Consider the following 72089-nt stretch of genomic DNA (forward strand, 5'->3'; position numbering starts at 1 on the left):
GATATGGCTCCGGACTCAAAAGTGACGGACGGACAGCCGGACAACGCCAAAACAATATCCCTCCGCCTCTGGCGAGGGATATATACTCATACCAAGTTTCAATGAAATCCGCCAAAGCACTTACAAGATATGGCTCCGGACACAAAAGTGGCTATAGTAAAAAGCATTTTTTCAAGATACAAAGGGCCATAACTCTGTTTTCAACAAATGGTATACAATGCCATTTGGGGTGCATCATCCTCTCATGCATATATATACTCATACCAAGTTTCAATGAAATCCGCCAAAGCAATTCCAAGATATGGCTCAGGACACAAAAGTGACTATAGTAAAAAGCATTTTTTCAAGATACAAAGGGCCATAACTCTGTTTTTAACGAATGGTGTACAATGCCATTTGGCGTGCATCATCCTCTTATGCATATATATACTCATACGAAGTTTCAATGAAATCCGCCAAAGCACTTCCAAGATATGGCTCCGGATACAAAAGTGCCGGACGGACGGACAGCCGGACGGACGGACAACCCCAAAACAATATCCCTCAGCCTCAGGCGGGGGATAACTAAATGAAATGTGTCCCGGCTTCTACAGAGGAACCTATGCAACCATTTATGTGATACAGTCTCTTAATAAACCTCTGTAGTAACAATTTTAGTCTGTGCATAAAAAATGCATGAACACAGTTTTTACAGTTTAATGATATTTCATCAAAACTTCATAATTCATGAACAAATATCAATACACCTGGCTTAAAAAAATAAGCAATTTATCAAACATTACACATATTAAGCAAGTTGTTGATATTACAAATAACATATTGGAAGAAAACAGCTAATATTCTGCAGTTATGCAGGCAACAAACATTTAAGCATAAGAGCCATTATTGTATAAGGCAGGGTATTAATGTTGCTGAAGATAAATCATTCTCACATGTGACTTAGAGTGTTAACATGTTTTTACCATAGCCATGTAAGGAAAAAGCTTTGCCCCCCCCCACCTGGAGGCCATGTTTTTAAACCATGATATCATTGTGACACATTGTATGACCAAGTTTCATGAAGACTGGACAATAAATGTGGCCTCTAGAGTGTTAAAAAGTTTTTTTTGATAACTATGTATAAAGGCTTATACGGAAAAATGCCCCGCCCCCTGGTGCCCATGTTTTTGAACCAACCGGAACCATTTTTGAACTTGCCCAAGATATCATTGGAACAAATCATCTGACCAAGTTTCATGATGATGGACAATACACCAGAACAATTTTTGAACTTGTCCAAGATATCATTGGGAAAATTGTTCTGACCAAATTTCATGATGTATGGACAGTTAATGTGGCCTCTAGATTGTTTACAAGGCAAATGTTTACGCCCCACAACACATATCGCATGACGGACCATTAGCACATTGTGCTCAGGTGAGCTTAAGAGCAAAAAGATAATCACTAGAAATTTGTTTCCACAAAAAATGTTCCTGTGCAACTTCCTTTACATGAACATACACAGTAGTGTGTCCTGCTTCATTAAAACATACTTTCATTCTTAAATATGTCTTGCCATTGCTTTGATCTGAATGTAAACAGAGAATGCCAAGGTCTTTAGCATGCATATTGACAATAAATGGCTTTGGATCACTTCGTTCAGTATGTAACACTCAACCCTGATAGGCACAGTTATCTCAACTTGACAGTCTCCAACGTCAGCTGAGTCTGGTTCTGTTGTTGACGATGACTAACCACACTGCATTGCTTTGTCTTCATACAATGCAGTGTTGAGAGAAGTATCATCCTCAGTGCTCAGTTATGGATTCATCCTCATCGAGCAGGAAACCATCGTCAAGCGCTGTTGGGGATGATTCATCATGTCAAGATGGCTTGTGCTTCTTCTGCACCCCATAACTCAGTCACTCCCTCCTGAGCATGGCCAAACTGAAAATACAAATGAGCATATCAGATGAACACCAAATCATATGATATGTATTATATATTATTCTAAATTTAGAAAAAAAAATATAAAGGCCTCATGTAATATATAAAGAAGGCATATAAGTATGCAAGTTATAATGTTTCATAGGTGAATTATTTTTTCTTTCTATCAGCATTTTAACCTGACAACATTCAGGCTGTTCAGTTGACTTGTTACTGCATATTGTAACAAGACTATTGCCAAGCAATAAATGTCCCAAACCGGCTCCACCATTGTCAAAAATGCAACCATTGTCGGAATATTTTTTTTACTGCTGGTATATCAACCAGAAGTTTTGACGTAGGAACAAAAGAAATGACTTGCATTAAGCCCATATAGCCATCTATCCATGTTTCAAGTTTCATGAAAACATATGAAGAACTTTAAAGTTATTGCAGGATCCAGAAAAGTGTGACTGACTGACAGACAGACAGAGCAAAAACCGGTAGGGGACAATAATGGCAATTTCTCTATAAGATATAACAGACTACTGCAGTTGACGTCCCCAAAAGCCAGTTACCTTTAAAATAGGGATTTATGTGTGTTACATGAAATTATGTTACATTGTCGCTTAAAAACACTTCCATAATACAAAATTCATTTTCTTGTAATAGAATGAGCTTCATTTTTATGAATTCATTGTCATATTTCAGCAAATGAACACCGAAAGACAATAAACAACCAATCCACCATTTACACCACACAATACCTGGTAATAAGACAAAATTGTATTTCCAGGTATTGTGTGGTATTAAATATTACCTGAGCTAAGACACCTTATTAAATTTCCTTCCTTTATTATAAATTGATCAACAAGCACCTGTTTTAAATTAAATTCTTAGATTTAATATTCCTTGATTAATGGATTAAATCTAAATTATTAATTAAATTCTTATATTAATTATTAAATGACTATTGTATCAAAACTAAATTTATAAATTAAATCATATATTAAATGCTCAATTTATTAAAAACTTCCTTAACTTATAAAACTGAAGCACTTTTTTTAATCAAGCACATTATTGATGGTTTTAACTGAACAAAATAAACAAACCATAATTTAGTCTTATTTACACAAAGTAAGATTGTGAATGCGGATATAATAAATGTTAAGATTATTATAAAAAGTTGATTTAATTGGGGAGAGCTACCGAAATCTGGTATCATACTGTGTCTGCAATAATAAATTTGAGAATCAGATATATCAACTGATAAGAGACTTTTCATCACCCATATAGCCATTGACTAGATGACAAAATAATTGGCATTTCTGTATGAAATATTAAACAACATTAGTAACTGGCATCAAGTTGACATCTTTAGTTGGGTGCTTTTTATGGATATTTATAAAAGTTAAAAAAGGAGGAAAGAAAATCCATCTCCGTGTGCGCTTAAATTGAATCCAGATATTGAGAAATGCTGAGTTGTTCATTGTTTAAGAAATCAATACTTATGAAACAGTATCATATTATACTTAAAATTACTTTACTGTAATTAACATGCACAGGTTAAATTTGAGCTTTAATTCCATTGAAATACTAGCCATAACCCTTGTCAACTGTAATCTCCCATAATCTCCCTCCTTGTATTGCCTGCTTGAGTCCATTTCTGTGTAATAAATTTATTTTTTAGTCATTTTTGTATAATTTAATATCAATCATCTTGAGATATATTTGACTATTCGAGTGCTTGACAGTATTACATAAGCCATCATGGAGATGGGGGGATTGGGGGGGGGGGGGTATAACGTGGCTGTGTGATCATTTAATAGATGATCTTTCAAAAATAAGAAAAGTGGGGGGTGGAGCATGGGGCGGGGGGGAACTTCTGGGGTGGGGCGTGGGGGGATGGTTTTGGCATTGTGGTTTGTCAAGTAAGTGTTGTTTTGTCAAACTTTAACATAGATTTATCAATAATATGCATATTCTAAGTATGAAAGGGGCCATAATTCTGTCAAAATGCTTGATACAAGTGTCTGCTCTTTTTATAGATTGGGGTCATGTTGGTTAAGAAGTATGCACAATATGAAAGCAATATGTCAAGGGACCTAGGAAATATTTGGGGTAGTACGCAAACTTTAATATAGATTTATCAATAATATGCATATTCTTAGTATAAAAGGGGCCATAATTCTGTCAAAATGCTTGAAACAGTTGTCTGTCTAGTTCATAGGTTGGGGTCATGTTGGTTAAGAAGTATGCAAAATATGAAAGAAATATGTCAAGGGACATAGGAAATATTTGGGGTAGTACGCAAACTTTAACATTTGCACGCTTACGCCAACGCAAACTCCGACGCTGGGGTGAGTAAAATAGCTCCACTTTATATATTTGATATATAATAGTTGAGCTAAAAAATCAAGTTTAACACATTCTTTCAGTTATGATTGCCATTTGTCCTTATTCATGCACCTGCAAATTAAGATAAAAAAGTCTGTAGTACATTTCTTTTGTTATATAGGAATTTCACTAAGCAAATGTGAGCAAAATAAAATAAAATTCGCACATTAGAGAAAAAAGTTATGATGATTCAAGCACCATTTGTATGGCTTTAATCAGTCAAAATTTGGAAGTTTTTTTCGAAAGAAAAAATTGCTGATAGCAAGTATGTGAAAAATGTGGTAAATAAAATCTTGTATAATTTGATGGTTTCAAGGAACATCATAATGAAAATATGGGAAAACCATAAAACTCAATCAGCACATAAAATCATCCATGGTATATGTTTTCATTTTTAGTCGCTACAACAATGAGGAGATTGATTAAAAAACAAACCAATCAACAGAACAACCAACAGACAGGGCAAAAACAATATGTCCCCCACTATAGTGGTGGGGGACATAAACAGATATACGGCGTTTATTGTAGTTGGATTTGCTGAAAAGTAAAGAGTTCAATGAATGAGATCAAAGATAGCGAATGTCTTTTTCGGTGCAGTTCTTAGCTATATCACATGCAGTACAAGATGTTACGCGGAGTTTTTGCGGCTTATTTAACAGTATTACATATTGCTGGTCATAAATCTATAATACAAAACAGGAGCCAAAAGAAGAATGGAAGTGAAATTAAAACATATAAGTCAACAAGCCACACCCGAAGTATCCGTGCATATTTAAAATATTAATACGCGTGTTCTTCGAACAAACCCGTTTTAGTGGTTTGTTGGGCATTTCTATTTGATTCGATTATTTACAGTATCGTGAATCGTCGTGCACATGCATTAGTCAATATGGTAGAAATAATTCTTGTTAAATTTATCAAAAAAAATATTTATCATGGTATTGTTGGAAACACAATAAGATTCTTTTATTGACATACCATAAAAACATCGCTAAAATCAGCCAATGGAATAAATAAGGTGTCTTTATTCGTGTCTAGCCGCGGGATATTTGTTATTTGAATTATATTGATTATTTACAAAGCTCACGTATGGTGAAAAACTGGCTTAAACAGCTTCACAGCAAAAGTACAATTGAAACATATAACTTTTAAGCGGGTGCTTATTATAGCACAAAACCAAACCTGCATATTTAATTGGCTTTGGAGATAATCTGTGTACTGGGGCAGGTGTTGTCCCCCAATAGCTTATCTTATCAGTTTATTTATAACTGCAGTGTGATTGCTCTAAGAATGAAGTGAAGCAAAATGTCAATATCACAAAACAGTGTTACTCTCAGTTGCAACTGGGCAGACATGTGGTCAATTACTCGAAAAAGTAATCAATTAAATTAATGTTTTAAACTTATTTTTCAAACATGATTAATGGTTTTTGTTCATTTAACAATTATTAATTGGCAATCTGAACTAAAGTGATCAAATTGTTTATTAAGGTTCATGTAAAGTGTAAAAAGGCGTATTCTTCACATAGAAATACTTCAATAAATATTATGGCAATAAATTCAATTTATAAGTCAATAGCCTCGTTAACACTTGTAGAACATATAAGAAAATGCTTATAAAAAAATATGATGCAAAATGTTGCTTTTGAAGAAATATACAGCGCATGCATGAACTTATCAAAATAACAAACGGAGTTAAATTGAACAAATTCCTTTGGTCAAAATATTGTATACACTTAATGTTAGGTACTACAAATGAAAAGTCCACACAACACACACCAACAATCCTAAAATAAGGAAAAGAAAAACATAAAAAAATGTCAAAAGTTAACACAATAATTGGGAACTACTTTAAGTATGGTGGACTTACCAGTGAACTTTCATTTTCAAAATTACTTATCTACTCGCAATACAGTACTCATTATAGTCACAAAATGACACAATTACAAAAAATAAACTATATTACTAAAAGGGAAAACACTTTGATTGTTCATTTGAAATATATAGGACTCGGAAAGACGACTAATTGGCTACCTTAAAACAAATTACAACATGTTTATGTCACATCTCGAACTCCATACACGTTAGTTAAACATGTGGGGCATAAAACATCCGGTTTCAAGGAAGTCGACATAACAATATTTCAATTAACGATCTAGGCATAATATTTGTGGGATCGGAAAAATGAATTATACAAATGTTGGGCACACGCACATATTAAACCAACTGAACACTTACATTTCTATAAAAACCTTGTCATCGATGAAAAAGTGCTTTTGTTATTGTCTTGTCATGTTTACTTGTTCAGGAAGCCATTATTTGCCGGAAGTATATTCGAAAAATATTTCGTTTCAAAATCGATCATTGATAAATTACTCACGATCCGTTTGTTCTAAAATTTGTATAATTTGTTTATGAGGTAATTTCAAATTATGTTATAAAGTAAATATTTAATATAAGCAATATTTAACAAATTCGCAAATACGAAACAATAGGAGGTTTTGGGGATTCCGATAATGACGTCACGTTTGCGCATATTCAAATTTTGGCCGTCAAAACTGCGGCCATTCTGCTATTGTTTGCATGTGATGAACCGCATCGTGATAAGGTTACAATCATATTCGAGACCCCTTTGAAGAACAAAAATACTCAGAACTTGAAATTCTTTCAGATTAAATTGAATCCTATGAACGAACACAAATAAGGACGAAAACAAACAACAAATTGATTGAATTTATGTAATCAACATATAGAAACTGATTTGAACTTATTTGTCACTCTCTCTGTAAAAAACTTACCTTGTTACAGATAACCTAAATCCTCTTGATAAATGTAAATGCTTTTATTTAATTGTTCACACCAGTTTTGACACTCTTTGTTTCAACATTTTTAACCCAGTGTTTAATTGCCCCTTTGTTTATCACAAACCGATTATCTCGATATGATCGGATACTGTCCAGACAATTACTAAGAAAACAGTGTGTAATAAACCCAGGGACCTATACTGGTATGACTCTGTATGGGGTCTCTGCATAAACCACATGTGTCTGGTCATTAAACACAATTAATGATACCTCCGTGTCATCTCTTAGCATATTAAGTCAAAAACTTAACAGTTCCTTTAATAAAATATTTGAACATATTTAAAAAAAAATAGACATTTGTCCGAAATGGATTAACAGCTAGGAACTATTAAGTATATATATTAGCCAGTTTAAACATGACAATAAAGTGTTTAATAACTATACATTAAAAATATTTTTAAAATTTACTGCTTCACAACTAACGTATTTAACGGGTACCTGCAAATGTAAACTCTGCTATAATGTGTCAAGATCGTGCGTTACTGCAGCAGTGTTCGAAACATCATCATGAAAACAAGCAATCGCGTTTGGTCATTATATACGGATATAAAATACTTGCGTAAAATAAATTAAATGTGTAGATTTATGGTATCATAAAATGCTAGATTTGTATCGCTCATTATCACTAGAGAAGAGTTTTCAATATACATGTACATGCAAAGACAGTTCAATTTGCAAAATATGCAGGTGTTTTTTCAATTGGAATGCTTAAATTATTAATATTTTCATTCAATGTAAACGAAACGAAAATTCATTCAATGTAAAAGAAAATTAAATTGAAATGTATTGAGCTATTTAAGGGCTTTGTTTTATGACTGATTCAATACACCCCTTACACTCAACTTCAATCTCTGATGAAAAATAACGCTATCGCATCCACACCACTTATAATAATATTAAAATTATTATATGTTTTATAATTTTTGAAATATCATTTATTAAAGTCTTACTTAAAAAAGAATACGGGTATTTATAGTTTTGTTTTGTGAAATTGTAAGTATTAAGTCTTCCGACGACCTTTACTCTGATACAATATAATAGGCCGCGATCGAGAAGTTGACGGCCAATCTATTTTTAGTAACGGAAAACCCCCTCTTGTGACGTCACACAAAAACCTCCTATACCCATTTCTGACCAAGATGGACCACCGATGAAATTAAATCGGGAGGAGAGTCAATTATATCAAGATTCTTTTCAAATAGTGCGTTTCACGTAAGTGTCATTGTTATGCAGATATTATGAAAATTATAAGATCATAACTCTTATTGATCGCATGCTATGCGCGCAGAAAGTTAGTATTTTTCCAAAATCTATAAATAGCGACTCATGGCATTGACATGTTCATTTTGAAATAACGCATAGTGTCTTTGTGGGGCTGTATTGACGCAATTCAATGCTCGGAGTACCTTACATATAACTTGCATATACTGTTGGTGTTTTTATTTGGTGCATTTGTGTTTTTTAATGAAATTGAGAATTTGCCATACCTTGCAATATTTTTGACAATAATTACATTATTACTGCCATTTTTGAGTGTTTTGTTTTTAATTGTGTACATATATGGAATAAAAATGTGATTATTGCAACCATATGTAAATTTCATTAACTTATTTTGGGTATAACTGATCATTTTTATATTTTAAAATTTCATCTATATGGGGTCATTTTGGGACTTTACATGAACCTTAATGAATCTATTCATGCATTTAATAATATTTGGGCTTCTATACACTTTATCAAACACTGTTTATCTAAAAATATATATATCCTATTCTTATCCTATTCATTTGCACACAATAAAAGAAAGATGTAGCATACTGCATGATAATTGCATTTGATGTTTATGGGCATTTGAAAAGTGTGGTCACTCATAAGACTTCTATCAGGATGGATAGAAAATGCCAGAGTCTCTCCACTAGTGCAGAAGTTGCATCAATTGCTTTTTCACAAAGTAACTTTTATACATGGGTTAACATGGTTCAGTAAAAATTTCATGAAATCAATAATTTGACTGATTACTTAACTGTTCCCACACCTAGCTCCAACACTTATTTTTTGCATAAATGCAGATCATCAATGCATTAGACTGTATTCAGAACTTTGCTAATCGTTAGGTACAATCAACTTTTTACCGTTATGACCCTAGTGTCACATGAATATTCTGGTATTTACTGAGTTTTAACAAAACTATTGCCATGCAATATAAGTCCCCTGCCGTTTTCAGCAATATTTCTAGCCTATTTGTTGCCATAGCAATCAGAATTCTTGTTGTTGGAACAAAATGAAATGACGTGCATAATCTCCATATTGCCATCTATCCATGTTTCAAGTTCCATGAAAAAATATGTAGAACTTTTAAAGTTATCGCAGGATCCACTATTTTCAGCAATATTTCTAGTCTATTTGTTGCTATAGCATGTGTCTTCATGAACTGAAATTGAATCTGCTTTTTGGTCAAAATTAATCATAAAAGTAATCATAAAATAATAATGAGTCATGACCTCTTGCACATAGCAGTAATCTATATTATTATTATTTAAGTTATACAAAAGCTATAATTAATGATCAATCCATGATTAATGGAAAAAGGAATCAATTAATAAGCATGATGATAACAGATTAACAATTGTGATTACCCCATGTCTGCAACTTGCAACTTGGCAACTTTTGAGAATATTACCCCATTTCTCAGGTAAAAAGTGTTATCAACTTATCAAATAATTATGAAATGTTATTTGTACTAAATACTTCAGGTAAAAATGAAAGTTAGATTTAAAATTTAACATTTGCACTACAATAGATCGCAACTTGTGCTTCAGTTATGTGAGACACAAAGATAATATTATTTGAAAGCATGTGCAATACCCTTAATGTTTTGAAACATATTTTGCATGAAATGCAGTGCCCCACATAAGCTGCGTATCTGCGTCTTTCACCCTAATACATTTTTTAAAAACGTTAAGAAATACAATATTATGCGAATTGAAAACGCAACCAACTTAACTTTTACACAAATTTATCAAATTTTATGTGTATGATAAATAGCTTCAACCGAAAAACCTTTGCTCATTTTCGGTATTTTCTCTTTATAATTATTATTGTAACGTGGCGACGGTTTCATTCAGCAAGCGCCTGGATGATGGAGCAGGACAACAGTCAAAGCTACTCAAATGTTCTGCGGACTAGATTTCATATATAATTATAGCGTCTGACCAAATTATTTATGACGACATTCATGCTTTTTCAATCTGACTTAATTTGTCGCTCATTAAGCATGCATTTGTAAAGCATCTGAACTTTCAGTTTCTATTACGATGCAAAATAAAAATGTCTAAGAGAGGTAGAAAGACGTCCGCAATTGTTGCCCCAAAAAATCAGTCGATATGTTTGACAGTTACAAAGATGTCAGTTAACGTCAGTTTTTTTTTTAGTTTAAAGGTTATATTATGGACAGTTTCAAGGATTAAAGATGTTATGAAACATAAGTTTTTAAAGTTAATAATGATAGTTTACAGTGTTATTGAATCAATACAAGTGTGCAGCAACCGAAGTAAAACAGAATGATTTTAATGTATGTATTTTTGTAACTCAATTCACCCTATTTCAAGAATGAAATCACCCTATTTATTTGTGAGCGAAGCTCACTAATAATGCAAACACAATTTTGCAGATCAGTATGGATCAGTATGGGCTTAGGTACGGCAGGAATCGTAACCTGTGACTGCCTGTGTGGATAACTCCAGTAAACTTTAGCAGACGATAATGCTTCTGCTTTAATATCCGCATCTACCTATTCTCACTGGCACAGTACATAGAGTGTATTTAACAACTTGTGGCAAGACAAGGTTGGCCAGTCTAGAGTTTATAATTGAAATCTGTACATATTGGCTGCTTTCATGAAAAAACGGGGCTTAATGAATGTCAAATAAGATTAGCCTGTGCACACTGATTAGCTGTATCAATGATTTGGAAGAAACACACATCTCGACCTGTGTGTTAAGACACACTCTTTATAAATTTGAATGGGTTGTGATCATTTCAAACTTGCGATATAAAAAGCTATAACATAATTGTGAAAACTGAGTTATGTCTAAGATTATACAACAGCAAACAAATTCAGTGCCATCAGCGCTTTGATTTTCAAAATCAATGGGTAAAAACTATATTTCCCAAATAATTATCTGGGCAATGGAAATGTACGACTCTCTTATCTTGAAATTTTAATGAGAAAATCAGAGCTTCCCTAAACATAATTATTTTTTGTATTTTCATCACACATTAGGGTGAATTAAAAAGAGACAAAACAAAAACAATTCATTTTCTGATAAAATATTGGAAATAGTGTCACACAGCATTTTTAGCGAATGTTCAAAAGAAAATGTAAATACATTTAAAATGCTAAAATATTTATGGATGATGATGAAAAATGTAATGATATATATAAAAAGGGCTTATGAAATAATGGGAACAAATCAAAATGAATGTTGCAAGATTGAAATCTTATTGTGGTTTTTCCAGAGACTGTTTATCATCTATTATGTGAGCACACGTGAGAATTTTGAAGCCCTTATAACAATTGTAAGTCTGTCACATTGAATCTTAAATTACGAGTCTGAATATTGAATTATGTAGGTCCCTTTTTTGGGCTGGACTTTTTTTGCAACAACAATTTGTTTAATGTTTTCTAGTATATGCTTGCTTGATCTTTGTAAATAAATGTTAATATATTTCATTCTATTTTTGTCTATTTTATCCTTCAATAATAATTCTTTCCCCCATTCATACATTATTCGTTTTATTACCATCTTGATTAATTCTTCACAGCTTGTGTGAACAAACGGCCGGTACATTCCTTTAATCAGATTTTCGCACCTTCATTCAATTATCACGATAACGATGTTTGAGTTTCACATATTGAATATTTAGTGTGTATCATTAACAACTTCATTAACAACTTGTGAACAAACGGCCGGTACATTTCTTTACTGTAAATCCGAAACACAGTCCCGTAAGTTGGTGTTAACGCGTTTTTAATACGAAACACACTTCCGAATGTAAATGTTACCGCAACGTTGAAGTATTTTTGCAGTGTAAATTCTATTTTGTGTTGACTCTCTTTCTCAATAAAAAGGGCGCGAAAATTATGCAGCATAGAAAGCGTGTGTGTATTGAGCGTTGTAACAAGCACACAACTAGTCAGGCGATTGATGCATGTTCGGAGGGACTATTTCATCAAGTCTATATATAGTCACTTATGCCGAAATTTATTTGATACAAGAGAAAAAATGGCAAGGTTTGTGTTAAAGAAATTATTGAGAGCTTTTATCGTTAATATTTACCAGAAAGTGCTTTAAAAATGTTATAAACGGGATTATCGGGAAATGAATATAAACTTGAAAAGTAGCAAGCATGCAGTAATAGAGTCGGGTTGAAACGGATGTATTGGGGAATCGTTCGGGTCGGGATATTACTACCTCTGCGGGAAAGACTTAACACTTATGAAGGGGGTTTATTCCGCCTCTCTGAAAACACGAAGGGGGTTTATTCCGCCTGTCTGAATACTCGAAGGGGGTTTGTTCCGCCTATGCAAAACTAGCGAGGGGGTTTCTTCCGCGTTTGCAAAATGTGAAAGGGAGTTTCTTCCGCTATGCCGTTTTTAGGGAAGGGGGTTTCTTCCGAAGGGGGTTTATTCCGGTAATCAAGTGTACCATGAGCAGTATAACAATTGGCCCATTGACACCCCATATGCACAAATATTTTATCTCTTGGGTAAACTCATAACAAAAATATAATACTTGCATAAATAATAAGTAAGGATTTGTAAAAAAAAACCTTGAAAGATTGCCAGTAGTATTACACACAAATAAAACTATGTATCTGAAACTGATAATATTGTCGTTGTGAAATTAATCTGCAGATGTATAAGCCCATCATTCTCAATAACTAAATCAATTACAACTGATAGATTTACCATGCCAACACATTGTTTTAAACAATGATTATAAAACTTGTTTTTCTTTATAAAAAAAAAACTTATTTCGTATTCATTTAAAATTAATAAAAAAAAACTCAAATCTGAATATAGTATAACCTGGAGATAATAAGATATTTGTGCAGAGTTTGTCTTTCAGCTTATCAGTTGCTGTGTTACTGATTGTTATCTAACAAACCTTGGATGACTGTGCTCTATAGGGGTCTAAGGTGACACAATCAGATAAGACTGGATGCATGTATTTAACAGGGCACAAGGCATTTATTTATAAATGGCATTAAATAAAAATGGATACAAGTGCAAGAATGTTCTCTATTTTTAACTAACTAACAGCTCAGAGATTATGGGCATTCAATAATGATGAAATAATTTTGTTCCTAAAAAAACAACATTTATCAAAGAGAAACTTAACACATAAAATTGTCTATTTGGTAACCAAAAAATCTTTTCTTGCTGAAATTGTGATGTTCACACCATGAATGCATTTTGTTATGTAATATCCAATATTTCTACGAATTCACTTATGGTATCGACACAACTTACATGTAACTGAATTAAAAACAAGCGCTGTCTCCATAGGATGACATAATACTCCCAAAAAACGCTTTGATAGTTGAAAGTTATGTTAGACTGCTAAATAACAGAACACATTTTCGAAACCTAAATGCTGACTCTAACTTCAAGGTCATGGCCACAGGAATCAAGATTTGTGTGTGTCTGGAAAGGTCTTTTCCATTTAGGTTATACTATGAAACCTAAACGCAGATTTCAAAACCTAAATACTGACCCTAACTTTAAGGTCATGGCCACAGGGATCAAAATTTGTGTGCTCATAGAAAGGCCTTGTCCATATACACATATACACATGCATACCAAATATGAAGGTTACATTTGAAGCGACATAGAAGTTATGAGCATTTTTGGAAACATAAATGCAGATTTTAAACCTTTACGCGGACCTTTAGTTCAAGGTCAAGGTCAATGAGGTCGAAATTTGTGTGGGTATGGAAAGGCCTTGTCCATGTACACATTCATACCAAAAATGAAGGTTACATCTGAAGCGACATAGAATTTTGAGCATATTTTTTAAAGTGTGACGGACAGACAGATGCACAGTGTGATAACTATATGCCAACCATCCGGGGCATAAAAAATACCAAAAACTATTGCATGCCTCATTGAAACTATGGCAACAAAAATGACTTTTTTAATTGAAAATATCTCATAAAGAGTAAATGTGATGTTATTTTATCATTATTCAATAAATGACATAAAATATACAAGACACAATGAGAAATGGGCAAAAAAGGAACATGTTACGGAGTCCTAACTAATGGCTGGAAGGTCATTATGGATATAACATGATTTTAAGTGTCTTAATTACCATGACATTGAACATTCACATAATTTTGAAGTCAGCTGTAACAATAAGAACAAAATTAAATAAAGATAAAGACTTAACAAACAAAACTCAATTTACAAAATGAGTTTCTCAAAATACCTTCCCCAGAAAATATACTCCATCTAAACAGTAATAATGTAATGATTTAATAAACAGTGATTTTAGATTTTTAAGCCTGTACATTTAAACCATAGTCCTTCTTAGTTTCTTAACTGTTTTAGAAAATAAATAAGATATTGTGGAACACATCATCTGAAGTTTTTTTTAGCAAAATATTAGGAGATATTCAGCCACATTCCCCACCTTTTAGAGTTTTTGGAGTTTTCCCCAAAGCAAGGCAAAGATTTCCCACTGTGGTGTATAAATAGGTTTTTGTTGTCATTAATGTACACTCTTACTCGTTATTATATGATATTTAACTCTTAGACATAGCTAAATCTTTCAGTTAATACATTTTATAAAAGGCAATAGTTAATTGTTCTTATCTTGCAGTGTTCTATACTAAACATAACTAATGCTTTTTATATTGCTTATTTAAAAAAAAAAACTCTTTTTATGGGTACACACTAATTTTTATAAACAGGCTATATAATTTTGTCAATTATTCCAATAAATTATTGCAAACCAAACTGAAAATACGTGTGTGTTTGGTTGCTTTTTATTCCCCAAAACAGCACAGTACTGATCTTCATCTGATAAGATTTTTTAAGTGCTGAAATATAAATACATAATTAGAATGTTTTAGTTGCAATTCATTATGATCAGGCCCATAGCCAGGGTTTTGAAAAGAGGGATGCGTATTTTCCCATTAATGATAGTTAATTGAGCAACAAAGTGGCGAAGAGGATAGGTGCGGGAGAGGCTGCCACATCTTGCATTCAGGGGGGGATGGGGTTGAAACCCCCCCCCCCCACAAACAATTTTTAAAATGATACTTAAAATCCTGCATTCTGGTGCCTTTTTATCTGTCTTTTAAAAGAGACTGAAGTTATAGAGCATTATTATATGAACTTTCACTTTCATTGACCATACTCAGTGACTGATCCAAAAAATTTGGGTTTTAATGCTCCCAACGCCCCCCCCCCCCCCCCCTGGCTATGGGTATGATGTTCAGCACACAAGCAAACAATACACATAATTAAAATAATAAATGTTAATTATAATGCGAAAAAGTTTACACCATAGATTTCCATTAACAAGTAATTGATCGCCTGATAATAAAGGTCAATTTGGTGCAGTCACACCAGCAACCAGTATTCGATTCCCATTCTGGGACCGTTTTCAGACGTTTCCCCCAAGAAGTTTCCTCCCCCCCATTTTAGTTTAAGTGCAGCTGTTTCCTCCCCCACCCCCCCAATAAATTTATACTTGTTTGTTTGAAGTATAATCTTGATTTTTATCAAATGATTATTTTGTTTATGAAGTCTTTAAGTAACATTATCTATGAAGCAGCCTGTTTTGTTTTTTTTTAGTTCATTTGTTAAACTGTGTAAGGAATGTACGTAAATCATTAATAAGTGCATGTTGGTGTACTAGATATTCTCAAAATCTTACTAAGTATCTTATACATGTTGCTCATTTGGGAGCACAAATGCAAACACGATTAGAATAATGTGTAATCCAGACCAATTTTGAATACACAATTAACACCTTATTTCGGTTTGAGTAAACCTGTGCAGGGTTGTGGAACTTGTTTGTTGTTTTTAATCCAATTAAATAGGGTAAATTGGTGAATTGTAAAAAGGTTAGATCACATTTATATCAATTTCATAACTGTTTTTCTTGTTACAGTTAAATATGATAAATAAATAAACTATGTTACTGTCAAAACTTGTATTTTGTTCATGCATTCATATGTATATAATCAAATTATTGGATGTCACTGATATTTTAATTAGTAATTATAACTAATTTAGACTAATTAAAACAGAATTGCACTTTCCTAGCACAATATTTCATTATTAATAGTATATTTACCAAATGTAATCAAAACTTTATCATATTTTACTAATTTAACTCAATGATATTAATAATATTTATAAGCAAAAAAAAAGATTTTTTTTAATGAATTTGTGTAATTTAAGGAAAAATTAATAACTTTACGAATAAACAAAAATGGTTTTAAATGCAAAAATTTGAAATATATCAGTTTTACAGAACACAATATCAATAAACCTAGATTTTTGTGAACTATTTTATTTGAAATTAGCATACACAAGCTGACATTTAATCTCAAAATGAACATACCAAACTTAAAATGAAGCAAAATGACAATTTTTTATAAATCTTATGTTATGAGAGTGAAAAAAGAGGATTTTGACTTTTGACTTGACAACATGTTTCATTCTGGTCATGAAAATATATGAAAGATTCATTTGTATTAACAAATGAAAAAGATGTTGAAAGTGTAACATATCTTTTGATACCATCCCTGTTAAATACAACAGATGCATCTATGACTACCTTATATAATTTTATTAATAAAGTAAATTCAAATCAATTCATTTATAATAATTTATACAGTGAGTGATAAACTATTCAAAAATGTTTTTGTATGATAAAGTGCTAAACTGCTAATCCCATCTTATGAATGATTATCCCTCTTTAAAGATGTCACCTAATATCATCAATGGTGATTAATTAAAGGGCCTGTATATTGCACCAAATGTGCCTGTTATACAATAGCTGTTATCTTGAATAATACACTTGCTAATCTAATCAACACTTGTATATTGCACCATAAGTGCCTAATTCATTGTATAATGTAAGGTGTGTGTTGTAACTTTAATATTAGCGAAAACATTAAAATGCTGTCACATTTTTATGGCAACAGATTAAATCAATTTTTTTATTTTTTTTTAACTCGGATTGTAAATAGTAATAGTCAATAGTAAATATTCTGCATAACTAAACATATAAGTGTCCAACTTTTTATTATACTGTATGATAATCTTGATGACAGACTGAATCAATATGTAAAAAAATTGATGGAAAATAATAATGTATGAAGGGATATATAGACATCAAAATGGAATATGAATATTATATCCAATTCACAAACTCCGAAAATGTCTATCACTATGATATGTATGTATAATTTTATAGTATTGCAGTAAATTCTAAAAACAGAATGAATCAGTGTAAAATGTTTTAAGTATATATAGGTATAATTGAATTAGTTTGTACCAAAATGAATTCATTAGTTCAATAATTATAATTATTTACTTTATAACATATTATTCCAAATAAAAATGATCATCAAAGAACATAAAAGGTGTGCTTTTACTCAATTCATTAATACAATAATAGTTTAATTTGTAACATACTATTTCACTTAAAAATGACCATCAAAGAACATCAAAGCTGTGCTTTAACTCAATTTTTCAATGATCTCAATTAATGAAAGAAAAAATTCAGGCACTTATAACAACAATTATAATTAGATCTATTTAATTGGAAAATGGTCATGGGGTGAAACGTCCAGTAAGAAATTGTCTGGGGAGGAAACCTCTTAATTTTTGACATGTCAAATATAGTGACGATTAAGATTGAAAATGGTGAAACATATTAATAGGAACTCTTTTTGACATAGAACTCTACATGGCTGTCAACTTTAATTGTTATGTTAATCCTCTTTTGATTACAGATTTTTTGCAAGTTTCCAGCACCACCATATCACGTAAAACTGTCAATGCCGCCCAAACAACGAGTACCTGCTTTCGAACCCTTCAGTGTACATCATTAAAAATTAATTCACCCCCATGATTTGACCATGGTCACGTGACTTGTCAAGCACAGTTGAGAACGAGAATAAGACCATGTTTTTATAAGTTAACTTGTTATAATGAAAATCATAACATATGTAAAAAGCATTAAGGAATACTACAATTTTTAAGTGTTTTATGATTACTCTATAAATTCGACATATTTTTTATGCATTTTCAATGATATGCCGCTTGGTGCAAGTCGGCATAATTTGTACATATACAGTCAAGTTACCACTACCTGATCAGTAGAGTAATACAGTTGTTCTGGTGAAAAGCAATAAATGGTTTGAGACTTCTTTTACACCAGCACCCGATTGTATAAACGCTGGTCAAAGTAACCGCTCCGTTACATTTAAACCTTGGTAAGTTTGCGGTTATTCAGGTAAAGTAACCTTCAAGGAAACTCGATTGTATAAACACGATATACCGCAAAGTAACCTAACCGCGCATAGTGGAATTTAACCACCGGTAACTTTAACCAAAACATTTCCACAATGCATTTTCTAATGACGTAATTTCCGCGGGAAGTGTCACACTTATAAAAGACATGTATTTTTTTATCAAATTCATGAAATTCACAATAAAATAAAGGGTAAATTTTTACCATGAGTTCATCAAAATGACCAGGGACAAATTGATAATGATGTCGGGATTGGCTTCATTTAGCGGAATCCCTGGTGCTTCCAAACTGCAAGAGAGTGCTTACAAAGACGTCTATTCTTTTAGCTGTTCTAGATGTAACATAAAAATTATACATGGTCGTCGTAACATGCTAGACTATTCTTCTAATTTGGCTTATGTTTAAAATAAACTTACTTACTTTCTTGTACAATAAGGGTATTTACCATAGACAAATAAAACTTTGTTCAAGATTAAATATATCTTTGTATGCAGAAATCTGCAAATGCAACCGAGTTCATCAACGGCTATTATTTGTGTCGTGTTCTGAGAAAACTTGGCATTATGCATGTGCGTAAAGTGTCGTCCCAGATTAGCTTGTTAAGTTCGCACAGGCTAATGAGGGACGACACTTTCCGCCAAAAATTGATTTTTGTTAAGAAGGGACTTCATTTTAACAAAAAATGTCCTAAAAGCGGAAAGTGTTGTCCCTGATTAGCCTGTGCGAACTGCACAGGCTAATATGGGACGACACTTTAAGCACATGCATTATGCCCATTTTTCTCAGAACACGACACATTTGATAAATTGCTCCGGTTCATTTAAACAGCAGTAATGTACATAGAGTACATGACGTAGCTTGTGACGAAGAAAGTTTATTGAGTTCTCATTTGAATATAATGATATGATGGCATAAGGGTCTTTATTTAACTATGCTAAAATAATTATCAAAGACCCTAGATGCAAACTCGTCAATTATTGAATTAAATTGATTATTTATGGATTTTAAAGGATCATTAAAAGTAAGATACTAGTTCGAACGTGTTTGGTTTTTTGTTTGTACTTTTGTTGTTCCCTGTTCTCGGAGAAATGATTTTAACATGCCTTTTTGGGCGACATTGATGCATCGGATCACACACGGCATACCCATAACAGAATATAAGAAACACGTTATGTGCGTCCTTAAAGTCGTCGTCCGGAAATCGTATTGCCCTGTAAATTAAGTCAGATAAAGTGTCAGTCGCTGCAATTTGTTGTTTACTCGTCGAAATTGTGAAGGTCGTCGATGGTTAGCTTTTATAATGTCGCGCGCCGCGGCCTTTTTGTGTAAGTTACCTCTCAGTAACTTGTACTTACCCACCTAGGGAAGCAGGGTATGTTTTAACGGGGTTTTAACCGATCGGTATAACTAACCAAATTTTATACAAACGCTTACCGACCAGTAACCAACATGTTACCGACTTTTAACCGCCGGTATGTGGTTAACCGCCGGTTTAACTGTTTATACAATCGGGTGCAGTAAGATTAAATATTACCTTGGTTTACTGTTTTAGCACATAGTCTTATTTCTAAGCGCAGACAAAATGTATTTGTGATACCTTTTTTCGCGTCAGAATTCATGCATTACCGGATCAGTTGTAGCCATAACAGATCACGCAATCCAAACCATTCAGGAGGGCACCTAACACCCTATTTGAACTGTTGAAACATGAACTGTGTCGTTTACAATGACCTCCTATTATTGCCAGTTATAAATTATATTCATTGTTTTTGTTATTAATTGTTTTCTATATGTTATCTTGTATCTACACTTTAGGCATGACGTGTGAATTATCTGTTGAAAATTCTAAATATGTAAATTGTTTAAATCATATCTAATCATCGATATTGAACATGGAGCATAAATTAAACATTCAGATTGAGATCATTTATTGAAAGAATCAACAGGATTTGCATATATTTTAATATAATATATTATCAATACGCATATTATCACGCTTAATCCGTTATTGCCTTAATTCTTCATTAAACTAAAGTGTTGCAAAATGTTAAACACAAATCAAAACAGAAATGGACTTTTGCAAGCACAAAGACTATTAAATGGCCTATAAATTAATGCGTAAACTTCTTACTTTCCAACAGAGTTATAGCATGTGGCCGCAAAAAATGTTCAACCTCGATTTGGAAATGAGACGGAAGTCAACTAAGTTGTATATACATGTCAGCAAATCATATCGAAATGTTTGACAAAGAGAAGCTCAGATAACGATTCAGTCAATGCGTTTTTAAGAACAAGCTTTGAAGATGCTGTGTGCAAATAATCTACTAAAAATGTCAACTATTTATCTCTTTATGTAGTCCAAATTTTTGACGCTCTTAAATATTAAGCTACTTTTTATATGGGTAATATTTGGAGCGTACAAAGGGTGAAAGACCAATTATGTGGTGGGAATTTTTTGTTCTTTGTCTATATTGTTGCGCAAGGATTTTGTGCGCAACATTCAAGCCCCGATATAAGACACTTAATAACAACGGATTGCAATAATATTTACATACCTGTGTAGATAATTCATTTCTCGATAATGTTCCGTAAAAATTATGTAATGACACTTTGAATTTTGCACGCCTGAGCAATTTAAATCCAACCACTATTCAATTTTTCAATATCTCTCGATTCGCTCGCTGTGTAGATATAAATCGATAACACGACCTCGATGTAAAGCATCTGGTTTAAAGTGGAAGAATAAACAGCGTAAAATACAGTTTGCGTTCGTCTGTTGTGGTGCAGCGCGTTACATAGTAAACCGATGTTATACTTTTCTGGATTAATTTAGCATTGTTTTTTTTCTAAATTGACAATTAAAAAGTTCTGAAATAAAGTACATCTTTAATTTTTATACTGTACATAAATAATATTGATACAGATCGTACAGTATACCGTCCTTTGTAACGTAGAATGTAAGTACATAAAACAACACAGACAGAGGTGCGAAAAAGACATGCATAAACACTTCCTGAAACTTAGAACAGTGAATAGAAACTGCACCATATCTGTTTTGAACATATGCTTATTAAATCGACAAAGATTAGCATACTAGATCTAGTTAGGTAAAAGTCGGTGTTAAAAGCTCATGGTAAATAAAATTACGCGTACACGTTACACCGTAATGCCTTCTACTGATTGGTTCATATTTAAATCAGTTTCATGACATGGCTACAGGTCAGTGATTGTTTTGCGATTTAAGCATACATCCTTGTACATAACCATATTACTATTTATATGTGTCGGTCAATAGCTATACATAGCTAATGTTATACTGTTATTTATTGTTAACCGACTTGAAATAAAAGTTTGTATCTTGTAAAAAAAAAAAAAAAAAAAAAAAAAAAAAAAAAGCAGAAGTTTAACTGAAGAATTTATGCCTTTCTAACTTCGAATCGACGATATTTGATGTAAAAATGAATTTCTGAATTAAAACTGAATGAGTTGGTAATGTTATTTTGCAATTTTACGTAAATTGATGAAAATTTAAACTTTCTGGTTTCCAACACAAAAAAGGTCCTTCAACGATGAGACGTTCCAAAGAATTTAGCCCATATAAAAAGTATCTCTAAATTCTTTGCGCGTCTTATAAATGAGACTATCTCTTTATGTAGACTTGAACATCAAAGTGATCCACTATGGGTAATGATCTAGTAATGGTAACTTGACGATACATAAAAAAGGTGACGAAGTGCGTGTGCGCGCATGTGTATGAAATGTAAACAAATGAAGGGTTCGAAAAAAAGGTGAGGTTCGAGAATAGGTACTTCAATGATAGATCTATTTTTTTTTGTGGTGATATGGGTGGGGCTTAAAAGGTACACTGGTTGACCCACATGGCACAAGACCATGTTAACTTTAAAATATGTTTTTCAGTGAGTCAGAGATTAATGCATAGAATAAAGCTCTTAATATTAAAAATTCTTCCCACCTTTTGAGTCTAAACTGCAGGAGCTCCAGGTCCACACATTGTGATATGCACGATAATGCATATTCATCATCACACACTGTCAAATTATTCAGGTGAGGAAGGAACTAAGAAATATAATACATGTACACAATTGTTCACAACCTGTGGCTTTTCAACCCTAAAAATGCATCAGAAGTAAACCTGTTGTGAAAAGTTGATGTTCAAGAAATTAAAAATAATCTTCAGTACACTTGATTTACCACACAGACTAGGGTTAGATTGCACTTTACCGGTACGCAGTTGTGTTTACGGCGGTTCCTAAAACGCATAGGGTAAAACGATTACAATATATATATATATATATATATCATTGAAAAACGCATACGATATGAACGCGCGGTAGCCACCGATATTTAGGAAATGTATAGGATAAAAAGGATTATTAGATTTTAGGATTATTAGTTAGGTTTTGCAGGTTATGGTTCGCTTTTCAGTTCTTTTTTTGTGCCGGTAAAGTGAAATTGCCCCAGAATAGATCCACAGGCAGCAGTATCATAAATTTGCCCCCCAGCACTTACCCCAGGGGTTCCAGATTGTTAAAAGTAAACGTATTGTGTCTGGTTTGACTTTTCAACAACAAATACTGACAAAAATACCCCTCGTATATGTATAATAAAGTGTATATATATAATGCCTATACGGGACGTATTTTTTTCAAACTGTGTTTGTTGTCAATATTCATTGTTGAAAAGTCAAACCAGACACAAAACGTGTTCATTTAAAAATCTGGAACCCCTGGGGTAAGCTCGAGGGGGGTGTAGGGTCCGGGGGGGGGGGGGCAGAGCAAATTTATGATACTGCTGCCTGTGACTAGATCTACAATACTTTAACGACACTGAATTGCACTTAAGTATGTGAATAATTTCATGATCGTTCAATTTATGATTTTTTTTTAAACACTTGACCAACAAAATGTTTATTTTACTACATACATAAAATACAAAAAAAATAATCGATTATACAAGTGGATTATTGCCATTCAATCCAAACTGTTTCCTGTAATTTACAGTGTAATTGTCAGTGTTATGTGTGGATATTTATGAATTATGACAACATGTTCGTCCACAGACATGGTGAATTTTAACATGAATCTTGGACAAACATTTGTCAGAGCAGCAATTACTGGTAGTCGCATGAGGGTGGTGCAACGATCTTGTTAAAAATCAATCTGGTTGTCACATATTTTCGTGTCCTTAAAATATTCAATATATTGCAAGCCTATGATTTCCCTAGATAAACATATTTTAACATAAACTTGTTACTGTTAATTACAGAAGGCATATGGCTACCATATAGCATTAGCTCAAAAATATTGTTGAACAACAATGTAATTCTATATGGACAAATTTTTGTTTTATTTCTGGTTTGACGGCCATGAAATGAGTCAATATACATAATATTGTATATTATATAGAAGATTATTATTGAAAATCAATTATTTGAAAAAATATACAATGTAATAGGCGAACTTAATAACTTACACACAGTAGTGCTAGACAGTAAAATCTTGAATAAAGGAGGCTCGAAAATGTCTAAAATTGATATTGTATTTGATTGATTACACTGATGTTTACTGTATTTTGAATTTAACATACATATATGATTACTCAAAAAGGTGTTTTTTGTATTAAAGTTATATGGAAAGCCCCATTAAACATCCATGGGAGGTTCTTTGTTAATGGGCGGGGGTCCCCGTAAAACCCCCATCGGGGTTCATTGAAAATGGGAGTTTGACTGGGTCCCCCGTCAAACCTCCCACGGGGGACCCGTTTAACCTCCCACGGGAGTTTAATGGAAATGGAAGTTTTGCGGGAGCTCCCGTAAAAACCCACGGGGGAAGAAAATCTACAAACACTTTATTTTCTTATTTAAGTACATATTTCTTACAATTATGACTTGAGCATGTGTATTTGTAAACATTGGACCAGAAAACAAAGCATTATATTTAAATTATTTTTTTTGTAAAATATAGGTAAAATTCTCCCGTCTGGAAAAATCACCCGTGGGTGAATTGCAATTCTTAACGGGGGAGCCAAAACCCCGTTGAAATTCCACGGGGGATGGCAACTTTATCATCTAATAACTCTTTTTTCCAAAAACATTTTAACTCTTTTTTTTTCAAATATATGTATGTACTAATTGTCCCCTACAAATATGCAAAATTTCATAACAATTGTTCAATAAATAAAAAAAATAAGTTTGCAAATAATCTGGATTTGCAAACTTAATCTGGATACTGTTCAGTCTAAAATATACGTTAATTGTAACAAACACTTCATTTCAAGCAATACATTGTCACTGAATCAAAAATATACATTTAATTTAATTAAAACATATAGGAATATGTATGTCTGTCTGTCCGTCTGTCAGTTTATTTTTAACTTTTTAACTTTTTATGATATCAGCTTCGAACTGCATGCATGAATAGTGCACACACATTACTACATATGTGCAACAGCTGCATTTTATCTGGATTTATTTCCCCTTTTCAGTTGTATTTTTTTTTACTGTCCAAGTTAGTTGTCAGCGGTGGTATTTAGTTCTCCTTCAGACAGTTCTAGTTTTATCATAAATTCAAATAATTTGTTTCAGCACACACATTCTTGATGTCCAAGGAAAAGTATGGAGGGAAGAAAGTGAAGTATGTCATGTCTCATCGTATCTGTGGAACGTGCCAGTGGTGGCGAAGAAACCGAACAGGCCAGGTTGTACGCGCACATGACTGTGTCCACAATCACTCTGTCAACTTACTGGAGTGTCAGTGGTGAGAAGGGACTCAAGGAGCTTATTGAAGACACCCTGTTGAGATTTTAGAGGGTGATGGAGATAATAATTTAGCAATTCGCGTGAAAAGGAACTTAAACCTTACACTACGGAAACTTTTTGAAAAAAATAATGTCAAGAACATTTTCATAATAAAGAACTCAGACTGTCAGCCCTGAGGGTCACCATTACCAAGCGGGTTTTGGAGACACTTATTCCAAATCTGGCGGAGTTCTTCAAAAATCGACCATAAAAATCATGTTTAAAAAGTTTTATGTTATCACTATTCATCGATGAAGCTATTTTCCTTTTAACTGGTATGGTTAAATGATTTAAAGCGGGTATATACGATTTTTTATATGTGTTTAATTGTAATATATTTATAAAATATGTTACAATAACATAAAATGGGAAAGAAAAATTATACATTAAAGCCGAATTTCATAAAATGCAGCAAAGACAAATTAGCGCCCCGAGCCGATTGTGACGTACATATTTTCCTACAATAACCGAAGCATTCGTCTTTGTATTAGGATCGGAGTTAGTGTTCGTGTGTCGTATGAATAGATATCGTTGCGGGAATTCAAATAAACCGTTAAACTAAGTTTAGATTCACATCGTACATGTATGGTATACATGCTGGCGAATTCGGCTGTACAGCCGTTTTCAATTTCAGAATTAATTAACTGGCTTATTTCGCATTTTTCGAGACATGTTCTTCTTAACTTTTATTTTAATTTATATTGAAATATATATATAATAATGTTTTACACGTTTTATATAAATTCATAAATATTTGACAAAATCGTATATACCCGCTTTAATGTGCCATATTTTTTAATTTTGAATTGTTTTATTTCCCCTGCCACATGTTCAAATCTTGTATATATTGAAGAACACATTTCATTTGGAATTTCAAACAAGGTTAGCAATTCCTTACTGCACTTTGTAGGTTCAATGTCACCATGAGATGAGATGTATTTATGTTTATGTGTTTATTATAAGCTTTTGCTCATTTTTATCTTTTTTTTAACATTTGAACTCCTCAATATGCAAATTCAGTACGGTGTTTCTGGTAAATGTGGGTACCCTTGATTGTGAAGCAGGAACTTTTCATTTTCACTGTTGACCCTTTTAAAAAATTCAGGCTCATGTAAAGTTTGACTTATTTTTTCGAAAAACCGAGTCAAGAATATTCCATGAACCCTTTTTGAATTTTTCGGATTCATGAAAAGTTCTTCATTAGTTCTTAAAAAAGGCAAAACTATTCAATATACCTTTTTTGAATCACATACTTAGTTCAAGTACATGAAAAGTTTTAGATTAATTATTTAACCAAATGGGAATATTTCTCATTTTTGTTGAATCATTTACATTTTTCAGATTCATGAAAAAAAAACTCTCATTAGTTCTTTAAAACAAAGTCAAGAATGTCTTATGAACAATTCATGAACCTCATAATCGTTTAAGGTGCATGAATTGTTCATCATTAGTTCATGAACCAAATCATGAATCTTTCTTGAATAAATTATTAAACCGTCTTGTTCATGAACCATTCTTCACTGGTTCATGAATGTGTGTTCTTGAATCACATTAATTTTAGTTCATGAACTTTAGTTTCTGGTCCCCAGCCTATTTAGACAATAGTAGGTAACATATTGCTATATCATTTTCCCGAAATGATAACAAAAACACAAACAAATAAACTTCCTTTCAAAATTAAGAAAACAGTTATGTGACTATTAAAAGTAAATATCCGTTATGCTGAAAAAAATCTCCGAAAATATTGGCCTGGAGGCAAACGTAAAGGATCGATCGGGACTCGGATACGGGTTTAAAGTTTGTGGCTAGTCTGCCACGTCTGTGTAAGGTTTAAACAATGAATTTGCACATTGATGACATACAGACATCTTTATTTTCAAAAACAACATTTATACATTGTCGGTTTAAACTTTGATAACAATCATGTAACAAATGTCCATTGAATGCTATCTGAAGGATAAAATCCTAGATACATGTTTACATTTTGTCCGTTAACAGTGATAATGCCTCACTATGATGTGAGAAAAAAATGTCGCTATTTTATCATTTAATGACTCGGTTTCTTATACAGAAAAGCGTTCAAAAAGAATACAATAATAATCATATACTAGAAGGGTTTTAGATCATCATTTTATGTACTAGTATCTCGCAAATCAGGAAGTCAATACATTAGAAAGTGATTTCATTATACACATGCATTTAAGTTACAATTCGCGGTAGCCATAGTACACATTACTCAGTATTGGCAAGGCATTCAAAGAAAACCAATGCGGGATTTCAACAAGATCCTTCAATCCTATAATATCAATTGCCTTCCACAGAACGCGTATTATAGGGACATAGTATCGCCGAGAAGTATGCAGTAAAAGTATTTCGCGGCCAATGGCTCAGTTTTTCATACAGAAAAACGTTCACAAAAATTAAGTAAATTATAGCCAAAACAAGAAGGTAACGAGTTCATTGTTATTTTATTTGTCTCGCTATTCCATCAGTCAACTAAAGCATAAAAGGGAAACACGGGGATGTATCGTAGATTTTTTATTTTTTATAATTAGATTCTGATTATCTGATTTAACTTCATTAGACAATACAATATAGCCAGTGATTTAATTAATTAAAGGCCCATAATTACCATTCAGTTTCCTTAGTATTCAATATTCAGTGTTAGGCAGACATTCAAAGAGAATCAAAGCACGGAGTTCAGTCAGATCGTAGAGCACTTAACCTGGCTCAGCATTTTAACGAACGCATATTATAGTCACAGTATCGTCGCCAAAGATAAAACGATGCTAGCCAGGAGCAAATTGGTAAAGAAACCACTGGCTGCAAGGGAGGGAGCGCCGCTGAGAACCGTCACAAAGGAACTGGGTGGGCAGCTGTTCTTGTCCCAAGTCGCTGTCTCGTTTGCTTTTCTGTTTTCTTCTTTTAACCAAATCTATAATAGCGAATGGCATGTTGAAACAAACACATTTACACTACTGATGCCTGTATTTTGCTTGAATTGTCTGTTTGTCACACATGTATAACATATATGTGTTAGAGAAATATCACCTTATTCGATACTACAAAGAATTTTATTTGCAATCCATCATCATGATATCTATGCATTAATATAAAATAATACATAGTTAAGACCACACAAAATTACGTCACGTCTTAAGTTATTGCTTTGACACAAACTAGACACATATATTTGTTAAGGATTGCATATGAAACATACACTGTGCAATGACGAAAACTTCAAAAGCACAATTAGTCAATATCAAGATTTCTAGTGCTTTGCATTTATAGTCCTGTTAATCATAGACGTGGTATTCATACCCGGAGCGGCTCAAAGTACGCAACAATAGGTGCCGCACTGAGCTTCCTGGTCTCTCCAATCGTCCCCTTCGTCAGCTTGAACAGCGCCTCTCCCCAGTTTTCAGAGGCCCCCATCTGTAGCACGGACCTGAAAATGTGTTTTGCTTAAAATGCTTTGAAATGCGAGAAAATGTGTAAGTATAAATGATTAAATTTTCACAAAGATAATAAGCATAGAATAATGTCATACATGTACTTGTTGCAATTATTAAATATACGTTTTGACATTTTCTTCCTTCGAAAGGATGTATGTTTTTGCATAAAATAGAAACGTATTGCATATCTATGTTTATGTCGAATCGCTGTACTTGTTCTTTAGTGGAAATAAATTATTCTGCATATTCTGTAATTTATGACATCCACAAGTTGAAAAGGGCGTGCACAGAAAAGCTGCTTAAAGTTCTGGATTAACGGCTCGTAAGACAATGCCGATGCGCACAACCTAATATTTTGCGTATAAAAAATAAATTGTGATTGATCTACAAAACGTTAATATTCTGAGATGATAAATGAACAAGGACTACGACCTTACATGCATAATTAGTCCGAGATAAAACACTCACTTGAGTCTGTCACCCGCAGTCTTGCTATTGTAGATGTCGCACCGGTGGAGGGGGCGCGTGTTGTTCATCAACTGACAGAGCGCGTGGTGAAACTGGAACTGTAGCAAGGAACTCACGAAGTAACTGTGGCGAGATAAATGTAACGTCCGAGCAGATTTATGAAAACTCAGTCGCTTTTTAGTAAAATTATGTTTTATTTCAGTCCAATAAATCATTGGTAAAAATTGATTTTCCTACGATACCGGTAACGTAGTTCGTAAATATACAATTATTGTTGCATTCATGATAACGGGATATTAGTTGTACGCGATAATGTAATGCAAAGAGGTTTGGTAAGTTGTTAGTGAGACGCCGTAAAGTTTTGTCAGAGCGCGATTTAGACTTTGTTACACATATATTTGCTTACAGAATGTGATACTGTGTCTGTGCGTATATAAATATGTAATAAAACGTTTAACTGGGTTTTTCAGTTCTCAATATTGGCATAACTTAGTGCATCTGGGTAAACTTCTTGGCAGAGGCACTTAAAAACAACGCTGAACCATTAACAGTGTTAACAAAACTTTCAAAATCCCATTATTATTGAATGTTACTACACTTTGAAGATAAAACCGATCAGCTTTATTTGCACCAATGTATGTTGTTTTGTGTTAGTGCGGGGATGGTCTATTTAAGACTCCTCGTTAACAGTATTGAATAAACGTTTGCGAAATGCGTTTGCAGAACAATGATAATCTTATTGCAAAGATGACTTTCAAAACTGACCCCCGACCCAACAGAAGCTTAGCCCTCTCAATCTTACATTAATCTCATTAGAATGATTGCTAAAAAAACATTTTGAAATAAACAATTCTATTGAATATTCGACTTTTATACACGCAAACAAGAAACATATTTATTTAAGGAATAACTATTACCCCATATATTGCGTGTTATCGGCGATGTGGGCCTTTGCCCCCGGGTCGAAATCCTGCTCAGACCGAGCAACTGGTGGCGAAATTCCCTGGTATTTACATCTGCAATCATTTTGACATTATCCGTTAAATTCCACTTATACGGCTTATACTAAAACGGTGATATTTACATTGATGTCACAAGTTTTAGCAAACTAACGTGTGGCAAACCTAAAGCAAGTTTTCGTACAACCACATAATTGTTACATTTTTGCATTTGAACCGGAGCTACATACAATGTTTTAAAATGCATTGTAAGTGCATTTTAACTACACATGTATGTCTGAAAATGAGATTGAAGAAATATAATAAACGAAATCCATAATATTTGACAACATTCTACAAATGCTTTCAGTTATTATTATAATGGAATTAAGACCCAGTGAATATGGCTTCAATAGTTACCTGAGATCCCACCATGCCTTGTTGTAGTTGCTAGGCGACGTCTCACCCCGGAACACGCTCCAGCGCCATTGGTCGACGAGGTAGCCCCACGGCAAGAAAGCCACACTTTCAAGCGCCATCTGCATCAATAAGTTGATGTCACCCTCTGGAAAAGCGTGATTATGGCTAAATGTTGAGTATTTTTGTCAATGTCTCTACTTTTTAAGAAGAAACTGGTAACATGTGTGATTTACAACGAATATGTTGATCCGTCCCTCCCTCCCTTTCCTTCTTAAAGCTGGAATACTCGGAGGAAAACCCACCTGCCCGGTATGGTGACAACCAAACAAACACACATGCTGCCCGGTTCGCCTAGGCGAGAAGCGAGTGTGCCAACCACTGCGCTAGCCGGACAGCTCGTCATGCGATTATATATCCGTACCAGTGCCGTTTGGAAGCTCCTGTATTAGGCCCATCAACTGGAGATGCTCCGGAGTCAAGAAAGACAGAGTGACGATATCGGCCACAGCTTCGTCGAACCCTAGGGGCGATAAAAATATATATGGTTTTTTTTTAACATTTGAATATTTCGACCGTGCCAATTTAAACTACAATCATTTAATAAATCAGACTATACTGTAACAACAATCAGATCGAGATATTTACCAATTTAGTTTTGCGCCGTTGCTTTATTTGTACATGTAAGGTCCTCTTGATGAACGAACAATACATGTAAAGCCTTAATTGGAAAACTAAAAAAGGATCTGCAGCTTCAGAGAAGATACTACGAAAGCTTGTGATGGTATTGCAGCAAAGGAACTATGGAGATGCGTGGAGAAAAGCATTTACATGTTTGTATATAGCAGAAAATGTAGTGCCTAATAAGCTTAATAAATGTGGAGGTATCGGGGTTGGTTGTTTAGATCCGGATTAGGGAACAGATTGAATATGATGATCGTTTTACGTCTGCATATTAAGGCAACCGCCGTTGAGATACAGGTCAGTACAGGCGACAGCGTGTACGCGTCGTTTCTGTCGACCCTACGGTAGATCGCAGAAACACCGGAACGGGTACTCAATAAACTACCGGTGGAGCGATATATGACGATTTTAGTACAAAAGAGAATGCTGATTCGAATCAAATGCAAAAAAAATTTAAGTGCGAACTTAAATTCAAAATGAAGCCAAGAGAGTCTTTTCGAAACGGACGGATGGGAAACCAGACAGGCAATAGGCCATCTACCTCGTTCACATATTCGGAGGAACGTGGAACCATACACGATTGATACCATTTACCTCGTTGACATACATGAAGGCACGGAAAAGCAGACTAGATTGAGTCCATCGACCTTGTTGACATATGTTGAGGCAAGGGAAACAATAAAAGTTTGAGACCATCTACCTCCTTCAAATATGTGGAGGAAGGGAAAACCATACAAAATTGAGACCATCCACCTCGTTGACATATGAGGAGGCACGTGGAATCAAACAAAATGGAGACAATCTTCCCCGTTGACATATGTGGATGCTCGGAAAACCATACAAACTTGAGACAATCTACATCGCTGACATATGTGGAGGCACGAAAAAACATACACGATTGAAAACATCTACCTCGTTGACATATGTGGATGGCAAACTAGACAAGATTGAGTCCAACGACCTCATCGACATATGTGGAGGCACGGGAAACCAGACAAGAATGAGACCATCTACCTCGTTGACATATATGAAGTCACGGAAAACCATACAAGATTGAGACCAACTATCTCGTTGACATATGTGGATTAAAACCAGTCAAGATTGAGAATATCTACCTTGTTGGCATATGTGGAGGCACGGCAAAACCAGACAAGATAGAGAACATTTTCCTTGTTGACACATGTGGAGGCACTGGAAACAATACAAGATTGAGACCATCTACCTCGTTGACATATATGGAAGCACGTGGGACCAAACAAGATTGAGACCATCTACTTCTTTGACATATGTGGAGGCACAGGAAACCAAACAAGTATAAGTCCATCTACCTCGTTGACATATGTGGATTGCAAACCAGAAAAGATTGACAACATCTACCATGTTGACATATGTGGAGGCACTGAAATCATAAAGATTGAGACCATCTTACTCGTCGACATATGTGGAGGTAAGGGAAACCAGACAAGATTGAGACCATCGTTCTCGTTGACATATGTGGAGGCACGTGGAACTAGATAAGATTGAGACCATCTTCCTCCTTGACATACGTGGATTAGAAACCGTACAAGATTAAAAAGGCATGGGAAACCAGTCAAGATTGAGACCATCTACCTCGTTGACATAATTTTAGGCACGGGAGAGCGGACAAGATTGGTAGTTTAATGCGGATGCTTTGTATGATGAAGCATGTCCCTGGCATAGCGTTTGCGGCATGAATTAGTTAGGATACAAGACCAGCGGTTACTTGCAGCAAACGTTCTTATTTATTTTAAATGGGTAGATACAACATAAACGTGTATATAAAGACCGTTAGACTCGATTGGGAGTAATTTTCACTGCGAACGCGGCCGTTTTAACCAAGACAAAAAACATATTATAGACAGAGAAGACGACTTTGACAATTATGTTAATAAACGCATGTTTATAGTTTCATAACGACGCTTCCCGGGTCAATTGGTTGCTTTAGAAGACGAGATAATTTTATAAGATGCTTCGAACACAAACTCTTATGTATCCGTTATAGGTCTCATGGCGTCTTAAACGCCGGAAACTACAGTGAGGCAAAATTCGGCAGGAGGTTGCAGTTCTACATATGTCTTATTTCAGCACATCAAATGATACCATAGTTGCAGACTATGAAAAACATGTATTATAGATAGTTGTTTTTATAAATGACCTTACGAACTCTTCATTTAACACACTGCATATACACTAGGTGGAAGCCTAGTCGACAACCAGCTGCACTAGACTGAACGTTAAACAATCGTTGATTTGTGTACGCCTCACGAACTTAAACATGCACAAGTTTATTTGACTATTTATTGCTGATTATTTGATACAGGACATACACATGATAATGATCAAATAAAACAGTCGGAGAAGTTAAATGTTACCCTGGTTCGGGATGTTGCGGAAGAGAAACGGCTGATGGTTGTACTCGAGGTAGTACTGAATGTGACCCATCTCGTGATGAATGGTTTTCAGATCGGCCTCAGTCACGGTCGTGCACATTCTGATCCTGCAAGAAGAGGTCAACGGGAATCGCATGGTCGCAAGGTTTTAAACGCAAGCGAATGGCAGATATACGTTTGCGAAACAATGCATCGCCTAAAGACGAACGTATCGCCTACACTGCGATACTGTTATCCGGTTTCGATCAAATCTGTGATTAAAGTTTAATGTATTGGATTTATATTCAGAGTATGGCTGTCAATGTTGCATTAAACCTTTACTCATGTTAAAAAGATAAATAATGTTAATTATTAAAAAAAAACGACAAAATGAATATGAATTGTTATACTTTAAATATTCGTTTGCTTGCAAAGCGCGCATCATCGATATGTATATCCAACATTTAAGTGTTTGCATGGAATCGTGTAACAACTATTTTTTTATAGAAAACTTGCCAATTTATTAGATCAGACATGTTTGTCTTATTTGAAAAAATACGCGTAGAAAAATATACCTGAAGTCAGTTCCGTTGAACATATCCACGGCCTCTCCGCCGCAGACCACTTCTCGGTCTTCAGGTTTGACCAGCTGAGAATTAGTCCAGAACGAGCCAGGCATTGGCTTCATTCCGAGAGAAACGAAGAAGTCTTCCGCCACCCTGAACATGTGGGTCACATTGTAGTTCTGCATCAACAAAGACAAACTCTAGAGTATTAGTATTTAAAAAAATAGTTTTCTGTAAGTAAACAACAAAATCTAAACGTCCTTGATTTTTTAGGAATAAAAAAGTAGTTTTTCTTTATGTTTTATCTGTTGCAACTACAACTTGGTGTTACACTTCTGGACTGTCAATATCAATTTGGAGGCAATCTCAACTCGTGCATGGTTGTATAACGAAAAGATTAATCATTAATAACTTACATAAAAAATTATTCCGAACGATAGATGCGGAGCGCATCGAAGCCTTTACCTGTTCAATCATTGCCTTTGTGAGGTTGTGACTTCCTTTCCCTGGGTATGGCTCCAACAGATCGTAAAGGTTGGACCAGCTCTGTGCCCACATGTCCCCTTAAGCAGAAACTGAGGATGCAAGTGTATCTCATTCTTGCATAAAATTGTATTGTACAGAGCTATAGAAATGTGTACAAATGTAAAAATGATCAATAACATGTTGCGAAAATATTGTGCTTTCTTGTCTTCATATCCGAAATTAATTTTTGAGAAAACAAGCCTTAAAATATTACAGCAATTAAATTATAAGCTTACAAAAACAAAACGAATCCCATATTTTGAAATTACGACAAAATCTCTTCAGATTGCTGTAAATAAATATTTAATTATACCAAACAGATGAGCTGGAATGTGGCCGGATGAAGGGAAGTGCTTTGTGCCATAATGCGTTCTCAGCTTGCGGCGGACGAATGCGTGCAACTCGTCATACAATGGTGCTAACTGATCAAACAGTTTACGGACGTCATTCTCGAACTCGGGGTCCTCGTACATCGAACGATAGTATGCGCCCATATCAGCGTACTTTCCTGAAATAAATATTTCATTTGAAAGCAAGTATATTTAAAATTCAACATATGTCTTGGTCGTTATAATACATCGTAATCTTTTTAAATCCAACCACTATTGGTAAGTTATTTCGTGTAGAGATGTGCATTGGTATCAATGTTTCGACAACATGCAATAATCTTTCAATATGAAAAGCCTGTTTAACTGGTATTTTTTTTAACAAGTACATGTAGACAACAACATTAATCATATTATTCTTGAATTATCGTTATTTTCTTATTGATGCAGTATTATTATATACATGACCAATCTATATTGTGTATACCAATCTTTGTTATTAATAGATATAGCCAGCAAGCATTTCGTGAAGTGAAATTTTATGTGACTCTCAGTATTAAAAGTTACTGGACTTAAACAAAATAAAATGTTGAAAACTGAAAGCAAACAACGTTAAGTGACCAGCAATATGACGACAAATAAGGGAGTATGACCAAACCTCCCGCCTTGATAGCCATATTCATAAGCGTGACCATTTCCTGGTACTTGCTGCGCATCATCTTTCCGCTGACGTCACGCCAACCTTTCCAGGCGTCACGCAGTTCGTCGTAGTTCCGGCTGTTCGTGAAGATCTCGATCAAATCTGACAGAGAATCCATTAAATTAAAACGTTAACATTCGAAACTTTAAGTAACATTAATATGAAAAACATGACTGTTATGATACCAGACATGAACAATTTTCGCACATAGGTGTTATCATATCATATATGCATAACAAGCTTGAATAAGTATAGGTAAAAAATCACAAATTCCTGAAATTCTTCATTTTTTTTTAAGTTGCAGATTTAACTATTTTAAATTCGTAACCGATGTAATACAAAGTAATCTTTTAGTTTGGTGTCTTCTAAAATTTAATAAAAGTATTTTTGCATGTTCAAAGTTCATGCTTAACAAGTTAGCTGTAACAATTGTTTATGAATTTCATTAACAGCGTTCTAACAACTAAATTCAGTAAAGACAGCAGAATACAGGAGAACATACCCGGCTCGAGCTGGTGACATGCAGTGGAAGTCTTGCACCATTTCGCGGTACTGTAGATGTTGAGCATTTCCGCTTCAATTTCCGCTATCTTAAAACAACAACAACGAAAGGTCCATTTCATGTTAATATTGTTATAATAAAGCAACAACCTTAAGGGGTGTTGCTGCAGTTTATTTAACCGAGGATATATTTATGGCAACACCGATGATGCTATTATCACAACTCAATGTTTTTGTTATCAGGATCATCAGAAATGACCTAGTTGGTTCATAATACAAGTGTTAGTATAGTGGCTCGATCCCAGGATGGGGTTAACTTTTTTTAACCTTTTTTCTCTTGATTAAATTTCATTCTTGTATGATACTGGAGCTCTTTAGTCCTTTTGTTTACATCTATCAATTGGAAGCATTTAATCACAAACTTCAAAACATGCCGAAATCTGTGAACAAGTACATGTAAGTTATTAATGATTAAGGTCGAGTTTGAAACTGGATGGTCTTATGTTTGTGATAAAATATTGTTTTTTATTAATGTCTTTTGGTAAGCTATTGTGATCCCAGTTAAGATTGTAAAAAAATGTCTTATGTTTATTCATATTTCTAACAATCTTTGCACCGTTACTGGGTTTTGCCTTATGGCTTTATTTTATTAAATTTGACGTAGACGGTAGGGATTGTTAAAACAAAAAAAAACTCTGTTAATAGTGCAGTGACCCCCTTTTCATGTGTGTTTTACGTAGACAATACGTAGATAAACATATTTTAGCAGTTTCGCAGGACTCTATTACACAGAAAAAATTTAAATTCCTTTTATGTGGTTACAATAGTAGAAAAATGACGTTTTTTGGGGTGACATAAAAATTATAAAAAAAAAAAGATTTTCTTAAAATTTAACTTGTGTACTCCATTTTATTAGTAGAGTGTGGTTTCATTAAATGGTCTATGATGTATCTTAGCTTATATAATATCTACATGTTGCCAATTTTTATAGATAATTAATTATTTTTACGCAATAAAAGATTTTGCTGTTTTATTGAAAAAGCACATGTTATTAAATGGTGAATAAAATCAAAACAAGGCCGGTGACCCTTTTTATACTTCTTTTTTCATATAGTTTTTGTATATATATCTTAAATATAAATTTTGGACAAAATCTATAAGATGAAAAAATAATCAGCAAAACTGCAGCAACACCCCTTTAGCGAAATGAAGCAAGAGTAGTGAGCGACATTGTACCGTTATCATCAAGAAAGTACAAAAACTTTGGCATCACACATCCGTTTTATTATTTAAATGTTTTGTAAAAAAATATAAAAAACAGCAAAAATAGTGTTAAATTACTAATATGCCGTTTTTATAAACAAACTTATGCAAACATAATCCGGTTTGGTTTTTTACTAAATTGTCCTACAATATAACATAACAAGATAAAACGTGCATGGCATTCCGAATAAAATCAGTTTTTCGCAATTATGAAAAGATGTGTGTTGTCATAAAATGATACCTTGTACCGAAAAGAATATTTACTCCAATATGGCGTATTATCACGAGTTAAATTTTTACACATACAATGTTTCGAGCTTCTTATCCGAGCAACGAAAGGACATACTATGATTGCGCCTTTATTGTTAACTGCTTAAAGTAAATGACTTAAGCTCACTATTAACATTTTGCAATAAAAAATGACTTACTCATTTTGAAAATAAATTTACATATCTAATGAAACTTGTCAAACAGATAATCACACTTTGGTTTTAAATTGCTTGTTACATCACACTTTATCTGTGCGTCAATGATAGAGAATTACACACCGATTATCAGGTAAATATCTGAATGCGTTCCGTAAAAAAAAAGTCCGGAAAATGGAATGCCGGACGGACTGACGGACGAACAAACAGTGCGAATGCTATATGCCATCCTATCGGGGACATACAAATCTGTTGTAGAAATATTAACCTTGCGTAGAACGTCACTGTCGTGATAACCAGAATATCCAACATCTAGAATCTTGTGTATCATACGTATTAAACTGGCATTGGTCATTTCGCTAATGTTGAACTTCGCTGCTTCTGAGGCTTCTTTTTTGTTGAAATCGGAACGCTGCACTTTCATTTCCGTCTATAAACATAGAATGGTTTTAATCGTCTTACAATATGTTTTATAACAACATCAAGAACAACATTATAATAATATCATTTACAACAACCGATTTTTTTAGCCGTTTCTACAGCAATAACACAATAATCTACGGCGTGTTTTCGAGTTAATTATGGCCTAATGGCCATAGACCGACAGCACAAATAATCATGACCTTAACGGAATATTAAAAATATAACTAAAAAACAATATAACACTGAACATATCCGTACATTTTTATGACGCTTCTTAAGTTAGATGCTTCATTTTCGTAGTAAGATTAATCGTCTTAAAAGTGGACCTACTTCGTACTTAACAGCCACCGTCACTCAAATGAAGCTACCATTACGACATTCACGTCTATCTATCATGACGCCTGTCACATGTATTCGCCTTAATGACATACAATAGGCTATCATTACGTCACTAGCATGTACCAACCATGATGTCACTCTTATGCTATAAACATAACGTCACATACATGTAGCTACCATTAAGACTCTTATGTCTATATATCATGACGCCTAGCACATGAATTCGCCTTGATGACACTAACCTGTAATCACTAACGTGTGCCTACCATGATGTCACTCACATTTACCTACTATGACGTCACTCATATTTACCTGCATCGAAGTCACTCTCATGCTAATACCGGATTACTGATTAGTTACAGAAGGCCACTGCCTATGGGCCCCGCGACTTTAATGGAGCCCTATGAGACCTTAACGAAAGTATTTAATACGTAAAAGCTGCAGTGATAGCCAGCTATATTTGTATAAAATTCTACATCTAACAATTTACAATGTGATATTGGCATTTAGGTATTATAATGACAATGTAAAGCAAAACAAAGGGCATTTCAAAATTTTATGTCTTGCAAACCCTTGCACTTGTATGCTCATTTAAACGAGTTAAATCGACTGGGCAGTGGCGTTATAGTAGGCGATAAGGCCTAAGGCCCTGGGCCCCAAAAAGTGTTACTGCCTTTGGGCTCTATGTTACTAACCCGGCACTGACTACATGTAACCACCTTGAAGACACAAGTACCGACCATAACGTCACTTTCATTTACCAACCATGGCGTAACTTGCATGTAACGAGGATGACAACGCACACATGTATCCGCCTTGACGACACTCACATTAACCTATCATGACGTTATTTACGTTCACCTACCAATTGTTGGGAGTTGTATTCAGTGAGGTTAGTATCGTAGGCCCAGTACTTGAGGTAGTACAGGTGATTCATGTGTTCCGCCCTTTTGTTATAGCCGTTCAAACCTGGAAACGTTGTTAACAGAGATACGATTGCAACACGTACGCAAATGTAAGAAGCCGGCTATCATAATACATTATCTTTGTTCCTTTTAAGACTCACATTCTTAAATCTGGATCGCGGACAGAAAAACCACAATGATTGATAACTTTTATTTATTATACATCTACTCGTTTAACTTTTTAACAAAATACAACGGGATTAAACCGTATTTCAACAAGGGACAAAATTGTCACAAAACCAGGTTTTCATTGTGAAAAAAAATCTGATAAAGGGAGAAAACTCAAACTGAACTTTTGAAATGAACAAACAAAATTACCCCCCTTTGTAAGTTTGTTTTTTAAAAAAATCTATTTTTAGTCGTGGCGACCTTGACATTGGAGATATTGACGTGATTCTTTCGTGCGACACACCGTCCCATGATGGTGAACAAATGTGCCAAATGATTTTAAAATCTCACAATGAATGACATAGTTATGGCCAGGACAAGCTCATTTATGGCCATTTTTGACCTTTGAACTCAAAGTGTGACCTTGACATTGGAGATATCGACGTAATTATTTCGCGCGACACACCGTCCAATGATGGTGAACAAATGTGCCAAATGATTTTAAAATCTGACAATGAACGACATAGTTATGGCCCGGACAAGCTTGTTCCGCCCGCCCGCCAGCCAGCCCGCCAGCCCGCCAGCCCGCCAGCCCGCCCGCATTCGCCAATCTAATAACCAGTTTTTTCCTTCGGAAAACCTGGTTAAAAACACAGACTGATTCTGATATCCTGATTTTACCTGCCAAATAATCTCGTGCGCGATCATCTTCATTGGCGCTGACATCCGAGACCAGCGTTGTCATAGCCACAATAATCAATATAGAATGTATCTTCATCCTGCAAACTATTAACATAGTGTCATTAGTTAAATGAATACTGTAATTATTCTATCATTCAGCCACAATAAATATTTTTTCTCTTATATTTTGCACTGGGCACTTTTCGAATATTAAACAGTTTTTAATGAAAGTTTCGTAAAACAAAACTACAAACACGTTAACTGCTAGTCATTCATTCATTTATTGTACATATGCGGCCACCGGCCCAAATACAATATGCAATCTAATACAACATTTGTGTGCACCTGACTAGTGTCACAAATCAACCATATTTACTAAACAATTAGGTCTTAGCTTTAGGTACATATTCTTTAAACGACATTTTCGTTTTCGTATACAAAGTACACTTTGTATTGTTCCAATGACGTCAACAACATCAATATAAATATAAATATAAATATATATATATATATATATAGTATAAACTTGACAACACTCGCCTATCCGCAACAATTTCTGAACCGTGACAGACTAATTGTCTAATTAATTAAAGATAAAACAAAAAGAACTGCTCGTCATTTTGCCTTTATCTAGACTACCTATTAGAAACGAAACAATAGGTAGTCTCAAGGCATCAGCAATAATTTTACTATCAAAAGGAACATTACAAACATCATGTTCGATTTATATACCGTATGCTAACGAAAAAAGATAACAAAAAAACCAATCCGCTATTTAACTAGTCACATAAATATAGACATAAACTGTACAGAAAATATTAATTGTCATATATATACATAAACTGACGCCTCTCTTCTAATGCATTATATATAAACATAGCAACATTTTGAATGGTTGTCACATTTCTTGTTGACATAAGACTATTAAATACCTCTTGACTTACATTATTTAAGTAATGAAACGGAAAATACTTTCTTCTTAATTCTGCATATAATGAACATACCATAACAACATGATACTCATCCTCAACACAGACGTCACAATAAACACAAGTTCTATATTCACGTTCCAAGTTAAAATAAATACCTTTCTCAATCATAAGGTTATGTGAGCATTGCCTAAAGTTTGCGAGGCATTTCCTGAATTTATGTACATCAATAGCATTAACATACTGTTCAGTACCAAATTCATCTTTGTAATTGATGTAATGATACAATTTACTATTTTCAACACACCGAGCTCTCCAATTTACAATATATTTGATTTTTCAGCTCCCTAACATAACAATCTAAAAACAACTTTTCATTTACAACTACCTATGCCTCCCATACATAACCAAAGCCATGGTAATACAATGCATTTCTAACATTAATTACCCAGTTACAATAACCTGAACTATCATAAAACATTAACATGTTATATGTAAGGCGTGGGTATCTATCATTTGGTATACACAACAACCTAACCTAGTATTTCATACACCTTTTTGCTGATGATATATACATTGGTCATCTCCCAAAGTCACCAAGTATAGCGTCGTTGCATGCCGATTTATTTGAACCTAGGAAACGTTTACATGCATACATATGTACAGTTTCTACTGCAGGCATAGAATAAAGACCACATAATTCGGAACCATACAATTATATTGTTGCAACTTTACTATCAAACAGCTTAAAGAAAGTTCTATAAGGTAAACACTGAAACTGTTGGAGAGAATCAAAAAGACATAAAAGAGCTGTTTAAGCTTTCAAGGACATCGCCTCTGCCATTTTATGCAATGACAATTTACAATTAAAATATACTCCAACATATGTAAAACCATTTACTATCTCAATAGGTAAATTTGCATAAGACCATCTCTCATGTCTAGAAGGACGTCCGCCTCTCTTAAAACACAATATCTGTGTTGTTCTCAATATTTACACTCAGCTTATTGTTAGAACAAAACGTTTGCAGGACATTTAGTTGCTTTTGTAGATCAATGACTGTATCTGACAAAAGTGCAATATCATCGGCAAACATAAGTGGAAATATTTCTACTTTATCTGGAAACAATTGTATCCCGCAGATATTGTTTTCAATTAATAATGTATGTAATTCATCAATAAACAAAACGAACAAAATCGGACTGAGCTTACAGCCCTGACGTAATCCTAAAGGACACGAAAAAGTTTGGCTAAAAACCCTGTGATGTTCTAACATATGCTTTTACAGAGACATAAATTGATTGTATAACATCAAAAAGATTACCCTTTATACCTTGGTTGTGTAAAATATTCACTTGTCATATATAATCTATTGAACAATTTACTAAGAAATGGCCATAGCACACTTTTACCATAAATAAGTTGCTGCGGTATAACATTCCCACCGACAGCCATCTTAACATATATACTTTTAATAGAAGCACATATTTCTTCATATGTTATACATGAATTAAATATAACGTCTTCCATATCGTCAATAATGACTTGTTTGTCGCCTAACTCTGCCTGTAAGTCCTAATTGGGCAGTGTAAAAACACCCTTAAAATATTCGTTCCACTCCTCCAGCGTAATATTTGGTTCGCTGCGTGGCTTCCCGTCAGTCGCCTTGTATACGCCCAAAAGTCTCGGTTACCTGTCGATTCTAGCTTGCTTATCACCCGCTTGTTATATAAACAGCGTTTCCTCTTACACAAGTGTTAAAATATTGTTTAGAGTTTAGATACATTTCTGAATCGTTGTCGGTACGACTACGTCTAAAACGTTGTAACAATTTTCTACAGTCACGTTTGTCCACATTACATGTCGCATCAAACCACGGAGTTCGCCTATTTACAAAATTTCGTTTTACCCTCTTAAAACGTTCACTTCATTTAGCAATAACACCCTCAAACTCACTGATTATGACATTTATATCTTCGTTCACATCGCCCAGCTTATTTTCCGATAGACAGACATTTTCACTCAAAATTGCTTCTGTAAGCCCCTGCACATAACACTCTGCATTTTCATCGTTTATATGGTATTTACTAATCTCCCTTTTGGAATTTGACGTATTCGTACATGGCGCTTTACATTTTACACACAATGACAAAGGTAAATGGCAACTCTCTGGATAGTCTAAAATAACACAGCTGTCTATATAACTAAACAGACTTTGTGACACAATGAAATAGTCAATTGCACTTCGCCCGTTCGAATTTATAAACGTGTAATCAGAACTTGCGGATCCAAATCGACCGTTTACAATATAACACCCATATGCTTTACAAAAGTCAACCAGTTCTCTCCCATATCTATTAACAACAGAGTCTCGGTTAACGCGTACAATACCAATATCACCATCAAGAATACCATCAAGATCCTGAAAAATTGGAATATTGCTGTTACACACTATGAAGTCTAACATATCCGATGTACGTGCGTTGAAATCTCCGCATAAAACATATTCTGCATTCGTTAAATTTATCTCACTTTTAATATCTTCGATTTGTCGCAGAATTGACCTATGGTTATTACTCTGTTCATATTGTCTCAAAATATAACAATTTAATAGACATTATCATTTTTCTAACTCTAAATTCATATTCGCGAACATGACGAAGGGCCAGAAGATTGTTTTAGGGCTACACACCACAAACAATATAACCACGCCGACACCACATATGTTTTGTTGTATAAGTTTACATAATGTTTATATATATACTTAATGTATTATTATTCTTAATGTCGTCTGAAAACTTTAGTATTTAGATATACAATATGCTTTAGAAAATAGTAAAGTATTTTTGGGCCGATTATCGCCAGGCCACAAGTAGTTAATGATGTTACTTTTCCCTGGTTATATTTTAATTTGAATACAAAATGTTGAATTTATTTAAATATACTGAATGCAGTAAATATTGTCTGAAATGTCACTGTTTCAAGTGGCATTTTTCATTTAAAAATAAATGATGATTTCAAATGCGCGAATATGATTAAGTCGACAAATGTGGTTTATCCAATAAAGGATCTATATTTGTAGTGCTATAATAACTTTATGCAAGGTAAAAATAATTTATATTTGATTGTTACTATTTATTTTATGCTTTCCGGAGAAATATCAGTGACTGAAAACTGATAATTTAACTGTTTCAAACAGTGAAAATTAACAGCTAGTGAAAATTATCGATAATTTTCACTTTTTGCTGTGAAATGACGTAATTTTTTGACGAAATTACGTCATTATCCCAGCGAAAATCTTTAGTTAAACTCTTAAACAATGTGTCCAGATTTGCGTTATTCCGTCTTGACAGAGTTGTCGTTCGTGCGGGTAGGTATACCTACTTCCGGTGTTAAGGAAAACAATGGGGAAATACTACTGTTCCATCGTTAAATGCCATAATTTTAGCGGTATAATCGGTAAATTTTCATAAAAAAAGTAAAATAACATAAATTGCCTAAAGACTATTGTACGAGAAAACCTTGGATGATAGCAATTATCCGGAAATAATGGTTTCCAACGGCGTATACTCGCGTCTGTTCCGACCACTTTCGAGACAGAATCGGTCCAAACTTTGTTCACCGAAACAAAATTCCTACTGAAAATATACTTCAGCGCAAAGTAGTACCAAAACATGAAAGAAAGCAGCGTACATTAAGACAGCCACCTCCAGAAAATATCCCTGTCACCTCTGCGCTACATTCCATTCGTAAGTACCAGACAGGTAGCATGTTTTGTAGTCATAATCAATATTGTCCACATCATGTTCAAAGGGTTAATAAAAATATACGTTTCCCCTATAGTTTCATCCATTCCTATGAATTCAGCCTTCAAATGTAAGACATATTTGGATAAACATGAGGTATTTATCTTATTTTTGTCAGAAAATGTTTAACATAATATTAAAAGGGTAAAATAAAACACAATAGATCTAGTCAAATTTTGATAATGTATTTCTTTTATTCTATATTATTTTACATACATACATACATGTAAGCGTTATGCATATAAACCAACAAATTCATGAACATTTCATTACTTATAATGAATAATATGTCCGACACATAAAATGAAAAATAACAAAATAAACACACCCACCCGCCTTAATTTTCCTCAAAATTTGGATGAGAATCTAGTTATATATTTTCTATTGCCTAATGTTGAAAATTCCATTACATTTCTCGTTTTTTGGTTTATTTTTGGTGTTTTCACTTCATATACTCTTACATTTGTTAATGCAGCATCAATTTACTAAAACAATATCCCGGAAAGAGAAAAATAATGCAGTTGAATATCAACCGTACTTTCGTTTAAACCACTGACGACAGAAATGATTCGATTTACGATGTGAATCTTAATTTAGTTTTAGTGAAGATTCGTTCATAAGACACAAATACACTTTTTTGTTTTACGGATCATTTACGGCTTAGAGGAGTGGGTGAGTCATGTAAAATATCGAATATAATATATATATATTTATAAACAACTGGTAGCAAGATGAGTTGCAGATAATTGGTCAGTAACCACATTTTAACTAAATCTTTTGACCTCTTAATTCTTTTTAGCTCAACTCAACAGTGAAAAATGCCCATAATATCACTTTAAAATCGATAATCCACCGAATCCAACAAATATCCTCTCTATATTATAGTTTATTAATACGTACAAATATGCACGTCATTTCATTTATTCAAATGAATAAATGATACCGTAGTGCTACATTTAAATATTTTAAGAATGATTATAACCATTATAGTTGCGATGTTATTGAAAAGCAATGCATTGCCCGCAAAATTTTGAGATTTTTCGTTAATACTATATTTTATAAGTGAGTGTAACAGCTGTAATATTAATCTTAAACATTTAGGCTTCGTATTTTAACTTATCGGGATTTTGGATATGAACTGTTGAAATATAAACGAAAAATCTAAAATTTTACCGGGACATGCATTGCTTTTCAATAACAGCGCAACTATAATGGTTATAATCATTTTTGAAACATTTAAATGTAGCACTACGATAGCCTGTGTTCATTCTGTGAAATAAAATAACGTGCATATGTTTACGTACCAATAAACTATAATATATAGTAACAATAAATATAGATATTTTTACCTTGCATATTTAATACATATTGTGTATTTTTCATTAAACATTGAAATAAACATTGCTTGTATTCGTCCATATCCGCACTTTTCGGTCATATCCGCGGATGTGAGTCACATATGCATTGTTGACGGACCGCTTTTTACCCGGGATACTCGTGATACCTACCCGAATGGGAGAAAACGTATATAGTTTCGAAAAGACCGAATTGCCCCCGTTGATTAACAAGCTAAATAAACACAGTACATACAGTAGTGTAGCTCCAAGCTAATCCGTTTTTTTATTCCTCCACACAATAGGCACAATAGCCACTGTCCCTCAAAACAATGACCATCACAATGGAATGTCCGATAGTGTCCGATAGTGTCCGATAATATAATCCGAGGTATGAATCCAATGACAAAATTACACAGTTGATATTAAAATTATCTTCAAATTTTGAGTTTATCAATCATCATTTTGTAACTAAAATACCACGAACTGCTAGATCACCCCATTCTCATCATTTCAGTATAAATTTCAACAGAGTATTCTCATAATTAGTCCATAATAGAACATTAAAACTGCAGACACATTTAATCGTGACTTACCTGTCAGGGGCACTACCACAAACTCTATATGCTATTAACTAGGGCTGTCACGATTCACCGGTATACCGGTATATCGCGGTGCATGTCGTGAAAAAAATCGCACCGCGGTACGGCGTTGCCGCACCGGTTTTTTTTAATATTATTATATTAGCACAGATATAAATACATTACATAATTATTTTGATATAGATATCGTTTTGAAAAATGTAGAAGCGATTCAAAAGGGCTAAATAAATAATCCGTTAATATCCAGGTCAAGCAAGCGCTTCCACTTGTAGATGTTTAACTTTCACGTTTAAAATACGGCGATGTATGGGTCCGTACCTTTTTTGGAATTAGGGAAAGATTTCATTTGCAAATAAGTTCATAATTATCAAAAAGATGTTTTTTCTATTTCTTATTTTCTTTCTTTAGTATACGATCGTTCAAAGCATGGCACTTCCGAATCATGTTATCTTAAGATTCTGAATAAGTCGAGGAAGAGTCAGAACGCTACGGATTTTCAATACTGGGCCCGCTGACTCCGCATTTTGAACATGCCCTTGAAGCGTTCGATTTACACAGATCGTAGTCACAGCTATTGTTAACAACATGGCGGACATTTTAGAAAAAGACGCGAACAATAACAATGACTACTTCTATCAAGTTTATTACAGTTTCTTTTACAGTTTCTAGTCATACTATGATACCAGTGTTTTTTGATTATTGAGTTTAATAAAGTTTGTAAAACTTGTTATTCTGCTGTTTTCTTCACAGATACATATTCTGTAAAATATCGCGGTACGTACCGCGATACAGTGTTGACGTACCACGATATACCGCGGTACGCTCACGGCGTATCGTGACAGCCCTACTATTAACATAGTTTCATTTTATCCGAAATCATCGAACCGGCATTTACATTAATCCTGTTACATATCAAACCTTTGCTACGTAAACTGGTTGACTGTAATAAACACATTTCAGATAAATACAAAGAGTCAGTGGGCCGCAACGGTTGTTTTATTGCCTGTAACACTGTAAATAGGTAACGCAAATGTGTGTCCTGTGTACTCTTAACAGATGCTGATTTTACCTGATAGCTTTAAACGATTGCGTACTGGCATTCTTAAAGGGGCCTTTTAAAGGTGCCTTTTCACAGATTTTGGCATTTTTTAACTTATTCATTAAATGCTTTATATCGATAAATGTAAACATTGGATCGTAAAAGCTCCAGTAAAAAATCAAGAATAAAATTAAAAAAAGGAAAAGAACATTGCCCGGAACAGGTTTCGAACCAGTGACCCCTGGAGTCCTGCCAGAACCCTGAAGTAAAAACGCTCTAGCCTACTGAGCTATTCCGCCGAGTACACATACTTGACGTATTTTATACCTTATATAAGCAATCTTCGTAGTTTCACCAAATTTAACGACAAAAACAGAACTCTCCAAATTATTCAATCGTTTCGCGTTGCAACGCTTTATAAATTTTAGGTTTTAAAATCGTCAAAAGATGCATATAATGGCTATATTAGACCATGGTAAATGTTCAGTATTACTGTTTCCTCACAATTATCACAACTAAAACGAAAATTTGCGAATCTGAAACAACTTTTTTCAATTTTGTCAATTTACCAAAGCGTGAAAAGATCCCTTTAACAGATTTTGGCATGTATTAAAGTTGGTCATTAAATGCTTTAAATTGATAAATGTAAGCATTGAATATAAAACGCTCAAGTAAAATAGCAAGAATAAAACTAAAGAAAAAGTTAACCCTCAACTGGGCTCGAACCACTGTCCCCTGGAGTAAAAGTCTATCGCTAAGACCACTTGGCAATCCGTGCTCACACAATGTGTAATGTATTTTATACTCTATATAAGCAATCATCGTAATATTACAGAATATAACGATAACAACAAAGCTCTCAAAATTATTCAATTGTTTTGCGTTGCAACGCTTTATAATTTTCAGGATTTTAAATCGTAAAATATGCATATAATGGATATTTTAGAGCAGGGTTAATGTTCTGTTCCCGCACATATATCATAACCATGACGAAAATTTGCAAATCTGAAACATTTTTTCTTAGTTTTGTCAATTTACCATAACGTGAAAAATCCCCTTTAAGCAGTTGAAATGATATTTGTAAAGATGGCTTACGTTAAAGATCCGCTTCATGTACTCCACAGTATTTTCTTTAGTCCAAAGTTCAATAATCCCATGGCTTTTGAAAATTAATATTAACCGTCAAAGCCTATGTATTACTATTATATATATATATGAAATTATTCTCGGTTTGATAAATACGGTATAGTAGGTTTATTACGTGTTATTTAGAAGAGAGATTATGGTAATGGTTTAGCGCGAATAATGCACGGGTTTTGTGTGCATGTTTTAGCGCGAAAGCGCACGAGTTTTTCGTTTTGGGGTAAATATGATTTGCACATCTATTGAGTCGCCATTCGAGGGTGTATTTGACAGGCAAACGTTATGGAACAAGAAAACGAAAGGGTGATAACCCCGCCCGCCCGCCCTTAATGAGCAAATGTATGGTTAAATAATTGGTTACATTGCTTTTATGTTTATAATTTTGCAATTATAAAGTCTATATTTAGTATATTTTCAGTTCGGTTTTTAGTCCATGTGAGATGGGATCTTAACACAAACAGATTCCTTTACTGGGAAAGACGATGGGTGTATTTTCATTTAAAGGGATCTTTTCACGCTTTGGTAAATTGACAAAATTGAAAAAAGTTGTTTCAGATTCGCAAATTTTCGTTTTAGTTATGATATTTGTGAGGAAACAGTAATACTGAACATTTACCATGGTCTAATATAGCCATTATATGCATCATTTGACGATTTTAAAACCTAAAAATTATAAAGCGTTGCAACGCGAAACGATTGAATAATTTGGAGAGTTCTGTTTTTGTCGTTAAATTTTGTGAAACTACGAAGATTGCTTATATAAAGTATAAAATACGCTCAGTTTGTGTACACGGCGGAATAGCTCAGTAGGATAAAGCGTTTTTACTTCAGGACTCCGGCAGGACTCCAGGGGTCACTGGTTCGAAACCTGGTCCGGGCAATGCTCTTTTCCTTTTTTTAATTTTATTCTTGATTTTTTACTGGAGCTTTTACGATCCAATGTTTACATTTATCGATATAAAGCATTTAATGAATAAGTTAAAAAATGCCAAAATCTGTGAAAAGGCCCCTTTAAGTCTGAAGCAGCTAAGTTTTCTTGATTATTTTGACTCATTTTTTTACTTAATATTGTGTTGGAATGAGGTTTTTTAAGTTATGGGTGTCATGTTTTTCGAGACTCTCACTTCCTGGAGATAGTACCTCCAGCATATTTATTGAAATATTGGTATGTTTAAATTTCAGTGTTATTATTTTTTGTTGTCTTTCGTAATGAACGTTTAATTTTAAAGACATTCTTATTGTACGATTACTTAATATTTTCATTTTGGTGTGACTGGTTAGATGTTGAAGTCGGTTTAATATAGCTGTTCGTCATATGCATTTATATATTTCTCGGAATACTTATGATTTATCAACATTCTTTTTAGGTGCTTTATGGATTTTATGGTTTGAGTGATTTGTTTGTTTTTATGTTGATGCCCGGGATGTGTGCGGGATGCTTTTGATGTTTGTTTGTTATGTTAATTTGCGCAATGAAATTGATAATGTTTTAATTACATTTTTTACTAAATAATACTTAATGTTTACAGTATAATAATAGCTGCTTATTTGTAGATTTCTCTAAAATTAGAGGTTTCGGGAGGTGATGAAGGCAGCTAGACACCGGTTTCGAGCCATGGGTCCTCATACGTCCCCCTGCCATTAAAAGAAAAAATAAGAAAACAAAAATGGCAGTAGGGTTGCGTATCCCGCTCGCGGTTTTACCTAAATCGTTTATTACTACTGATTATTGTATGGGGTGTACGTGAAGTCATGTACACTTCTCTTGATTGGTGGTGATGGATGAATCTTCCAGATATTAGCAGCTTCTTTGAACAAATTAATGTTTCACAATTGTTAATTTATAATATTTAAGCAAGTTAGCGTGATTGATGGGCATTGGGGGCGTCCTGTGTGCACTTTGGGCATCGGCCAGGATCAGTTTATTCAAACAGTAACTCTTTATTTGAGATATATACATGACGTCTAATTGTTATGAATAAATTTGCATTTTTTCACATGACACACATGTGCATGTGAAGAATTCATAATTACATGCCCTACAGCATTTAAATAGTATCGTTTCAGTTCTTTATACACCTGAACAAAGATGTTACACCGTTTCCAGTCGTCTCGAGGCTCATCAATTGAGCGGTGCCGTTAAAGTCTATATCCATTGCACATACAACACATACGGGCGTCAGAAGAATTGTTTTTTGCTTTTATATGTTGAAAGTCCTGTCAAATACAAGCACTCACTCCTATTTTGTCTTTGGTTTATTATTTGTATGATAATGATAATGATGATGATATGGGTTATAAAGATGATGAGATTTTAATAGTATTTTGAGAATAGAGAATAAAAAATTTACTCATAACTATGAGTAAATACATATATATATATATATATATATATATATATATATATATATATATATATATATATATATATATATATATATATATATATATATATATATATATACTATTACATCAATTTAGTTATCAAATGCAATATGTCCCCGCTAAAAATCTGAAGTGTGACATAAAGATAAAACTTGTACGGCACTTGATATAAAGATGTTAAAGACACAGATTACATAACACACTAGGCAAGTATAATTAGCTGACTGACATAATGTATATGTCGAATTTTCATAAATAAAGATGCATACTACTGTATATTAATGCTAATGTTTGTTCTCCTTCGTCACAGTTCAACATTGTGGGTCTTCTTCAATAAAACAACATCTAGCACATTAGCAAATATGAAAAAGGTATATTTTTCACGGTGTTTTTAATTTTCGGACATTATTATCATCCATACCATAATCATCATCTTCTCCTTCCTTTTCTTGTTCTTATTCGTCTTCTTATTATTAGTATTCTTCATCATATTTATCATCATCTTTTCTCGCCTTTCCTCCTTCTCTTCCTCCTCCTCCTCCTCATCACCATCTTCTTCATCATAATCATCATCATTCATCATTATCCTTTTTATCATCAGCATCTCTTTTTTATGGCTCTTCTTCTTCTCCTTCTTCTTAATTTTCATCATATGTATTATCTTCACCCTCTTCCTTTTCATCATAATCATCGTCGTTGTCGTCATTTACTTCTTCTTTACCATCATCATCATCATCATCATCATCATCATCATCATCATCATCAACATCATCATCATCATCATCGTCATCGTCGTCGTCGTCGTCGTCGTCGTCGCCGTCATCATCATCATCATCATCATTATAATAATCATCATCATCATAATAATCATCACCACCACCACCATCATCATCATCATCATCATCATCATCATCATCATCATCATCATCATCATCATCATCATCATCATCATCATCATCATCATCATCATCATCATCGGCATCATCATCATCATCATCATCATCATCATCATCAACAACACCACCACCATGATCAACATCATTATAATCATCAGCAGCAGCAGCATCATCAACATCATAATAATCATTACCACCATCATCATTATTATCATCATCGTCGACGTTGTGTTCATCATCGTCATCATCATCCCAAATACAATTTATTCCCCTGACTTGTTTCGGTTTATATATACGTATATGGAAGATAGTTGTGTATAAGCGTAAAACCAGCACAGTTTTCATGTAATTAAACGTCTCTTCATCAACAGTTAAATGTTTATTGACAAAAAGTATACCTGTCTCTAAAGGAACTTGTTTTCAAATATTCAATACAAATGTATGTATTAATGTTAGCGGAACGGGAGTAAATTCCAAAAACTTTGCGATTGAGTTACGCATAAGCGCACAACTGAAAGTAATGCGTTACTTATAAATACTTTGATGGTTGATAAATCTCACTTTAAGAATAGAAATTTGTTATAAATAAATAAGCTATACACATATGATTTTTAGCGTCATGATTAAATATAACAAACATAATTTGGTTTTTATCAGAAATTTTGCTCAAACAAAGTGCAGTTGTCTCAAATAGTACTTAAAGGGATCTTTTCACGGTTTGGTAAATTGACAAAATTGAAAAAAAGTTGTTTCAGATTCGCAGATTTTCGGTTTAGTTATGATATTTAGGAAGAAACAGTATTACTGAACATTTGCCATGGTCTAATATAGCCATTATATGTATCTTTTGACGATTTAAAAACCTAAAAATTATAACGCGTTGCAACGCGAAACGATTGAATAATTTGGAGAGTTTTGTTATTGTCGTTTAAATTTGCGAAATTACGAAGATTGCTTATATAACGTATAAAATACGCTTCTTATGTATGCGTGACAGGATAGCTCAGTTGGCTAATGCGTTTTTACTTCAGGATTCCGGGGGTCTGGTTCGAGCCCTGCTGCGGACTACTTTTTTTTCCTTTTTAAAATTTTATTTTTGATTTTTTACTGGAGCTTTTAAAATTTAATGTTTACATTTATCAATATAAAGCATTTAATGACATATTTCAAAACATGCCAAAATCTGTGAAAGGCCCCTTTAATATATATGAACTGGATGTAACTTTAGCTAGGTGTACGAGTTTAAAATAGAGCACGAAAATGTTTAATGACCGGTACTGGAAGGTCGTTTGTGGGTCTTCAATACAATTAGGGGTGTACATATTTTTATTTACTGGATTATCAAATATACTACAATACTAAATATCGGTAAGCATATATCGGAATGCATACCAGAAACATATATTTGTGTATTGTATTATCAATGGTAAATGTTTATATTATTTATTTTAAATAAATATATATCCAGTCGATATTTGCATTATATCGTAAAGCAAAGTAGATTTGGTGGTATGTACGCAATGTCTGTATTGATACGATAATTTATATAGATTCATACAATCATTTAAAAACGTGAACTGTAATAAATCACATTTAAAACATTAATATTTATTCGATACAAAAAGCAATTTGTCGCTAACGAATGTTGCCGAACAAATTAAATCAACAAATGCTTGACTGTAGCTAAAACACTTATGTGTGCAATCACTTAATTAAAAAACCGCAATTACAATAACACACAACAATTACATAAATTAAATAAGTGAAGCTCTAATCAACATACGTGTGATCCGAAGCGTATGCCTCTGGTGTATGGCTTGGTGGGGTTAACATTTATATACTTTATTTGGGCCAATAATTTAAACCTGTTTACATATTACTCGCCTTCTTTAAAAAGACATGTTCACATACTGGATGACAAAAAAAAAGGATTCACAATATGAAGGAGTGATCAAACTTAACAAACGTTTAAAGGAAATACATTCTCTTTATGCCCGAGCGACAACTATTTCAGAAACGTGACCAGTTGCTTATACTATACATGGCAATTCATGAAACACAACATAAAATATAAATGATGACTTTGTCGAAACCTAACAAACGTTGGGGCTGCGACAGTGATGGAAATACACAAAATAAACGCTTGTTTACAAAGATTTTATGTGACAGGGTGGCAATCTGATAAAATGATGTAAATATTTATTGAAAATTAATTGGTATAGTATTGATTAACGAATATCATGTGGATTATTATTCTAATAGATAGAAGGAAATATCTTAAAGATGATGCATTTGTTAACTATGATAAAATAAATGTTGAGAATTGAGTATTTAACAAATAGCATATGCATGTCCATATGGATAATTATGCTAATTATATTAACATCCGTTATGTTATTAAACACATTAGACGTATAAGATTATAAATATACCTACAAACACACAATACCACCTTGATAAAAAGGAAAACGAAGGGCGTTACTGTTACGGGTTCATACATCATGAGTGAACGTATAGGGTTTCTTTGAATTTTATGGGCAATAAGCTCAAGATTGAAAAGAGTTGTTTTGATTAAACTCGTCTCCACAAAAAAGAATAATAACTCCGAATTGTTGTGCATATTTTGATTATTTTAAACGAGTAAATGAATGAATAAATCATAAAATAATCGAAAAATGTTTACAATTATTTAATAGTCAAAACAATCTTTTCCAATGGAAGCATTTTCCCAAAGATCATGTGCACGCATTAATGTTTTATATAACACTTTAAAACGAAGGTAAAATGTATTATAACCACTCGATGATCGAAACCTGTCGCGCGTTTTATAACTAGCCAAAATTAACCCATTTATGCCTATTGGACTCTCCAATCCTTCTAAATTGGATCAATTTATTTCCAAAATTAGGGATGTCTAGTATATTTATTTCTATATTTAGAATATTTCTTACATACATTTCTTCAAGCAAACAGCGCAGACCCTGATGAGACGCCGCATCATGCGGCGTCTCATATGGGTCTACGCTGTTTGCCAAGGCCTTTTTTCTAGACGCTAGGCATAAATGGGTTAAAGTACATTGACGTACAGCATTATTTCTTTACTATGGATTAGCTTTGAACTGAATAGTATAAACTTTTATTTTGCTTCAACTAGGTTTCAAAAGTTAAGAATATAATGCTGTAAATTTGCAAAAAAAAATAAGAGAGTAATTAATACATAATAAATTCATGTACCGTTTGTCTTAGAACAATAATTTACAATTATTCATAGGATTCATTTAAATGTTTCTTTTCCAAGAGATGAATTCTTGACAAACTTGAAAGGGACCTTTTTACAGATTTTGGCACGTATTGAAATTTTTATCTAAACGCGTTATATATTGATAAATGTATATATTGGATCTGAAAAGCTCTAGTAAACATAACAAAAATAAAATTAAAGAAAGAAAAAAAGTATCCCTCAACTGGGCTAGCACCATTGGTAACTGAAGTAAATTCTATCGCTTAGACTACTCGGCCATCCGTGCTCATACGATGATTGTTGTATTTTATACTTTATATAAGCCATCCTCGAAGTGTCACAAAATATAACGACAACAACAGAAACCTCCATATTATTAAATCGTTTCGCGTTGCAGCGCTTTATAATTTTCATGTTTATAAATCGTCAAAAGATGCATATAATTGATATTCTAGGACATGGTAAATGTTCAGTATTACTGTTTCCTCACAAATATCATAACTACAGCGACATTTGCAAATCTGAAACAATTTTTCTCTTTAATTTGTCAATTTCACCAAAACGTGAAAAGGTCCCTTTAAGTGGTTTTCACACTTTAACAGTATTGACTGTTTACGGCTTGTTTATCGAATCCTGTCCTTGAGATTTATAAATGATATAACAGTTCGTTTACATTCAGAAGTACTTCTACGGTTTAAAACATGACGTATTGTGAAGCGTATTACCCGAGTTTTATGTATAAGTTTACAGCTCTCAGCATTTTTATACGAACGTTTAATGTCCCCGAGGGCGCCGCGCTTTTTGATGAGCAATTTATAAATTGATTGGTGTTTAACAATTAAATTATTATAATCGAACGTTTTTAAACCCGTTGTTTTCGAGCACTACTTACAACAATATGGCCTATAAGCTTTGACCTGAGATCTGTTCGTAAACGCATATTTTTTTATAGACCTCGAGCTTATATGCTTAAGAAAATTACTCCGGGTCAAGAAGGCAAGACATACAGAGAAGACCTTAGATTAAGTAGACGAGACTCCGGGTAGTCAAGGCTCGTTAAATACGACTTCGGGTCAGTATAGTAAACTCGTACCCTACGTTATGAACAAGAACATTGACTTGGATTGTTGGTTTAAAGGTAGGAACTTGAAGCGACCCGAGTTATTTAGGGGAGGTATTCTGCTTTAAAGGGACTGTCAACCACGAATTACGAAAAAAGAATACCGTATTTTAACAATTGTTAGTTTATATTGATTAAAATATCACGTCTAGTATATAACATTACTTGAAAAAAGTTCATATTTCAGTATATTCGGTAATAAAATTTCGCGATGTGAAATCGAAAGTACATTTCTCGAAAATAGGTGACATAACGAGATACGCACTATAAATAACGCAAATAGATTGATCATGTTATATATAAAATATATACAAATCACTACGCATGCACAAATTGCATTCTTGGGTTTACCACGTGACGATTATGATCAATCTACTGGCGTTATTGATAGTGAACTTGTAGTTACCTGGTAGACATACCCATTAAAATTATTACCAAATATACTGAAAATATTTCAACTTGACAACTTTTTTTCAAGTAATGTAATATACCAGTTGTGATATTTTAATCAATATAAACTAATAAATGTAAAAAAAAATGGTATTTTACATACAACTTTTCTTTTCTTCGTCGTCGTGGTTGAAGTCCCTTTAAGGCTCGAGTGTCGCTAGATAACGAATACAGGTCTAAGATTTTTAACTTCGTAAAAAGTTTTACGATGCCGGGAAATGACCTGACTGTTCATTTATTGTAATTCGAAGCTCATGAGGTCCTACCGCGTCTAAGGCTGCACTGTGTGTGTACTAGCAGCACTCCTACCTAATACAATTACAAAACTCCCCTACGTAAATTACCGTACAGAGTGCATGCGAAGTTTACATGATTGACTTTGATCTGAAATAACAGAATATGAAATTGTCTTAACTATGATTTGGTTGAATTTCTTGTTCAGGTACCATGTCTTCAGAACTTTCATTTAACCCTTTGCATGCTGGGAAATTTGTCGTCTGCTAAAATGTCGTCTGCTGAATTTCTAAAATTAGCATTTTCTTTGATTTTTTTCAAAGAATACTATCAGAATAGCAAACAGTTTGGATCCTGATGAGACGCCACGTTATGTGGCGTCTCATCTGGATCCAAACTGTTTGCAAAGGCCTTCAAAATTCGGTTCCCGCACTGAAAGGGTTAAGCAACGCTTAAATTATCCGTGACGTTAATACGTTAAAATACATTCTGTCAATATGTCAATAAAAGTATTAACTATAAAACCCGATGTAAGTCAAAAATAATCTTTACATTTTGAAACAACACTGCAAGTTTGCTTCACTTTTTGTCAGCTTGTACCGACAAGGGAGGTAACCACTGTTTCTAGTTCTGGAAGGGGAGAAAACCACTTTGATTCGAATATGTTTTTACGCTCTACATCTGAACCATTCATGCTTACAATATTTTTACATTCATAAACCAGTAAGTGCTGTTAACGAATACCTACCATTGTAAGTCATTGCTACCGGTACTTGTATGTCTTTACCTATAAGACATAGTTGTGGAATGTTTTAATTTATGATTTTTTCAATCTCGTGTAACTCACACTGCGGGTATTTTGATTATGTCGTGCCTAACCGTTTATTTTCTCACTCTTATGCATGATTTCATTAATTATATTTCTAGTTATTACTTAAAACGACTAAATAACGCTTTAATAAGTCGATACCACAAGTCATTTATCCGTCATAACGGCTTAATAAAACGTTAACACGAGCAAATTATTTCGACGTTATACAAGTAAAGCTGAGTGTTCGTTCATTTAAGTGTCACTAATGTCATTTGAGGACCGGCCAGTTTTGACTTATGAGGACCCTTCACATTTCAACACACGAGTCCCATTTGTTACATCGGGCATTTGGTTATAACAATCAATTTAACTACCAGCTGGTAAGGCAACCGGTAATGTTAAAACGTTCCCCGTTTGAGGCTCAATCCGTCGACCCCCGCTCCGCAAGCGCACGCCAATGACACTACGGCATCGATACTGTCTACATACTATGTTTGAAATAGTTTTTTTTGCTTGAACACTTATATTAACTAGTCGTAATTATAAATTACTTACCAGAATATCCTTCAAACAGCTTTAATAGTTGTTGGCAATAATTAACAACTTAATTAGATGTTTGTCAGTTAGTTTCTCGTTCCAATCACCCAGGCAATATTTGTATTAACTTAATGAATGATCAACGCAAAATACACTATGATATTTAAGGTCGAATCGAATTAATTTTTCTCAGAAACCCGTGCAATTGTTGTTCAAATATAATGTTGTTTTCTTTTGTTAAAAACGGGAACATGGTTTGGCCAAGTGTTGTATGTCAATTCGGGAAAAAGTTTCCGCAACTTGAAACCTACAATTGTCTACCTGGGCGGTTGACCGATAAACGGACACGTTTTTATTTGAAATAACCAAAATATCCGCATTCATTTTTATGATTAAAATATGTTCACAGAATAACAAATCACAAATGTGTTATTGGATTGTAACAAATAAAACGCGCGGGAACCAGACACTGTCGCTCTCATGTGAGTACAGAATGTCGCTAGTTTGTTTGGCTATCAAGTGAAGATGGCAGCGATGATCGAAGTCTACATAACACAATTATACACCCTTTGAATGTTTTGTAAAAAACATTTGTGACCAACGTCTCAGTTTTTAATACAAACATGTATCGTTGAAAACGATTGATGCTCCCCTATCGATAACCTTGAGATAATCTATTATTAGCCTCGATGACCTTGACCTTGACCCCAGTGACATCAAACCTCATCAAAAGGTAATGGTCTATGCAAGGTACCTGCATACCAAATATGTAAGAGATCGGTCAAATATTGAAGGCGCTATGAGAAACTGTAACAAAAGTGTGACATTGAGAAAATATATTATTAGCCTCGGTAAACTCGACCCCAGTGACCTCAAACCTCATCAAAAGATAGCGGTCCATGCAAGGTACTTAAATGCCCAATATGTAAGAGATCGGTCAAATATTGAAGGCGCTATGAGAAACTGTAACAAAAGTGTGACGGAAGTAAGTTAGGAAGGAAGGATGGACAAACTGGCAACTATATGCTCCCCATATATATATGAGGGGCATAAAAAATAATAAAATAAGAATAATAAACTAGCAGGGTTTAAGACTATTATCATGTTATATATCTCACAAATCAGTCAGTCAAGACATTAGCCAGTAATTTTATTGTATCATACCACCGCATTGATATCTGCCTGATTTAACGTTGCCTGATATATTTTTTATATCATGGTCAACATGAAGTTCTTATATCAGTCATGTGTGGAGGGTGGTCATATTACTCGGAATCAACTATAACATAATCATTTTAAGTAAAATCGAATCAGATTCAACAAAGCAAATAATTTGATACCGAGATGTAATATATTTTAAATACAAAATGCAACACAAACAGCAAAAATATTAAATATTAAGCGCGAGTGCTCATTACGTCATTATTAACACGTCAAACAACAATAGTCATATTATTTCCCGCTAAAACTGCAGCTTTAAAGCGATTTTTTTCATTGTTTATTTAAAATCGGGGACGTAGAGGTATGATTAACAGAAAAGCAGGTTACTGTGTGATCTTTCTCGGCACGAATAAAATAACGGCTCGACAAGCCTCGCCGTTTTATTATTCTAAGCCTTGCCTGATCGATTACAAAAAGATCAGGCAATAAACTGTCAATTTCTATATACACATACAGTTAAGTTACAATTCGCGGTGGCCATATTAAACACATTTAAGTATTGACAAGACACTCGAAAAAAATCAAAGAGGGATTTCAACAAGATCTTTCAATACTACAATATTATTGGCCTTTCAAAGAACGCGTATTATAGGGACACAGAATCGCCGAGAAGTATGCAATAAAAACAATTTCCTTGCCAATGAATCAGTTTTTGAAACTTGAAAAGCATTCACAAAGATAAACGATAAGTTAATTATAGCCTAAACAAGAAGGTTTCGATTTCGAATATGTAGCATAAGTTATCAAAAGAATAGAAGTTGTTTATTATGTAGTCGTATAATTCATCTACATATTTTATGTTTCGTTCGAACCAATTTTTATAGAAAAACGTTTTATTATTAGTTGTTATGTCTTTATTGTTCCATAAAATGATTGTACTGTTTATTTTGATTTCTAAATTATGAGTAACTTTACACAATGCCGATAGAACGTTCGATAGAAATATGTTTTTGGTTGAAATTTTGTCTAAGATATTGTTGTCGATATTACATTCAAAAAGTAAGGCGTCACCATATGTTTTAAGGATTTTCTGGTAGAATAATTTCCATTTACTCGTATTGGTGTGATCTAAATATCTTTTGACCCAACTGCATTTCATTGCATTCAGGAATGAATCTATATCCGTTAGTCTGATATTCTACTAATTGAATTAATTGAGTTCGCTTAATTTTATCAAGTTTAACGTCCCATATGCAATTAAATATTTCTGATTTTGTATCTTCAATAATATCATTTGGTGGGTTTGGGAGAACTGTGTATAAATTAATTTAAGGAGTGCAAACGTTTTTAACACGGTGTTTTTTCCGATAAGTGTAAGTTTACGATGCTGCCATGATTTTAAACAATTTTTAAATTTTTGTAATTTTGCAATATGTTTTTTAGAATTTTTTCATTGTTTGTAAAGGTTTTTCCTAACGTTGTTGCTTCATCTGATGTCCAGTTGAATTTCATTTCTTTTTTAAGATAAATATTTCTTTGTTTAAATTTACCTACTCGTAGCACAGTGCATTTACTTTTGTTTAGTTTAAGACCAGATGCCATACCAAAAAGGGTTGGCGATTCTATAAGATTATCGAATGAGTCACTACTGTCATTTAAAAAATAAGTTGCAAAACGGGACTGTTTAATTTCTTCGTCGGGTTCTAGCGATTTTCCCTTTATATGTTTATTTGGTTGGATATAGTGTGATAGATACTCGATGCATATAATAAATAGCGAGGATGAAAGTGGAAATCCTTGTCTAACCCCTCGTTTGACATTAAAACTGTTTGAAAAAAAGCCATTGTTAATAATTATATTGTTAATATCGGTGTAAAATAGTTTTACCCATTTAATTAGACTTCCACCGAAATTCATATTTTCTAAACAAGAGAACATACACGAATGGTCTAGTGAATCGAAAGCCTGTTCGAAGCATGCAAAGAAAATGAGGCCAGAATTGTTTGGTTGGTTGAAATAATTTATGCATTCTTGTATCAGACGTACGTTTTCACCAATGTAACATCCTTTAATGAAACCAGATTGTGATCTTGAAATGACTGATGGTAATATTTTTTTTATTCTGTTTGATATACTTTTAGTTGCGATTTTATAATCATTGTTCAGTAAACTAATAGGGCGCCAGTTTGATAAGGATTCTAAGTTTTATCCCGGTTTTTGAATGAGTGATATGATACCTTTTTTAAAGCGTAGTTAAGTTTTCGTTGTTAAATGAATAATTAAGTGAAATAATTAGATGCGTTTTTATATTATTCTAAAATATTTTATAAAATTCGATTGTGATGCCATCAGATCATGGACTTTTGTTATTTTGAATTTATTTTGGTGCTTATCCACATTTATATTCATTAAGTAATCCATCGCACAGTAGTTTTTCCTCTTGATTGAAAGCATGATGTGTATTTTTAAAAGGGGTGTTATTTTCAACATGTTTTCGTGTATAGAGGGTTTCGAAAAATAAACGTTGTTCTTCAAGTATTTGAGTTCTGTTTGTTATATCTTCGCCATTGGCTACACATTTGTGTTTAGTTTTTTGTTCACTTCTACGTTTTTCGATGTTTGCGAAGTATTTTGTATTTTTTTCATTGTGTTCAACATGCTGTGCACGTGCTCGTAGTATTATTGCATTAAGATGTGTATGATAAATTCCTTCTAATACTTGTTTTTTTTTTGTTATTTCATTTTCAATGGCTTTGGCGTCGTTTGTCTTTGCTTCCAAAGGTGGTTAGCGTGTGCCATGATATTAATTAGTGAAAACATCATTTTGAATGATAAATTATCATATTATAACGAAAAATCAACTTTTTTGAAAAACAAACTTCACTATCAAATATATATATATAACAAGGTATCCATTTCGAAATCACCCGAAAACGGGGTGCAACTTTTTGAACAGCCATTTCTTCATCAATTTTGCAGAGATGTTCACGATCTTGATCTTATTCAACGCAGAAATGAATTTCCTTTCTAGTAATGTATATGTCTTGCAATATTTTTACAAATACTGGGTCAACTTTTAAGAAATAACACGATACACAACTCGCGTGACCCAGTTAACATCGATCAGACCGTATTTATGACTGAAATCTTCACGGAGTAAAGGGCATTTTTCCTGTAAAGTTCACGGACCTCGATACCATAATTCAATAAAACGTAGGAAAAAAAAAATAATTCCGTGCTTGCCGTTGCATTATGCATCAAAATTAACTGTCCAGCGCATTTTGAAACCTTTGTTTACATACATTTCAACTAACTGACATTTTAAACACACGAGTGATTTCATTGGTCCAATGCGAAGGTGTGCGTTTACAACTGGAGATTTCATTCATTAATACGATCTGATCAATGTTAACCCGGTCAAGCGAATTGTGTATCGCGTTATTTCTTAAAATTCTTAAAAACGATGCACCCCGTTGGCGGATGATTTCGAGTTGGATACCTTGTTATATATATATATATATATATATATAATATATATAAATATTGCAAAGAGACTCAGATAAAAAAAAAATCTAATCTACAAAATATTGTTGGTTTTGTGTTTGAGTGCCAGGTGAATTTGCTTTCGTTTGGATATACTGTACGCCAGATGTCTATCATATTGTAGTTTTCAATTATGTTATTTAAAATGTTTCTATTTTTAGGATGAGTATACGTTGATTAATGTTAATTGTGTTTCGTGTATTTTTAAATCGATACTTGCTTGTCTGCCAATTATTATTTCGTTAAAGTTATCTTTCTGTGATCCCTATATTAGTTTTTATCAGAAAGGCAATGCCTTGTTTATAAGTATATTGAGATAATTCGGCCAAAGGACTTCTTCAGTAAACGATTATTAAGACAACTTTACATAGCGTTTTCTTCTGTCGATCATAACGGAAGTAAATACAAAAATATAAACAAATGACGTAACGTTACCCGACGTGAACGTGACGTTACGCGCCAATATTCGGAAGTCGCTACATATTATGAATTATACGCTGTGTATATATTATTATATATATATATATTATACACATATATCCCGACATATACGCATATACACACACACACATATATATATATATATATACACATATACATGTTCACAATATACATATACATAACATATAATTATAACGTCTATAAAATAAACATAAATATTATTATGTATTATAAGCATTATATGCTGTCTATTAATGTTGCCGACTGGAACACACTGTCTTTTACATTACATCCGAACGGTTTCATAGTTTTAAGTCTCTTTATCCACAACGCTTCTCTAATTACACGCTCTTGGCGTCCAGCGATATTTAGCGTCTCCAGGACCGAGAAGTACATATTGTCATCGCAGTGGCTCGAATCGAAGTGGGTAGTGATGGGCTTTTCTTTATGCAGGCGGACGTCTCGCAAGTGTTCACTCATGCGCTCTCGGATTTGCCTCTCCGTCTCCCCAACATACACAACACATTCGCACTTGTTGCATCCTATACCGTATATCACGTTTCTCGTGCGACAAGTAACATTTTTGCACGTGCTGTTAGTAATTTTGCCGTCTGTGTCTTGAATGTCATTTGTTGTCAGTTTGTTACAGTACGTGCAGTTTGTCTCACATATGTGTGTGATGAAGGTAGCCTTGCTTGTCTTCTTGTGTACCAGTGTATCACAGAGGTTTCTGTCCCTTCGGTATGCTACTAAAGGCGGTTTACTGAAGACTTCGCGCATCCTGTCTGATCTATATAGCACGTTTAAATGTTTGTGTACAATGCTGTGTACGTCGGGAAGAAGACTGGAAAACGTGACTATATATATATGTGTGTGTGTGTGTATGCGTATATGTCGGGATATATGTGTATAATATATATATATATAATAATATATACACAGCGTATAATTCATAATATGTAGCGACTTCCGAATATTGGCGCGTAACGTCACGTTCACGTCGGGTAACGTTACGTCATTTGTTTATATTTTTGTATTTACTTCCGTTATGATCGACAGAAGAAAACGCTATGTAAAGATGTCTTAATAATCGTTTACTGAAGAAGGCCTTTGGCCGAAATATTTAATAAAAGAGTAAATGTGTGAAGTTTTAATAATTTCCTCCCTCTGGAGATCCAATACATAGAGTATATATTGAGATAGATATCTCCGTCCCATTCATCTTTTAAGGTTTGTGCTAAAGTATGTGTCAAGTGACTTTCTTGTAATAGGCATATACTTTTTTTTTCGTCTAACCATTTGAAGATTTTTATGCGTTTGTCTTTATTGTTTAGCCCTTTTACATTTTAAGTACATATTTTAATCATTTAAAGAGGTGGAGGTGATGTAAGTGATAATTTGTGTGTGCTTGTCCAGTTGGTTTCTATTTAAAAAAAATGGCCAGTGGCTTTCTATTATAAGACATAATATGTCCATAACAACAAAAAAGGAAAACAGAAAACATGATAATTCTACTGAAAAAGATGTCTACACATAAGATAAAAAAAGAAAATTATACTGGGGATATAAACAATGAAAAATCCATAGAGATGAAGAAAAACAAAGATATAATGAAAAAAGTTTAGGAAAAAAGCAACAAACAACAAAAAACTTGTCCCAATAGAGACATACACAAGTGCGCACTTTCGTACGCTGGAAAAATACAAACTATTCGGATTAAAGTGAAATTATGTGCATCTAACAGTTTATATGTGTCTATCGCAACCGTTGTTTATTTTTGGTGTTTTCACTTCATATACACTTATATTTGTTAATGCAGCATAAACATACTAAAACAATATCCCGAAAAGAGAAAAATAATGCATTTGAATATCAACATTCGTTTGACGACTGATCATGCATGTACGACGTGAACCTAAATTTAGTTTTAGTGCAGAATCGTTCATACGATACAAACACACAATTTTGTTTTACGGATCAGTTCGGCTTAGAGGACTGGGTGAGTCACGTAATATATCGAATATAAAATATATTTTTATAAACAACTGGTAGCAAGATGAGTTGCCGATAATTGGTCAGTAACCACATTTTAACTCACACTTTTGACCTTTTAATTCTTTTCAGCTTAATTCAACAGTAAAAAATGACCATAATATCACTTAAAATAACAAACAAGTAGGAAAAAAACACGTGTGAAGTGGTCCAGTTAAAATAATTTTTGTATATACATGAGTATGCATATGCAGCAAAGACAAATTAGCGCCCGTGCTGATTGTGACGAAGATATTACGTACATATTTTCTCGATAACTGAAGCATTCGTCTGTTTAGTTAGTGTCCGTGTTCCGTATAAATATATATGGTTGCAGGAATTATCAAAACGCTGAAGGCACTGTTACAATAGGTGTTCGCTGTTGTATAAGTTTAGACGCAACTCAGTTTCAAAAATTATGTTATAGCTTTTTATATTGCAAGTTTTAAATGAACACAACCCACTCAATTTTATAAAAAGTGTGTATTAAAGCACATGTACAGATGTGTGTTTTTTTAAATCATCAATAAAAAATATAATTTAAGCTTCATTTTGGGAAAACATGGCTTAATGCTTATGCATAAATTTTCATCCCAGTACAAGAGACTCTCTTTAAACGAAAAATCACCATAAATGTCGTCTTTGATTCTTGTGTTTGCATTGCACAGGCTAATCAGTATACACAGGCTAATCTGATTTGACAAGCATAAAGCCCCGTTTTCCCTGAAAGCAGCCAATATGTACCGATTTCCAATGATAAACACTAGACTGGCCAATCTCGTCTTACAAGCTGTTAAACACTTTTATTCATATACACCAACTGCAGTACACCAGTGAGTGGTGGACTATGAACAGGCAAGTGTGGTGGTTATCTTTCCTAGCAGACGCTAATAGCATTTGTCGTCTACTGCAACAGGCAGTGGTTGTCTTTCCATTGCGTAGTTAAGGCTTCTTGGCGCATACTGATTTGCAATATATGCTCTGTAACATAAGCGTGAGCTTACACTCACACAAATCAAAGCGCTGAAGGCACCGACGTTGTTCGCTGTTGTCGTCCTTGATTAGCTTGTTCGCATTGCCCAGGCTAATCAGTGTGCACATGCTAATCTTATTTGACATGCATTAAGCCCCGTTTGCCCCGTTTGAAAGCAGCCAATATGTACAGATTACAATGATAAAAACTAGACTGGCAAATGTCGTCTTACAAGCTGGTATATACACTCACTGCCTAAGCAGAATCATTTGTCGTCTGCTGCAGACAGGCAGTGGTAATCGTTCTTAGCAGAGTGAGTTGCAGTTCTTACCGTACTTAAGGCTTCTAGGCACATACTGATTTGCAAAATATGCTCTGTAAATTAAGTCGGCCGCTAACGCGACCAACTAAAAATGAACCGTTAACCTAAATTTGGATTCCCATCGTGCATGCATGATTTACATGCTGGCGAATTCGACTGTACATACATTTTCGATTTCAGAATTAAATATCTGGCTTATTTCTCATATTTCGACATTTTAGTTTGTATTGAAATATGTGTTTAATAAGTTTTTTTTCACATTTTATATAAATTAATAAATATTTGAACAAATTGTATAATCACGTTTTAAAATTCTTCATCTAATACGGCTTTCTTTCATGTAATACAGTTGCTCATTTGATTCTTTAATTAGTCGACGTTCCTAACTAAGTAAGGTGTGAAAACAGTTTTAATGTGTTGCGGCATCGATATTATAAAATTCAATGACGACAGCCGTAAAACAAAAACACACTAAATACTATTGAAATAAAACATAAAACATGAAGTTACAGTAAAACTGCGAGAGCTCGAGATACAAGTGTATATGGAGTTGGACTGAACAAAGTCCACTCTATACATTATATATATTATGGAAAGTTATAAAGCAAGCCTGCATAATAATGTAACATTGTTCCATAGGTGGGTGGTGGGAATGGTATGCGGAAATAAAACTTCTCTGAAAATTTGCATCCAATGTCGCTTGTTTGTTGATCGAAAGTGATTATCAATCCCAAGTGGATGCGCCAAAAAGGAACAAGTTACATCAATTACCGGAAAGATAACTGATGGATAGAACATATAAAAAGAGCATCGCCTTGCGGGTGCAGACCGCTCATCTATTTTTCTTTTTAAAGGTGCATGAAGGGTCCTATCTCTTTTTCAATCACAAAGGAGGGAGGGTGGGGTGGAGAGGGGTGTTAAGTGTGGGGGTGTGATGATTTATTACATTATCTTCCAAAAATGCAAATAAATAATGCAAAAGAAAAACAAAATTTAGGTGGGGGGATTCTTGGGTTGTATTGTTGGACGGTATTTCAAAATTAAAATAATAAAAATAAATATTTGTGTTTTTTAACCATGTTTAAAAAAAATAAAAAGTAAAAAATTTGGGGGGGGGGGGTGGAGGGGTCTAGGGTGGGTGTATAGTGTGAGGGTGTGATGGTCACTTATAACATGATCTTTAAAAAAAATGGAGGGTGGGGGAATTCTGAGGGGGTTGGGCGGCGGTTGGGGGGGGGAGGGGGCGGTTTGGGTGGAGTCTATTGTGGCATGTCAGGTAAGAAGTGTTGTTTTGTCAAAGTATCAATCAAATATAATCATAAATAAAGAAGATATGGCAATTTAAGCATAATTTAATAATATGACCTTGAGAGTCAAGGTCATTCAAGGTCAAGGTAAAATTAAACGTGCCAGGTACAGTACCCTCATAATAGCATAAAAGTATTTAAAGTTTGAAAGCAATAGCCTTGATACTTTAGGAGTAAGGTGGATCTCAACACAAAATTTAACCATATATTCAAAGTTATTAAGTCGAAAAAGGGCCATAATTCCGTAAAAATTACAACTAGATTTATGCAATTTCTCCTTTACTTGCCCCTTATGATACTTTGCGAATGGTCCAAGTATCAAAGCAATATCTATGACACTTTAGGGGCAAAGTGGACCAAAACACAAAACTTTACCAAATTTTTCAATTTTTTAAGTATAAAGGGCCCATAATTCCGTCAAAATGCCAGTAAGAGTTACATAACTTTGCCTGCACAGTCCTTTTATGATAGTTAGTAAGTGTTGCAAGTATGAAAGCAATAGCTTTGATACTTAAGGAATAAAATGGACCTTAACACAAAACTTAACCAAAATTTTCAATTTTCTAAGTTTAAAAAGGGCACATAACTCTGTCAAAATGCACACCAGAGTTATCAAACTTTGCCTGCCCCATCCCTGCATGATAGTAAGTAAGTGTACCAAGTTTGAATGCAATAGCATGGATGCTTTATGAGAAAAATGGACCTAAACGCAAAACTTAACCAAAATTTTCAATATTCTAAGTATAAAAGGGCACATAATTCTGTCAAAATGCTTGCCATAGTTATCAAACTTTGCCTGCCTCGTACCCTCATGATAGTAAGTAAGTGTACAAAGTTTGAATGCAATAGCATGGATACTTAATGAGAAAAATGGACCTCAACGCAAAACTTAACTGGACGCCGACGCCGACGCAGACGCCGACGCCAACGCTGACGCCAAGGTGATAACAATAGCTCATAATTTTTTTTCAAAAAATAGATGAGCTAAAAACGAGCGAATATAAACATATTTATATCCTTTCATTATATGAATTATGGTTTTATATTTGCTCTATCATGGAAGTGTCGTTTGACTGAACAAAGTCCACACCAGCAGTCCAAACAAACTGCCAAGATAGAGGGAAACTGACAAAAATATGTAATACAGGTAGCCGATGTTAAAAAATGACAATAAAAAATTTGCATAATAAAATGAAAGCCTAACAAATCATTAACATATCTTCATGTTATCATGTAATAGAAATACTCAAATGCATATTGCTTGGAATGAAGACATAAAAAATAAACATAAATGTGAAAGTATTTACAACATAGCATAATGCCGGATGGGCAATAATGCACACAGTAAAAGGCTAGTAATGAGATATAACATAAACAGCAGAATGAAATATGTACATATCGCTTCAAAAGATCATTATTTGATACACCTTAATGTTGAATTCCTCCTATGAATTATTGAAGTTAAAACAGTTGGTTTTCAAGCAAACAAATAATAAGCAACTATTAATTCTTAATACATAATATAAAGCAAACAAGAAACATGTATACGTATATACATTGAACAATACCTTTGTTTATGTAATCACATGATATTTGGTGCCAACTTGTAACATAATTGAATGAATGATTGTGTAATGCTCAATACTGGTATTCTATGAGAGATAAATGGTGACAGATCCATGACAAACAAATTGGAGATAGTAGTAACAATCAATCACAAGATAAGAACATACACCAAATAAGACTGAACATTTAAACACACCCCAATGTCTGTAAGTTGCTGTACGAACTAAATGATTATCATGAAAATAAAAACTGATATAACAAAAATTTACAACATTTATTACATACACAAACATAGACTGAACCTACAAACAAACCCCCTATTTACTCAGAACAATGTCTGAGTTGACATAAATTCGGACACAAACATGCATTACCCTGGATTTGATGCACAGACCTTTGATTGCAAACAACAGTCTTACTTACTTAGAAATTTCTGAAAAATACAAGTTGCCACATTTTTAAAACAGATATGCAATGTCATGTCCTTACCAAATTGTAAAAGAACTGTTTTCACTTCAAGTTTGCAAACATACTTAAAATATCAACTAAACTCTAGAAAAGAATCATAAATGAGATAAAAGTGCAATAACAAAATCAAAGTCTTTTATTTTGAAAACCAATAGACATAATTAAAACATATAAAATTATATTCAATCTTCATTTCACTGATTGACACCATTAAAACATTTTAAAATCATGCGCTTTGCATACAATTCAAATCTTGATATCTCAAAAACTTATCCACAATATTAAAATATATTAAGAATCATACAATCTGCATCATAATTAAAGCTCAATATCTTATTAAACTAATTGACAAAACTGAAACATATTACAAATCATTTAATCTACAAAAAATATAAAACTGCATATTTCAAAATTCAACTGACAGCATTGACACATATTTAGAATCATACAAAGATAAAGCTTCAAATGTCAACTTGAAATGAGTCCAAAGGACACGGACTCTAGTGAAACACTGGTAAGTGACAAACAAGGCGGTTAACATCAAGAGCTGTGTTCGTGAAACACAATTCCCCCTACTGCCCCGCTTTGAAGCCATATATTCGGACTTTGACATTGAAGGATGACCTTGACCTTTCACCACTCAAAATGTGCAGCTCAATGAGATACGCATGCATGCCAAATATGGAGTTGCTATCTTCAATATTGCAAATTTTGAACTTGATTGTGAAAGATGACATTGACATTTCACCGCTCAAAATGTTCAGGTCCATGAGATACACATGCATGCCAAATATCAAGTTGCTATCTTTGATATCACAAAATTTGACCTTTGACCTTGAAGAATGACCTTGACCTATCATTACTCACGATGTGCAGCTCCATGAGATAGGCATATATGCCATATATCGAGTAGCTGTCTTCAATAGTGCAAAATTTGACCTTATGACCTTAAACTTTGATTTTGAAGGATGACCTTGACCTTTCACCACTCAAAATGTGCAGCTCCATTAGATACACATGCATGCCAAATAT

General features: G+C 33.7%; 1 protein-coding gene across 1 annotated transcript; it reads right to left on the reverse strand.

The window, feature by feature from the left end:
• Positions 1–27994: 27994 nt before the first annotated feature.
• Positions 27995–54674, reverse strand: LOC127851278 (angiotensin-converting enzyme-like). The gene is made up of 16 exons (XM_052384929.1): positions 54636–54674; positions 40718–40822; positions 39829–39932; positions 38470–38631; positions 36515–36602; positions 35971–36114; positions 35300–35494; positions 34927–35024; positions 34471–34640; positions 33899–34023; positions 31246–31344; positions 30825–30969; positions 30384–30482; positions 29467–29589; positions 28865–28991; positions 27995–28478 (listed from the first exon to the last, which is right to left on the reverse strand). Exons 2-16 carry the CDS (start codon positions 40812–40814, stop codon positions 28302–28304), a joined length of 1953 nt encoding a protein of 650 aa, XP_052240889.1. The 5' UTR covers positions 40815–40822; positions 54636–54674; the 3' UTR covers positions 27995–28301.
• Positions 54675–72089: the final 17415 nt, after the last annotated feature.

This window comes from Dreissena polymorpha, chromosome 11, assembly GCF_020536995.1.
Source record: "Dreissena polymorpha isolate Duluth1 chromosome 11, UMN_Dpol_1.0, whole genome shotgun sequence".
Classification (NCBI taxonomy): Eukaryota; Metazoa; Mollusca; class Bivalvia; order Myida; family Dreissenidae; genus Dreissena; species Dreissena polymorpha.

Excerpts from the sequence above, each read along its gene's own strand:
- LOC127851278 (XM_052384929.1), bottom strand. The coding sequence starts at position 40,814 with ATGAAGATACATTCTATATTGATTATTGTGGCTATGACAACGCTGGTC. Across the intron at positions 30,483-30,824 it reads AAGGCATGGTGGGATCTCAG|ATGTAAATACCAGGGAATTT; the intron begins GTAACTATTGAA and ends AAATGATTGCAG. Across the intron at positions 28,992-29,466 it reads ACTGCGGGTGACAGACTCAA|GTCCGTGCTACAGATGGGGG; the intron begins GTGAGTGTTTTA and ends ACACATTTTCAG.